Genomic DNA, 72,089 nt, shown 5'->3' with positions numbered 1-72,089 from the left:
GGAAGGACTTATATCAGGTTGTTAATTGTTTTCCTCATTCCCAGGTTTTTTAATCTATAAAATGACCTCATGGTAATCAAGGAACACAAATAGGAATAAAGTTATATATTCTTCATCTATTATGTTGGGAAAAAATTATTGATGTTGATGAATTTTTTCAGAATAACTTTCCTGTGTTGTTGGTGGAATGAACATTAGTACCATATTTCATCAAATCTAAGTGCCACCAATTTAAAAATCTACTACTATTTTATGTAAAAGTAAGTAAGAAAAATTAAATTATGATATGCCATCAATTATTGGATGCATCTTAATTTCAGAAAACTTAAAATGGAAAAGTTAGTTTCTTAGAATCAATGAAATATGGTATATTCTTTCTAAAGGATTTTGTCCAACAAAAGCCTTAAAACAATGTAGTAGCCACACTGTCCACTATGCAATTAAAAAAACTGATAAATATGGGAAAATATGATTTATAACTAGGAGAAAAATTAATCAATATAAATAAACCCAGATCACAGAGCTGTTGAAATTGGCAGACGAGGATTAAAAAATCCTATTTTAAATATAGTCAAAGGTTTCTAAAAATATATGAAATATATTAAAAATGGGAAATCCCAATAGAGAAATGGAAATTATACATAAACAAAGAATCAAATGGAAATTCTAGAGTTAAAAAATACAATGTCAGGTATGAAAAAAATCAGTATACAGGCTTGACAATATATTGGGCACTGCAGAACAGAAGATCAATGAGCCTGACAACAGGGAGATTAATTATCAAAAATGAAGCATACAGAAAGAAGAAACAAGCAAAACAAACAAACAAACAAACAAACCCAGCATCAGTGATCTGTGGGACAATACTAAGTTGTCTAATGTGTGTAATTGGAATCCCAGAAAGAAAAGATAGAAAGAATGGGGCAAAAACTTAATGAATCCTAAGCAGAATGAAGACAAACCTAGCCATATAATAATCAAAATGCTTAAAACTAAAGATAAATTCATAAAAGAAAAAAGACATTCTACAAACAGAACAGTCATAAAATTGACTGCTAAATTCTCATTAGAAACAACACAACCCAGAAGACAAAAGAAAGCATCTTTAAAATACTAAAAGAAAAAAAAAATCAATGAAGAATTCTGTATCCCACAAAAATGCACAAATACCTTTCAAAGATTAAGGTACAATAAAAGACATTTTAGCATAAACAAGCTCAGAGAATTTGTCACCTCCCAAAACAGCACTAGAAAAAAAATTAAAGACTTTCAGTCAGAAAGAAAATGATTCTAGGTAGAATCTCAGAGCTAGAAGAAGTAATAAAGAGATCCAGAAATGCTAAATATATTGTAAATGTAAAAGACTTTTTTTCTTTTTACCTAGTTTTTCCTAAAGACTAACAGACTGCTTAAAGCAAAAATAGCAACAATATGTTTTGGGGTTTATAACAAATGGAGAATTAAAATTTATTCAAAGTACAAGAGGTGAGTAAAGCTCCTACATTATACATGAAATAATCAAATCTTGCTTTTTGGCAGAACATGATATGTTAAAGTTACATATTGTAAATCTTAACTAAAAACAAACAAACAAACAAAAAACTCCACAAGATGGAATAGATGAAAAGCCAACAAATACGGCAAAATGAACTCAAATCCAAAAAAGACAGGAAAACAGCAGATAGGACAAATAAATGAATAGAAATGATGCTAGACTTAAATCTAACCATACCAATGATTATACTAAATGTAAATGGACTAACCACTTCTTTTAAAAGGTAGGATTCTTAAGACTGAATTAAGAAGAAAGACCCAAAACTGTGCTGCCTGTAAGTAAGTAACCCACTTTCACTGTAAATACATATAGATTAAAAGTAAAAAGATGTAAAAAGATATACAAGGCAAATATTAATTATAAAATAGTTGGCATGGCTATTAGTATCTGACAAGACAGACTTCAGAATAAGGAGTATTTCCAGGGACAAAGAGAGACATTTCAAAATTATAGCAGGGTCAATGCATAATAAATACATGATAATTCTAAATATACATATGCCTAATAACTAGACTGCAAAATATATAAAGCAAGTAACTTACAGGACTAAGGAAGTAAAAGACAGATTTACAATAATAATCAGAGATTTTTGACACTTTCTTTCAGTAATTGATAAACAAGTAGAAAATCAGTTAAGACACTGAAGACTCTCCTTAAAACTATCAATAATTGGTGGTTTTGATATCAATTAGATTAATTGACCTAATTAATATTTATGGATTACCTTCACCAAATAACTGCAGAGTGTAAATTCTTCTCAAGATCTGAAACTTTAATTAAGCTAGATCTTATTCTGAGCTGCAAAACAGGTTTCAGTAAATATTTAAAAGACTGAAATCATATAGAGTATATATTCTTACTACTGTGGAATTGAATTACAAATAAATTTTAAAAAGAGGACTGGAAAATTCCAAAATATGTGAAAATTAATCAACACAAATAATACATGGATGAAAGAAGAAATTACGAGGGAAGTGAGAAAGCATTTTGTATTGACTTATAAGCAAAACACAGTAACAGATTTTGTGAGATGCAGTTAAAGTGGTGCTTAGAGGGAATTTATAGCTTTAAATGCATATCTAAGAAAAAAGAAAGGTGTAAAATCAATAATTTAACCTTTCAACCTTGAGAAGTTAGAAAAAGGACATATTAAATAAGTGAAATAAAAGAAATAGTAAAATTAAGAGCAGAAATTAATGAAATAATGAACAACTAAGTAGAATATCATATCATAAAACTCCATATTAGTTGCTTGAAAAAATCACCAAAGTTGTTTAAGCCTTAGATTTGAATTGATCAGGGTAAAGGGAGAAAAATTAAAAAAAAAACAAAAAACAAAAAACAAAAAAAACCCCCCAAAAAAACAGATAATAAGGAATGAAAGAGAATTTATCAGGATATACTGTAAGACATTACAAAATAATAAAGAAATATTGTGAACAACTATATACCAACAAATTTGATAGCTAAAATTAAATGAACACATGCAAGATACAAATTACCCAAAGGACACAGGAAGAACTAGAAAATCTGAATAGCTTCATGTCTTTCATATTTATAAACTTCCCAGAGGACTTCTGCTACTGATCAAGATTGAGTAGGCCTACTAGAGTACATCTCTCCCATTGAAGACAACTAAAAACTCTGGACAAAATACTATAAGCAACTTGTCTTGCCTTGCCTTGCCCTGCCTTGCCCTGCCTTGCCCTTCTCTTCCCTTCCCTTCCCTCCCCTCCCCTCCCCTCCCTTCCCCTCCCTACCCTTCCCCTCTCTTTTCCTTCCTTCCTTCCTTTTTCTTTCTTTTCTTTTCCTTCCCTTTTTTCTCTTTCTTTCTTTCTCTTTCTTTCTTTTCTTTCTTTCTTTCTTCCTTTCTTTCTTTTCTTTCCTTTCTTTCTTTCTTTCTTTCTTTCTTTCTTTCTTTCTTTCTTTCTTTCTTTCTTTCTTTCTTTCTTTCTTTCTTTCTTTCTCTTTCTTTCTTTCTTTCTTTCTCTCTTTCCTTCTTTCTTTTTCTTTCCTTTCTATCTTTCTTTCTTTTTTCTTTTCTCTGAGGCAACCCATCATGCAAAACTGCATGACAGCATAGGAGGCTAAAGTTCAGAGAGGAACACATATTTCTGGCTAGAAAAACTGTCTAAAGGAGTCTTTAGAAGATGAAGGTTTGGAGGAAATGCATAAGAGAAGAATGCTAGAAGATAAGATCTCAAATGGCATGGATAATCTAACATAAGTCTCAGGCTTGCTCCTGAACTATGCATGTGTGGGTAAGAACCTGAGAAGTATATTAAGGTATTTGAGAACTGAGCTAAGATATAAACTGCCCAAGTACCTACCAGACTAACCCCTGAGTGGTGCAGACACAAACAGCAGTGCAAAGGCCATGAAAATTGAACAACCATTAAAACCAGCATCCACAAAAAGCAAGGTAAGACTGCAAACTGAACCTATGGTGGTTGATTGTGTAATAAAACAAATAAGAGATGAAAAATTTTCAAAGATTTTAACAGAACCTAGAGGATCACAACATAATATTCAAATTTCCAAGATGCAATCCAATATTACTTGGTGTACAAAAAAAAAAAAAAAAAAAAAGAAGAAGAAAAAAAAAACCATAAAAATGGGACCACTTCCCAAAGGAAATCTGCTGTTGCCAAACCCAAGGTTATGTAGATGTTGGAATTATCAGACAAAGAACTTTAGAGCGACTTGTAGAGTCATGCTCCTTAGTATAAAAGCAAACATTTTTGAAATGAATGGAAAGAGAGAAAGTCTCAATTGAATAATACAAACTAAAAAAAAGTAAATGGAGTTGGATTTTTAGAAGTATAATATATAATATCTGAAATAAAAATTTCATTGGATGGGCTCAATAGCAGAATGAAGATAACAGAAGAGTTTGTGAACTTGAATACAGATTAACAGAAATTATCCAACCTGAAGAATAGAGAAAAAAGAAAAAAATCTAGGGGGAATAGATTGTCAGGGACCTATGGGACAACATCAAAACAACATTCATATCAGTGGAGTCTCAGAAGGATAAGATAAATAGATTGGTATGAAAAATTTGAAGAAATAATGTCTGAACACTTCCAAAGTGTAGTGCAAATACAAATATATGGATTCAAGAATCTCTGTGAACTCCAATAACAGAAACTTAAGGAAAACTAAGCCCAAATATATCAAAATCAAACTTCTGAAAACCAAAGATAAAGAAAAAAGTTTCAGGCATCTAGAGAAAAACACCACATATAAGCCAACACAAATTTGAATGAGAGTGAATTTCTCATCAGAAACAAAAGAGGCCAAAGTATGGTGGAAGAGTATCCTCAAAGTGTTGAAAGAACAGAACTGTTAAACCATATTTTTAAAAAGCCCTCAAGAATAAAGATGAAATAAAGAGGAAGGTAATTTTGCCAGCAGACTTGTAAAAGATATGCTAAAGGAAGTTTTTTAGGAAGAGAATATCAGGGAAAAACTTTATACTTTGAAAATGAAGGAAGAGCAATAGAAATGGTATATATCTGGCTGTAATATAAGACTATTTTTCTCTTGTTTCCTAAAATATGTATGGCTATTGAAAGCAAAAATTATGTTGGTGGGAAATGTATACAAATGTAATACATATGTCAACTATAATTAAAAGGGGATATTTAAAGAGACTTATATAGTGGTAAGGCAACTACATTTTACCTGAAGTCTTCTACATCTTACTGAAAATAAAATGTTAACTATATTCAGTCTGTGAAAGGTTAGGTGTGTAGTTTGTAGAATAGCCACTAAGAAAGTACAATGAGATATAACCAAAAAGTGAAAAGATAAATATGCAAATAATCCAAAATAAGGCAGAAAATTGAGAACAATTAAAAAAGGACAAACAGAAAATAATAAAATGATAGATCTAAATCCAACCATATTAATAATTACATTAAATATAAATGGCCTATACATACCAATTAAAATACAGAGATAGATTAAACAAATGACACCTCAATGACAATCCGTACTTAGTGACTATTCAGAAGTTTTTTGGGTGAAAGTTGCTGGGGGAGTGTGTTACAAATAAGGAAAAAGAGGGGAATGAATTTGTTTAGAAACATTGAGTTTAATTTTGTGATTCAATCTTCATTGCAGGAGCTTGTTTTTCCTGTGTTGAAAATTATGATTTATAGATACAAAGCTTTCACTTAGTTCAATGATTTTGTCAAATGACCACCTATGACCATTACCTGGGTTGGATGACTGCACCACCCTCTTACCTCTCCCTCCAGGCACAAATACTCTGAGACTTTTAAAGTTGCATCTTGGTGGCAGAAGGAAGCCCAGGATACAAGTCACCCTCAAGTAGCTCAGGTTTATGCCAAGGTAGAAAGCCTCTTTCTACACTTACTTATGAGACTTGGGAGTTTCATGTTTTCCCGGAGAAATCTTGTTTTCACTTTTGGTTCCTTTGCCATTGCCCTGGCAACTAACATCAGAAGTACTGGCTTTTGCCCAACATCATGACAGGATCTTAGTTATCACAAGCCTACACTATCAGAGCAAAGCTGGTGCTCAAGGTTCCTGAAGAAATATATATCTTGATGGATACTGTACCCTCAGCTTTTATTTTAGGATTATGTTGAAGACAATTTTTGTGTTTTCTCTGTTACTCAAACTGAAGACATAATTGCATTTTTGGGTTTTATATATAGGGCTCTGTGTAACATTCCAAGCACATTTTAGCACCAGGGAAATACTTTATTTCATTAGAAGGCATCATGATCTCCTTTTGGCCTAGGCTGCTAGGAATCTTCAAGCCAAACTTAAAGGGTTTCAGCCTTACATCCTAGGCATTTGACAAAACAGCATCCCCTTTCATTAAATTTTTTACAGTTTCTCATATTAATTTTCTAAAACTGCTTTTATTTCATTACAATGTTGCAAACTCAGTGCTTCAAAATCCGAAGTATAGAATACATAAATAAAGAATATCTACCACTAAGAAGAGTAAAGTCCTCCAAAGAAGATGTTATCCATACCCTCTATGCTAAATTTATTGAAATGTGTATAAATAATATAAATTAAACATTGTGTAATGAAATGCTAAAAAATCCTACTAGTTAAACAGAATAAAGATTATAAGATATTCCTGTATAAGATACATTATAATGGGCAGTGTTTCCGGGTTAGATTCACTTGCTTTTGTTTTTTTTCACAAAAATGTCAATGGAGGTTATTAAACTCCACATAGATGCTATATTCTTCACAAACTGGATTGTGGCAGGAGACAGGGGGAACTGACTTCTACCTTTGTGACAAGTAATTATTTCCTAGGGCCATAGGACAAATGGAGACTTAAGAAACAGAGTGGATTCCCCCAAGATGACAACCTTGCAAGCTGAATTCCATGGTTTGAGTGCTGATTTCATTGCTTTCAATATCTTTGTTCACAACTCTAAAGACATAGATATAGTATTGGATTTGAGGTTTTGTTCCTCCCCCCATGTTTATTTATTACAAATCCTCAGGGAGTGTCTTGTACAAGTTAAAGACTGGGACCAGTCTTACTATGCGACATCACCCTTAAATTAGACCTCCCTGCCTTCTTCCCAAGTTCCTATTCAACACTTTGTTATAAGTGTGAAATCAGCATTGTTATGAGCATGGATTCATGTTAAAATAAATCAAGAAAGGAAAACTGTAAACTTAGCCCTATGCTGCCACATCATGCCCTCTTTAATGTCAAGCCAGTTTGTCTTTCCAGGCCCCAAATTTCAGCCAATATCTAGAGAGACAGTCCACTAATCCACTGTGCCGTAGGCTCTGGGATTTGTCTTCTAATAAGCTTCTCTTCCATAGAATGTGAACATGACTGCTTCAGTAAGAAACTGACTTCAGTAGAATGTGAACATGACTGTGTCAGTCAAAAATTGGGGAGAAGAAACTTCAAAAATGGGGAAGACCTTGGTATTTTCTTTCCCCCAATTTTTTTTGCTGGCTGTAAAGGACAGATACTACAACTAAGAGAGGAAAAGGATCTAATTAGAAAGGTGGCCAGAGGGTTCCCTGAAGAAATGAGCTACAGGCTCACTAAGGAAGAGAAGCCATCATTGTCTGAATAAGGAAGAGAAACCATCATTTTCCAGGCACAAGGAATAGTGTACAAAAGTTCCAACAGCAGGAGAAATCAGGAGAGAACAAGGGATGGAAGAAGTCTAGTGTGCATGGAGTGGAGAGCCATGCAGGGCCTTATTTCAAACCATCAGAAGAGTTCTGTTTTAGCTTCATAAAAATAGGAAGTCGTTTAAAGATTTTAGATGGTAAAAGGGATCAGATGTTTTTGTGGAAAATGGTTTGCAAAGAGGCCAGTGAGGATGCAGGGGGACCCCTGGGCTAGCAGCACACAAAATCGTGCTGAACATCACTAGTTATCAGGGAAATGCAATTGAAAATCAATTATATGCACTATTAACCCACTAGAATGGCTAAATATAAAAATGCTGTCAACACTAAGTCTTGGCAAGGATGTGGAGCACCCAGAAGTCACATACATGGCTGTTAGGAGGTATAAAAATGGCACTACCATGTATTAGTCTGCCATAACAAGGTGCCATAGACTAGATGGCTTAAACAATAGAAATTACTTTCTCACACTCCTAGAGGCTGGAAGTCCGAGATCAAGGTGTCAGTAGGGTTGGTTCTTCTGAGGCTTCTCTCCTTAGCTGGTAGATGACTGTCTTCTCCCTGTGTCTTCAAATGGCCTCCCCTCCATGTGTGTCTCTGTCCTGATCTCCTCTTTGCAAAAGGACACCATTCATAATGGATTGGGCCCACTCTAACCACCTCACTTTAACTTCATTATCCTTTTAAAGACATTATCTCCGAATACAGTCATATTCTGAGATACTAGGGGTTAGGACTTTAACATATAAATTTTAGAGGGACGCAATGTAGCCTGTAACTTATTACTTTGCAAAATAGTAGTTTGGCAGCTTGTAATAAGGTTAAACATATTCCTACCCTATGACTCAGTAATTCCATTTTTAAGTACTCAAGAGAAATCACATAGTCCCCATCCAAATGTCTTGTACGAGAGTGTTTATAGTAGCTCTGTTTATAATAGCCCAAAAATAAAAACAACCCAAATGTCCATAAGCAGGTGAATGGATACATTTGGCATGTTCATATAATGAAATACTACTGAGCAATAAAAAGGAATGATTTACTAACACTGGCAACATGGACAACCTTACAAACATTATGTTAAGTAAAAGAGTCCAGATTGCAAAAGAGTAAATGCAGTATGATTCCATTTACACAAAGTTTTAGTACTAATCTATTGATAGTACTAGTCAGTTTTCTTTCCCAGCAGATTAGCTTTAGATTAATAGATTAGCTTTAGTACTGGTATTAAACTAAACTAGTACTAGTACTAAAGCTAAGAGATTGTCTTTAGTACTACTAGTCTAGTAATAAAGCTAATCTATTGGGAAAGAAATGAGAGCAGTGGTAGCTTCTGGTAGTGTTGGGGAGGGGTGTTGACTGGGAGGGAACTTCCTGGGGTAATGAAAACATGCTATATCTTGATAGAGGTGTTTGTTACATGGACATATGCATTTGTCAGAGTCAACCACAGTTACATGCAAGATTCAGGATATGTAATTTATACGTCTACAAAAAGCTTAAATACATAAAATCTAAACAGTACGTGAAAACTGTCATAGAGTAGACCCTGTATAATTGCTGTCAGTGTGTTATGGCTGGTCTGCTCATCGCCAGGGCAGCCTCCAGGCCCAGGGTAGCTCCAGCTCCCACAGACCTCCTGCTTCAGCTTCTCCAGTTCCTGGACCAGGTGTGAGTGCAGCTCCACCCACACACCCCTTGCATCACCGGATTGGAGGTGGTGAGAGGTGCACAGGGTTCCTATTTGTCTTTGGCTTCCCCTACTTCCCCGCCTTCCCCTTCTGCCTGTCCACCCTGATAGCAAGCAGATGACTGACATAATCCATGTAGCCCACTTGCATGACTGCAAAAGGCCCAATCCCAGAACACGTGCCATTCAGAGGTTATGCTTCTCTGACTGAACCCTGCTGATAAGAATTTGCTGGATTGGGACAGGTTCTGTGCTTGGTGAAATAAACTAGGAAAAGACTCACAAACCATGGAAACTATTTCCAGGGAAAGAGTGCAGTGTCGTGAGAACACCTGATTTGGTGACAGGTGAGTAGTGTTTGTGTTCTGGCTTCCCTATTTCCTTGCTTTGTGACTTTGGCCACATCACCTAATCCAGGCTAGGTCTCTTGGCCTGCAAAATGTGGGTCATAACACCTCATCTCACTCCCTTGCTGAACTCCCAAGAGTTTTAGAAAACATCAGTTGTGACTGTGATTTCCCTCCTGCCCTCTGGGAATGTGGTCTTACACAACCCAGGGCCAGGAGTGGGTGGTTAGGGCTTTCCTGGTCTGAATTTGGATCCTTTTAAGACCTTTAAGTAAGACGGAAGAAAAGCTAAATAAGGGCCAAATGGAAAAATGAAGCTCTCAAGGAAACAGGAAACTGGATGTGCTGTGGGATTTTATTTCTCATATGCAAAGCACATTTTCTTCAACCTATCATTTCTGAAATAAACGATCCACGATCATTTAATGTGAATGCATCCCAGACCTGGGTTGGGCCCACGTAATTTGAAATAAAAAGTGACTGACGGGTTGACAGAGAAGTTCTGCCAATAAATTACATACATCCTGTTAGTACAGTCTCATACCTAAAAATATCTTCAGAGACTAAAGAGAACTGGCAGTGTCTATAGATGGACTGAAAAAAAAAAGTCAACCATAAAAACAAAGCAAAATTATATCCACACTCCCCAAACTGTAGTTAAAATTAATTTGCTTTTAGACCAAAGTCAAACATGTCAGTGCAACATGTAGTTCATTGAATTCATTCAGTCAACGTTAACTCAAACTGGATTTTTGTTGTGTAAATTCAGCATCCAGATACAACTTGTGTTTTGTTTTTAATAGAAGTGCAGGCTAGTACCCTCCTGTGGAAGAGGGCTGCCTATAACTCCATAAAGTGTTTCTGTTTCAGGAAGAAGAGGTGGTAACAATAATAAATAAAGAGATAGATTCTAGTTCTAGACAATCAGATTTGCTATTTGCTACAAGTTTGCTATCCAAAAAGCAAGACCTTTAATTCCTATAATACTATTGCCCTTGTAGCTGGAAGTCACTTCCACACAATTTGCCCACCGGAAGCAATTTGGAGCTTCAGGCCTCAGAATTATCTTCCACTTCCCAGATGGAAGATCAGTGTCTGGTTTCAAAGGAGCTCGAGGTGAGCATAGTTAAGGCTGACGTTGAGAAGGCCATTCCTCAGCTACTGCTCCCCATCACTGTTGCCAGGTCAGGTCAGGAAAAGCTAAATAATTTGTTTAACCCAATCCCCTTTCCCTACCTTGAGGGAAAACTCCTATAAGCTCACTGTAAACACAATTATGCCATGTGGGGCTTTCATTAATCTAGTACAAACCACAACCTGACATACACTGGGCAGGATTTGCTTTATTTTTTTTCTTAGCTCATTTTCAACACCAGCTTATCCTCACATTTCCTACCCAGAGGTGGTTATTTGTACAGTGTGAGTTTGGGGGAAAAGAGAAGTTACCAGAGCCAACCTTTGCCATGGCGAAAGTGTTTTCCAGGACCCAGAGATGGTCTCGGATTCTTAGGATTGGGTTTCAGGGGACTCAGAGTTCATCATAAAGTGCTAAAAACTTATTTTATAAGTAGGGGACTGAGTCCCACAGGTCACCTAGCCAGTGACTGGGGTTCATTCATTTAGCAAATATCTATTTTGTGCAGATACTAAACTAGATGCAGGGATGCCTTCATGAATAAGAGAGATGTGATATCTACCTTGAGAACCCAGAGTCTAATGGCCTTGACCTAGTGTTCTTTTTATTAGATAGCCCTGTAGGCTCAGACATTAACTAGGGACAGCCATAGCTTTGGGCTGAGGAAAATCTGTGTTCATCAAACTCTTTTGACTGTAACCCACAATAATAAAGATACTGACATTTCATCACAGTGCATGAAGAATATATATGTATATGGATATAGGACATATATGTATATAACTAAAGTATTAATGTATATAAAAAATTCCAGAAACAATATTTACATTTATTGAGTATCATGCACTCTGGTGTTTTCTATTTGTTTTTTCAAAATGCTGACGGTGATCTTCTGCTTTAGAAGGTGCAGGTTTGTGGCAGAGCATTCCCTGAAGCTTAAGGGTGTGGTGACATTGGTGGAACTGTGATTTAATGAAGGTTTTCAGGGATTTGAAGGATTATGGTGTAGAGGATGAGGAACCAGCTGCTCTTGCTTGCTTAAGGCGCTGGGGACCAACCTGGAGGAAGTGGGCTTAAATGGTAATGGCTGCGATTTAGAGTAGTAGACAGAGAGACTAGCAGCAAAGGCTGCCAGGCGACGCTGACAAAGCTCTTACCTGCAAAAATGCCATCTGTTGAAAATGGAAGTGGGGGAGGATGACAAACCCCCAGAGACCCTACATCATGAGGACTTGGGGACTTGTGGGGAGAAAAGATCGGGCTCATTGGGAGTCTTGGCTGCAAGTGGGGGCGGAAAACATGCCACTGAGAATCGTGGCACAGATACAAAAGTTCAAGGATTCATGTGTCTAGCCTCTGGAGGGATCCCTCTCCTTCCAAAATCTATAATCCAACCCTTCACGCAACCCATCCTTCTCAGTGAATTAAAGAGAGACAGGAGAATACAGCACTATTGACAACAGCACGTTGGTTCCTTTGCTCTAAAAAGGAACTGGAGATGTTTTTGAAGAGGAAAAGACTAAGAAGATGCAACAAGTATCTCCAAATATTCAAAAAGTGGTCATGTGGAAGAATAAGTAGTTTTGTTCTATGTTTCTTTCGATGACAGAACTAGAACCAATGGGTAGTAGAAATAGGAAGATAGACCTAAGCTCAAATAAAGAAAGAACTTTCTAATGATTAAATGCTGCCCAAGCCTGCAAGGGAGATCCAGATTATCAGAATTGTTTAAGAAATGGTTGGATTACTTTGCTTATTCACAAACCTTTACTGAGTTCCTCTTGTGTGCAGTGTACCATGCCAGCCCAAGGAATATGCCGCTCTTGAGGATCTCGTAGACAAAAAAATTCTGCACTGTTTGAAGAGTAGCATTTTGTAACTTCTTAGATTTCTTCTAATTCTAAGATGTTGTTCAAGGTTTCCAGGGTGCCCTTAACTTAGGAAGAAGATCTGTTAAGACCTCATGTGAGGGGGGCACCCTTGGGTAGTGTTTCCCTGGTTACTTGGTGCAAAGACTACCACTGATAGAAATGATCAATATCTTAGGCTTAGGGAATTTTGCATGACCAACAGTCTATCTTGCTCTGCTTATCTGTAAGAGTTCCCTATTATTCACAGGATGAAGTCCGAGTTGCTTAGCCTATCCAATTGATTTACCCAGTTATTGCAGCATCATAGCATAAGTTGCCAAATGGTGATTCTCCATGCTAGCCTGCCTGAATTGCTCATTCTCCTCTGATGTGGGTTCCTATACTCAGTCTTCCAACTTCCTGGAAGTCTCTCTTTTCCTCTCCACAGTGCCCTTCATGCCTACCATTCAAAGTCTTTCTCTGTGAAACCCTCCCTAACGTGCTCAGTTTGTTCTCTATCTTCTTGCCTATTGTATTAAATACATCCCATCTGTATGGTCTAATGGCATCTCTTGGGTAGATCTTTAACTTTGGGCACCTGTATAATTTACCTCATCAACTGGATTGTGATCTTCTCTTGGGCAGAGGCCACCCATGCTACTTTATTCTGTCTTCTTTTGCCACAGGGCAAAGCATAACTTTGATTCATATGAAGTTGGCTGTAAGTGAACAAGACCTTTCCCCATCTGGTCTTGTTACAACACAGTCACAGCTCAGGCTTATTATTTATATGAATGGAGAACATCTTATAGATAACAATGCTGATAATGTTTCAAAATGTGTGTGGCAGGCTTATATTTCACATGGGGTTTGAACAATAAGGGTTTTAATTTTTATTTTGCTTATTTACAAACATTTCTAGAGCATTTACCCTGTGTCAAGTGCTGACTCTCTGGGTCCATGAGCCTTTCCAGGAGCAGGCCCTTTCTTGTTCTCATTTTCTTTGCCATGCTCTATTGGTGTGTCACTGCATGGTGTATGATGCACTAATTTTAGTTTTGTGTGCCTAGTGAGGATGTGGAATTCTAGAAGGATTGAAGGATCTTCTGGGGGAAGCCTTATGTTTTCTTTTGGGATTGTAGCTGTCTAGAATGAGCCACATCACTCTTACTTCTCTTGCAAGACTTGTAATGTTTCTCCACAGTCCTTTCTTTTGAAGAAGCTCTCTTAGCTCTATTCTTTTCACATAGGACTCTGCTTTTTCCCTTCTTGAACCATTTCAGGATGGCTGCCTAAGGTCTCCATTCTCTAGGAATTTTTCATCCAATGGTGGAGTAAAGGGTGGGCTTTGAGAAAATTCTCGGAAGAAATATTTCTTCTTGGAGGGCTGTCCCATTGATAAATATGAACATGGAAATGTGGTATGATGTGAGAAAACTGTTTTTTTCTAGAATGAGGGGAGCCTAAGGGGCACTTATTATTAAACTCTTGCCTTATCCAACCCTCCTCACCTTCCCCACCCCATATTACACACACACACACACACACACACACACACACACACACACACACACACTCTTCTCCAGCCTTCCAAACATCTTGTGGAGCTGTTACATTAAGTTAGAGTATGATAGAAAATTTCCCTTCTCAAAATTAGAAATCAAAACTTCATTCCGAAAACAGTATTTTCCTTGATCAATAGATTTAAGTAAATAGAATTCCTCGATTTGTGTATTATGACCTTAGCCAGTTACCTTTGCATTTTACACATGAGGAAACTGAGGCCCAGACAGGCTAAATCATTCATCTGAGGTCACACAGTTCATTGATGATAGAACTAGGTTGAGGCTTTCCATCTCCTGTGTCTCAGTTGGTTGCTTCTCAAAGGAAATGATGACAAATCCCGATAGCTCATGGATAACCCTTTTCCTTCTCAGGCTCATCACCAACAGTCATGCTCTGAAGAAAATTGTTGGTTGACCGCTGTTTTATTTGGATGCACTAACCCTGAGATTTGTTTTGAAATTGATTGGCCCTGACTGTTTCCTAGTATCACAAATAGGCAAAGGTTGAATTTATTCTGTTGTTATTCAAATTGCATGCTTTTCTAAAAGGCTTATTAGATGGAACGCTTGGGAAACTAAATAGCTTGGATTTTTCAAAGAAGTTTTTTAAAAAAGAAAGAACGTTCTCCAGATGACAAAAATGTAATGATTATTAGAGATTGATTTTATGTAGCCAAGGGGACCACTGAAAGTACCAAGAGGGCTTGTAGAGAGACTGTATTTGCCAGCTCTTCCAATGAATTGATGCAATTAGATTTGTTTCAGCAAACATTAATGACCGTTGAATATATACAACACAATGTGTTAGCAGGAGAATTAGATGGGTATGAAGGAGTACAAGACCTAATCCCTGTCTCCAGGTGTCAGCAGACTAGTATGGAAATGCAAAGACCCTTAAGCAATGTTGTCTAGATTCTTATTTTTGGTTGAAGAAGACAACTTCCCCTGCCTAAGAAACTGACAGGGCAAAGATATACGAAGAGATGCATTTTCTTTCAATAAAGCTCTCAAATTTATTTGTATTTTTTTCTAACCTTTCTTGAATATATTTATAACATCTGCTGCATTCTTTTTATAGAATAACAACTTCCATGTATTTCCCGTGGATAAATGTGATGTATCCTGTGATGTATCACACAATACCTGTGATGTATCCTTTAAATTTATATTGCTTTATTGAATAAATAGGGTATGCTTTTTGTTAGTCTGGCCCCAAAACTACTTTCTCTAAACTCCTATGAGTGTGAGGAAGGAAGGGAGCCATGGGAAAACCCATGACTACCTTGCTTTCTCCTTTGTAATTTTGTGGATATTAGTAATATCCCTTCTAAATGTTCCCGATTAAAGAAACTTCCATCACTTCAATTATTTCAGTTTCCCTTTATTTAACATGCTTCAGTCCGGCCTCCATTTCTCCCTCCCTCAATTCATTGTTTCTTGTTTCTTTTGCTCTGTTTGCTTTCTTTGTTTTCTGGGTTGCTTTGCTCAGCTCATTACATCTTTTGGGGGTCGAGGTGGGGGGTGGCGGGAATGAGAACAATGCAAATTACCCCGGTTGGGTTGCACCATGCCTTTATTCAGGAATCAGATAAATTGTCTATATTTTCAAAAAAGCAATCGTGCTGATGATGTGCATAGAATTTTATTGGCCTTTTTGGCCCTAGCTACACATTGGGATGCTGTCTTCAGGGAATAGCCTATAGAGTCTCCTGAATTCCTCTCTTGTAACTAGTTGATTGTGGGGATGCCAGTTGGTTATGAATCTGCGAGATGCCAAGTGTTTCTTTTTATTGTTGTTGTTATGCTTCCAGAAATGCTTACATATTTTGGCTTATTTTCTTTCCATTTCCCGCACCTGTTGGTTGTTTGATTAGGTGTACAAATTGTCCCAATTTCTTCTTACGTGAATGGATTCTTTCCAAACCCCTCTAATAAGAATTCTGAATTTCAAGCTTACATTCTTCTTGTTGGAATCCCAGCCCGTTAGAGTGGAAAGCACCCCAGTGTCTAGTTTAGCAGTATCGATTATTCTTCTTTATAACTGGGGAAGCCTTTTTACAAACCAAATTTTAAATCTTAAATGGAAGCTCACTGTAGTAACATCAGGTTATGCATTCAAACAGATTTCATCCTACATACATACATATGTGTGTGTGTGTGTGTGTATATGTGTGTTAGAGAGAGAGAGAGAAAGAAATTTGGCTCAATGACGGCATACCCCAGAGTAAGTGTGAGATGGGAGATGCTCTTCCTCACCTGGTTTTTGTTCTTTTGTACTTCCCCCAGCAAACATTTGGGTGATTTAGGGTTTTTTAAGAGTAATTTTGATTCCATGCCATATTCCTTTGTGAGTCAACTCTAGGACTTTACAAGTATGGCTACTTGATGGAATTTGGGATGAGGACTCACATGCTATCCTCATTGCCCACCTCTTTCCTTTTCTCCCTAATACAGGTTCCAAGGAGCATAGTTTGTAAGTCAGTGAACCACACTAATTCCATTTTATGTGCAAGGAAACCTGGACTTAGATATAGGCATTGATTTGCTTAAGGTTGCACAGTTGATTGGTAAGCGCTAGAAATGGAATTTCTACTCTCAAGACCCATAGGCCATTGCTCTGAAAAGAGCATATTGGCTTCCCCTTTCTTTTTTGGTTTAAAATATCTTCTAGCACCTTGTAAATATTTATTGTCCATGTCTGGTGCCACTTTAGTTCAAGCTGAGAGTAGGTTTTCTGTGGATCTGCTGCCAAAGATCTCTTCCTAAACTCTGCTTACTTTCTATTGTCCAAAACTTCACTCTCCAACCCTGCTTTTCTATCATCTCCTGCATGGAAGCTGAGATTGTTCTTTGTCAACCAGTTGTTTGGGCCCTGTTCACAATATGAGCAATGATTCTAGAACCTAGAGGGTTACCTAGTGTCCTGACATTCATTAATGATCACAAAAACTCACTCGATCCGGGGAGATATTTACAATGGACCTAGCACTGTGTTAGTCACATTACAAAAATTGTATTAGTTAACTCTTACAACAAGGTCTGAGGTGGATACTGTTTCCCATTTTTCGGATGGGGAAATGAGGCTCAGAGAGACTGCCCAGCGAGCAGCAGAGTTGGAATCTGAGCCTCGGCCCGTCTGACTCTAAAACTATACTTTAGGTCTCCAGGCTCTCCTGACTCTCAGTCATTTGGAGCCAGGACTTCCTTATGCCATCAATACCCACATTTATTGTATAAGTAACTATAATAATTAGGGGAAGGTGTGGGGTGGGCCGCTGCTTTTTGTAGCAGCCTAAAATGATTTTAATCTCATTTTATAAAGCAAAGACTATGGGTGAACTTGTTCATCAAATTCTGAAATACAAGGCAAGCAGGCAGTTTGGAAGCTTGAGGTAAGTTTAGGGAAAATAAGGAAATAATACTTCTCCTAGCACGTAATAAAGTTATGGAACTCATTACCCTGAGAGGCTGTACAGACAGGAAATGTAAATGGATTAAAAAGGAGTTTGGACAAATTTATGAATGACAGAGTCATAAAAGACTTCTAACAGAAGCTGGAATATATGAGGTATGACTATAAAGCAATGAAAAAAAATTTTTAAAAACAAACACTACAACTTGTGTATCCAAATAAATATATACTTTTCCTGCAAAGTAGTTGCCTTGGGAGAATATTAGCTTATTTTAATATTGTTTACTTGTTCAAAACATTTTTGAAACCCATGGAAATTTAGAGGTTTAAGTTCACCCCTCTCCTTTTGCAGATGAGGAAACTGAAACCTAAAGTAATTAAATAACATGCTCACAGCTCTGGGCTTAGCATCCTGGTTGCCTGACTCCTGACTTACTGCTCTTTTTACAGCCGTAAGCTGTCTCCTGCAATTGATTTCTTCAGAGTCCATGACTAATTCTTTAGGATACCCTAATCGTGGTAAGTCTTCATCCTTTGCAAATGGGTTTTTGGAACAGCCAAAACTGATTTAGATTTAAGATTGATGGTTAAGATGTGTGTTCAAGCTGTACATTAATATTATTTGTTCAAAACCTGAGAACCTTTTTTTTTTTTATATAAAGAGGCAGTAAAGTAGTGTTTCTTTTGTTCCCTATAAACCGACTTTCTGCTAGCCACCTTCAGCCGGCCTGAGGAATGTATAGCACACCTTTTAGATCACTTTTCATAAGCCACAGCTTTGAGCTGAGTTGCTTGTGGCGCCTCCTTCTCCATTATAGTTAATGAAAGCACAGCCAAGGGAACTCGCTCTGTCAAGGACAAAAGGAAGAGATTGGAGAAGCAGCCCCCCTGGGGCAAGAGGAGAGTCTTTGGAGCTCTCAGAACGCCTGGAAGGAATGTTTCAGGTAGACCAGAGCCCTATTTCAAGGAGATCAAAGCTATTTTGAATAATGTAAAAGGAAAGAAGAGAGTAGACAAAGTGGGGTTAAAATCTGGACGCAGACTACTGTTGTCAATGAAAAGACAAAAAAAAAATTCAGAGCTCAGATGGAAAAAAAGGAGATTTGGCTACAGTTCCCTAGAGGCAGCAAATGTGGGTACCAGGGAGGGATCTCATCAAGATCCAACCAAGGACAGAGGTCACTGGGAGCTCACTGGTTTGTGTTCATTTATGCCTTGCCAGTTGAATTCACTTTGATCACTTGAATCACTAAAGGATATCCAATTGAATATCCTTTTCACTTGGATTTCTAAGGAAAATAAGGAGAGAGGGGAGTGACGGAAGGAGGGGTCAGGCATAGAGAAATCCCACAATCCATGAAGCGTATTAGATGACTTTTGCTTAGGCTTGGACACTTTGCTTCCCCAAATGGATTTACAGCCCTGAACCAAAGCTAACAGAGAAAAGACAAACATGTCACTGAAAGTAACATGTTGACATGTGTTGATATCTCAGCCAAAATTTATAGCATAACCCAGAAAAAACACTTGAGATGCAGGGCCATGCCTCCCGGCTGATGGCATGTTTCTGGAGACTACTGGTAGGCGATATCCCAGACAGGTAAAGGCTAGCAAGGAAAGCACCAAACAGTGGCTCTAGATGTAATCACTGAGGCTCAGAATTTAACCTCTGTTTTGTGACACTTGAAGCAGACATAACAGAAAGTCTGGATTGGGTAGAAATGGACAAGAACAGTTTTTAGATTTGATGAAGACTTTGGAGGAGAATGAGGAAAAAGAGAAGGGATAAATATCTGTGTTTACACATACACAAACACACATGTACTGAAAACACTTATATAAGCATCTACTGTCTATATATATATAAATATCTACTATATATATGTGTGTGTGTATATATATGTGTGTGTGTATATATATGTGTGTGTGTATATATATGTGTGTGTGTGTGTATATATATGTATCTGGGGAGTGGAACATGTCCATCTCTGCAGTGTGGTGAAGGTAGGGATATGGCTGTGCAGTGCTTGTGTGTAGGTGTGTGTGCACTCACATGGACCACTGTGCACATGCATGCCTACAGACACACACACACACACACCCCCACGTACACTTTATCTCACAAAGCAGAATTATTATATATATCTTTTTTGGCTAAGAAAGGGGAAGGGGGGTTGAGCCTTAGCTGTGGGCGCGAAGTTGCTAATAGTAGGAAACTGCTTATTCTGAAAACTTCTACAATTCCAGTTAATCCTATCTTGGCTCCAACCCAACTCCACAGAGCCTTGTAGATTTTGCAGAGATACAGAGGTGAAAAGGGACCCCAGGATGCTATTTTGAAAAAGCCCTCATTTCTTGGGGCCTGCTTTGGGTTCCTGGAATGAGAGGAGGACAGCCCCCTCAGCCTTGTGGAGGGGCTGCTGCGCAGGTTGTATCCCTTTTGGGTGTCACAATTTTGGAGGGGCTCAATGTACTCTGCTGTATGGTGAAGGTGTAGATAGGGTTATTGAGTCCTTGTTGTCTTTACTTAAGAATGGGGTAGGTTTCTGGCTTAAAAATTGTTTCTTTGTTTTTGAGACCGGGTCTCATCATGTGGGCCAGGCTGGAGAGCAGTGGTGCAATCATGGCTCACTGCAGCCTCGACCTCCTGGGCTCAAGAGAGTCTTCTCACCTCAATTTCCTGAGTAGCTGGGACCTACAGGCACAGGCCACTATACCCAGCTCATTCTTGTAGAGACGGGGTTTCATTATATTGCCCAGGCTGGTGTCTAACCCCTGAGTTCAAGTGATCCACCTGCCTGGGCCTCCCAAAGTGCTGGGATTACATGTGTGAGGCACCATACCCAGCCAAAAATAATTTTTTTGGATGCCTGTCTCTGTCCTGCTGACCACCAGACTGGATAAGCGTTTGTTACTTCACCTTGGCAGATGTGTGTCTGGGTCCAAAGTGGCCAAGGCCCACAGGGCTATGTCACAATCAGGTCACAGTGGATCTGGAAATGCTAAGTCCAGAGAGGGGACGTCAGCCAGCTCATTTCTACCCATCTCCATCTAAACCCCTGGTTCCTGCAACTTGTTTCAGCGTGGAATGCAATAAGCCTCTTTAATAGGTGGCAAGTATTATTTCTTCTAAGAAAATTCATTTGTTTTCAAATTAAGGTATGTGTTTCAAATTGAAAAAAAATCTTAACAGATGTTAAGAAATAAGGGACAGTCAATGCTTGTTGGACTTGAAGGGGGCAGAGAACACACTAGAATCATTTGATCCATGAGTAACCTCAGGGCTAGGACAAGGAGCTGCCTACTGGTTCTTTTCAGCCTCTTGTGTGTTCCTCAAATGCAACCTTGGAAGCTTGTTGTTCCTTAACAGACTAAAACAAAATCCTTGCCACTTCCCTGCCCTACCATTTCTAAAAAGTTGAACGCAGAGAGTCAACTCTGGCTCATGTGACTCTCCTCTTGAGTTTAGACAGAAGGAACTCTTGGTTTGTGCATCCGGGTTTCAAATGAAAACCTCATCAATAAAGAGTAATGGAAAAAAAAACAGACCTTTGGCAGGAATCTCAGAATCTCACAAGTCCCAGAGAAGATTGTGCAGCCTGAGGGTACCTTCAAAGTCCAGTGCAGGCCCTTCTCCAGGACTCTTCTCAATGGATCTTCTCATTACCTCAAACTCAAGAGCTTGTCTCTTTCCCTAAACAACTGACCGTGCCCATATTATTTAATGTACTTAATTAATACATAATGTACATATTAATTAATGTACTTAAATGTACCTTAAAAGGAAACGGAGAGTAGGAACTGGTCCCATGGATCCATTTACCTGATCCTTGTGTAATGCTGAAAAATGCAACATCTGGCCCATTTTAAATCTATGTGGGTTTAAGAAAAATGGCACCTGTCAGAAAAGAAAGCTTTTTCTTGAAGCATTTGTTCTGACTTCATATTTTTGTTTAACAAGAACTATTTTTTTCCATCTATTCTTCAGACCAATCCCACACAGTAAGCTCCTGGGATATTAACAGGAAAATTAAGGCATGAGGTATGAAGGAACTGGTCCAGGCAGATTCATGATCCTGGACACTCAAAGATCAAGCCCTGGCCTGAGAGTGGTGTAGGAAGATGAGTAAGGAAATGACTTCTAGGCTGTGCAGCTCAACCCCAAGTCCTGTATGAAATGTGAGGCAGTGCTGTGTGGTAGAAAGACAGGCACATAAGCCAGCCAGCCAGCATGGTTCTAGTTGGGTGAATGTGACCCAGTAATTTAATTTCTCTGAGCTCAGTTCCTTCATCTTTAAAATGGGGAAAATAGTGGTAATGTGACAATTTGACTTGGCATTTTGGTAGAGATTTTTGGCATTCACAGTAAATTTTTATGATACTCAAAGAAAACCATTAAAATGTCAGCTTTAATATGTAGATTTATATCTATGATGCTTATATATATTTGAAAGAGCAAGAAGGAATAACTGGGCTATTAGCATTAATTATCACATGAAGCAGAATTTTTGAGAGGAATTATTAACTTACTCTTCATTTATCATTTGATTATTTAATTGGTTATAAGATTCATTGATTACTTTTGTTTTTAAGGAGATCTAATAGATAAATAAAATTTATTAAATAAATAAAATAATAAATAAATAAAATTAAAATTAAAATCAATTTTAAAAATATCAGCTCTAAAATATTCCCTAATAACTTCTGAGGAAGACACCTTAACACATTCCTGACTCCTACCCCATTCCTGAGCCTCATATTAGGGATGGAGAGGGTTTGAGATGGAATAAAGCTCCAGATGGGGTGGAAAGGTCAGAGGTGAGGTGAAGTTCAGGGATGGGCTGAGGGCTACAGATCAAATGGAACGTTTAATTATATGACTTCTGAGCTTTATTTAATCAAGAGGGCATATTTTAAAATGCCATGTTTTGAATGATAAAGCCCATAGGTTTGGAGGAGGTTTAAATGAGATACTGTTTGTGAAGAGCACAGCACACGGTGATGATGGGATTACTATTAGCACTCCTTGCCTGATTCCTTCCTCCTTCTTTCCCCTATCCTCCCTCCTTGCTCTGGGTAGTAAAAGAGCGAGTGAAAGACACTCTTACTCTTAACCCCATGCTATGCTACCTCGTAAACTTGCCATCTCAAACACAGAGCCCTGTCATGATACAGAGGGGCTGGCACTAATTTTTCTGGTACCTCAGGGCACACGACCATGGTCCTCAGTCAATTAAAAGATGGTTCTTCTTGAGCCTCCCCCCATCACCTCAAGGACACTCTTCTCAAGGATCTTTTGGATCTCTGGATTCTGTCCCATGCTAGGTCGTTAACGAATCATTCACTTCCCCAGCTAGATCAAAGGAGAGTACAAGACACAGGCCAGGATTCCAGAAGCCCTGCATGGAACTGAGCTGGGCTCATAGACAAGTGAGCAAACAGTAGGGGCTTAAGGGCTGCACTGTACAGGAGGGGCCAGGAAAACCCCGAGGAAGCCAAATTGGCTGAGAACACCACGTTGGCCTTGCTTGTCTGCACTGCCCCTTGGGCTCTGAACAATCCTGCTCTAGGTCTGACTGAGAAGCTTGGAATAGGGTTTTGGGAGAAGTTCACATGCTGTGATTGTTTTAATAATTTAATTTTTTAGTTACCCAGAATGGCAGGGATTTTCTTTCTCCCCACAGCCTACTTTCTTTTGAGCCTGCATCCCTTTTGAGAAAGAGATTTCTGAGGAATACATACAAAGCAGACTTTGTGTGTGTGTGTGTGCGTGTGTGTGTGTGAAAACTTATCAAAGTTACCCTGCTTGAGGCAGTCAACATGACAGGGAGGGAACTTTGCTGTGTTGGGAGATGCACCTTGCTGAGATATCCCAGGAACCTAGAGCCTCAGTAATGAAGGATCTCACATTTCGCCCTGCAGGATGGAGCTGGGGCAGGCTGGCCCCAGAGGTTGGATCCTGGGTTGCAGAAGAGGGAGATGCGTACTTTCCACTCTCCATGCTGACATAGACCATTATATATGTATTTTTTCATGTCACGTAATTTCAATCACCTTCCTACACTAAAAAACGTAGACTTCTCCAACATCATTCTTAAGGCCTGCGGTGGATTCTATGAGATGAAGGTACCTTTTCATACATGTTCAAACTTCATAGCCTGTCTTTCCCAGTGGCTTGTGATGGAGTCCTCATCAGTGTAGCGAGTTGGGGAAACATCTCCGAGGAGGAAGCGATGACTGACCTGATGTGAGGTGCTGCCCCAGAGGTCCATCTTGTTCTGAACCCCCTGTGATGGGCTGGGTCGCAGGCCCTGATGTTTGCAGCCACGGTACATATGTGACATTTCTGCCAACACACACAATTATACTATCCCTTAATTAGAAACCCTGTCTTTATACCAGGGAAAGCTTCAGCTGCTCGTCAACAAAAACATATTTGTCCCACGGCCTTAAGAACACATACACATAAATTGCCAATTATTCCCCATTCATAGACTTTGGCAAGACACGGGAGAGCTGTTTGCTTTCCCTTAGGCCAAATTAAGACTTACCTTTCATGGCAACTTATTTACTGGAGTAATTTTCCACCTCATTTAATTAGGCTAATTGATTCAGCAGCCCTGTCAAAGGACAACGCAGTGCTGGGTGCTTGGGGCAAATTATTCTGACCTGCTTTGAGCAAAGGCCTGATTAGCCTTCCTGTTTTCAAACCCAGATCAGCCTTTTTTTTCAACCTTGTGTGTCTGACTTCTCAGCACATGGATAAGTACATGTGGACAGCCATTAATTTATTAAGCACTTTGAAAAGGGCTGGGTGCTGAGCCCAAGCTGGTGATTCATTGATCCAAGGAACAATGAGCCCACTGAAGCCTGAGAGTGAAGTAAAATAACTGGATCTGGGGGAATCGTGAATTCAACAGATTCCAGCGCAACTAAGAATTGTCATTCTCTCCAGCTGTTAGTTCAGATGTTCCAGGAGGCATTCCGCAGGCCATGTTCTAATGCATCCAGTTCAGAAATTTTATGGTTTTTAGGAAAAATAAATAAAAATCAGTGTAGCAAGCTGGGAAACAGCTCCGAGAAGGAAGCAAAGGCTGACTGGGCTGGGTAGATCTTAGATCTTGCTAAATTGCAAAATGGATTTCTATTCTCTTTTTCCGTGTTCTCCTTCTTGCCCCTTTTCTGATACATGTGTGCTTCACTGAACGTCAAGTGTAGAGGAATGGCTACTCCACACAAAGCAAACAATTAGAAGCCAGTGCTCACTGAGGCCACACTATGGGAATGGACTGTTCTCGACTCTATGTGTATCGATTCATTTAATCTTCGTTACAACCTGGTGAATTAGGTATGATCACAATCCCCGTACACAGACGAGAAAAACTGAGGCACGAGAGATTGAAGGACTGGCCCAAAGTCACACAGCTGGAGAGCATGGAGTCAGGACTCAAACTCTCTGTTTTTCACCACTACTCTAAAAAATGCTTCTTGTATAGAAAAGCAGTGACATGTTTTATAAGATGTGAGAGAGGGTACATTTTGAGGAAGGGCCATGTGTTCTATTTTTCCATTAATATATAAACTTCCTCCTATTAAATTAGTGAGGAAAATGAGATTGTGCCAATGTTGGTCTAAAACGGGAGTTGGCAAATTTTTCTGTAAAAGGCCGGATGGCAGATATTTTAGGCTTTGTGGACCACATATGGTCTCTGTTGCAACTACTCAACTCTGCCTTGTGGCACAAAAGCAGCTATAGACAGTATGTACACAAGCGAGTGTGGCTGTGTTCCAATAAATCTTTATTTACAAAAACAGGCGGCTGGCCAGATGTGGTCCACAGGTCATACTTTGCCAACCTGTGGTCTAAAAAATCGTATTTGTATGGGCTTAAACCATCATGAAAACATTCTGAAATCTTAAAAACAAAACAAAACCTATAACCCATTTATGTTCCTTGTAATCTAAATGCATTCATCTTTCCATGCCCAGATGAACTGATTTCTTGAGGCTTTCTCTCTCTCTCTCTCTGTTTTTTTTACAGGTGACAGCTTAGTGCATCGCATAAACCTGAATTTGCCATTTTCCCAACCTGAAAGCAAGGGTGGCCAGGCCACCCAGGGCAATGGTGAATGGTGGGTGAGAGGCAGAGCCCCTCTCCAATAAACAACCTGGACTGTTTATTGGGTTTTTGACCAATAAGACCTCAGGGAAATTCCGGGAGCCTGAGGTTGGCAGAGACACATAGAGGGGTGTGCCCTGTTGTCACTGACCAATGGCAGATGTGCCCTTACTCTGAACGCCATCAAGAACACCTCTGTAATAATTTTCCTGTCCTCATTAAGTTTGAGTTTGCAAGGAGACTCTTGTAAGCCAAGTTAAATACTGTGAGGCTTTATGTCTGAGATTCAGGTAGCTGCCACCCTGAGAGGGGAAATGCCTGGCATTAGAGCTTCTCCCACAGAACAAGGTGGGGGTGTGGATTTTCTTCCAGAGAAATCACCATAACTCAGCCAATATTGTAATTAAAATAATATAGTCTATAAAGAAAAAGGATAAAGCAACTTGAACACGCATAAGTACAAGGCTCAACAATAAGATACAATATGTATTTACATATTGTACTACAGTATGACAATTTAAAGAAATAAAACGTATAGTTTTAAAATGGGAAGAGAGATGGGGAGGCGATGATTCTTTTAATCTTTATATATCTTTTCTATTTCTCTACCTATATGAATCATATTTTTATAGAAAATCATCAAATATAAACCCATTTACAACATAGTAATGATAACAAAACAATGGTCTCACCCTCTGCTGCTGGTTGAATGTGTTTTACTGTGGCACCAATGTACCTGGTGTACTTGTCTAGCTACTCTTCCTTATTTGGAAGTTCCTGTGTGTAGGGCATACATCCATCCTGGTTTATTCAGGAAAGTCCTAGCTTATGCCTGTTGGCCTTGGGGAAGAGTGTCCCTTTCACTCTCTAAAATGCCTAAGTTTCATTGATATTATGATACAGTCACCCTAGCCATAAGCTTTGATGAATAAATAGACTTAGGAAGACATGTTCTTCCCTGGTGATCTGCTTTTGTGTCCACATCGGGTTGAATCCCTCATGAACCTCTGTCCAAAGCAGAGCTAATAGGAGTCCCTCTCTTGAAAATTTGGACTGACTCACCAAGGTCAAGCCAAATGGATTTGAACAATGGAGTTGAGGTCAGGTGGAGCGGTGGCCAGATCTGTTACGACAACAACCTAAAGGCATATTTGCAAGTCATCATTACGGGGGTAAAGGAGTCAAAGGCTTTGGAAGGGAGACAACAGGGAGAAGGAGGTCCTGTTTTCTTGTCATTAATGAGTCAGACATCACCACTGGTCTGCTGAGAAGCATGGCTTCTATTATTCCCCATCCCTTCTTCCCATAGCTATCAAAGGGCAGCTAGGAGTAGAATAAAGCTGCCTATATAAGGGAGTGTTATGTGGCCCCTACACCATTCTCCCTTCCCCTTCCCAGGGGGCTTCTGCTCTCTTTGAAGTCAAAGGGTGGAACACCACTCATGCATTTTTATGCAGACTCTTGAAAGTAAATCCAACTGCAGAAGGAGTTGTGCTTTTTATTTCCTGTTGGTGGCATCCAGTCACCAGGCTTGAGAACCCATACCTGGGCTACCAGAGCAGCAGAAAGAGATGGCATGGTATGCTACCAGGCAGCAACAAAGACTGTCCCTCTAAGGTTCCTGGTTCCTGAGAGAACGGAAAACAGATCCTGTACACGTCATGCGCCCCAGATTTGGGGTTAGGAACGGAAATTAGGACTTGGTTCAATAGTCTTGCCAGAGACCAAAGGAGTTCGGGGCATCAGAGCAAGTGGATGAACCCACTGGCTGGAGGACAAGTGAAAGATGTGGCCTAGTCTCCAGGAGACCACCTATGCTTAGAAGAGTTTTTTTGTCAGCATGGCTGTTGGAGCTACCACTTGACCAGGTTGAGTTCATAGATAATGAACCAAGTCAGCAGTTACTACTAACCAAGGTGATGTCTGAAAACTCACTGTGACATTCACGTACTAGATACACACCTTCTCTTCCTCTGGTCTCCATTCCAACACAAGAGGAGACAACAGGAGGAAGGAAGCATGTGAGAGAGACTGTGTCTCACTGTCCACCCCTGGCCAATCCAGTAAAGCTCCATGCATAGTCTTCCCTGAGGCTGAGAAGGTGGAAAGAGAAGCACTACCCGTTGAATATGGAATTGGAGATTTAATATTGACAGCACTGACTCTTAGAGAACTGAAATGAGACAGGAAAGGCATGCTGTCCTCTTGGGTGTTGCTAAGAGTGCCCCCACCAGGGGAAAAGGATAGTTCGACAGAGCCTAGTTGGTAACACTTGATAAAAGAACCTGTTTTATGTTTATTGTCTAATGAATCAAGATTCCTCATAAAATCAGTTTGTGGAGAGAATGTTAGCAGCTTCCTCAAATTCAGCAATTGTCTTTCCTGAAAATCCTATTTCCCAGCACACTGAGCTGCCACCACAAAGCTTCAGTTTCTCTGCCACCTGACACCATGGTGACTGCTCCCCACTTCCAGTGGAAATGTGTCAAGGAAGCTGCTAATGTGAGTAAAATCAGATGCACAACTTTAATATATAACAGTTGCCACCCCCAATACCTATGTCATGGCTCAGGTACCATAAGTCTGTTAGACTCGGAGCCCAAAATATAATTCCAAGATTTTTACAATGTCTTAAATTAAGCTGGTCCACTTAACTATGGCATCGGAGTCCAGCCATCAAATATTGCAACAAATGGCTCCATATAACTCTTGTCTAACAGCAAAAGAACATTGGAAGATTGTGTGATCGAGATACTTAGGCATTTGTACCTGTGCAGGAGGTGCACAGCCCTGGGCAGGAACAGGTGAGAGCCTTCACCTGGAGCATACTTAGAAGGCAACTCATGTTCCCAGAAGAGACTGAAGATGGGAAGGTAGCTGCCTGATGATGACTTGCCAGGCCTTTTAAGGCTTCCTGACACCAACTTTCCTGACATTTCTTTAATAGAAATAAATCCCTTTTTACTTGAGTCTGGACTAATGCACACTAATAGCTGCACTCAGATAAAGGAGAATTCTTGTCATTGTAATTCTGAGGACAGGATATGGGTGCAAACTTAGAGGTGATTTTAGACTATTCCTTTCTTCTGCTCTAGTGAAGAATTTGGCACTCATTCGTTTAGGACATGCATTCTCAACAGGGGCAATATTGCTCCTAAGGGGCTAAGATTGACTGGAGAGGGAATTAGATATTAGCCACTGGTTTGTGGCTCTTCAAAGCTCAACTTTACCCAACAATATATACAGTATATCTATGAACTCAAATTTCTTGGAGAAGACAAGGAGACAATTAAGAAATACATGTCTAAAAAGGCTACTTAGAGTAAGACATAATGAAAACAGTTTAAGAAACACTAATTAGGGGAAAAACATAGAAAATGGAGCCTTTTCAGTTTAAAATGCTGAACAATGTTTTTCCACTTTCTTAGACATGTATAAATTCCTTTATTGATGACTAATGTGGGAGAATTAGATTTACAGATGGCCTCTGCTTCTGAATGGAGATTTGCCTCTGTTTTCTGGCTTCTTTAGAGGTCCTAGATTCAGAGAAGGATCTTTCACACACTAGATATTACCTGCTTTTTCCAGGCTGCTTAAGTGTTATATAGAATTTGGGCTAGAAGGAACTGCTTCCAAGTTTCATCTCCCACAGACACATTATCCTAACCTGTTAGCAATATTCAAGGTCTAGGGGTATTTTTATGACTTAGCACTGGATAAATGTGGCAAAGTCTGGGATTTGTTGAAGAGAATGTATTCCACACAAATAGAAATGCAGAATGAATTCTCAGAGTGTAGCAAGGCAAAGTAAGCCAACATGAGAGTTTCCATGCATGAATACTACATTCCAATAATAGCTGGATACATTCTTCCTTCCCACTTTGCATGGTTATAGGCATAGCTAGAATTAACCAGCCACATTGTTCTCTAGTAGGAATTGTTGGCCAGCTGAAGGCTGGTGCCTCACTGGGCACTGCAGGTAGCAAGCTTGGCATGGAGGGCACATCTTACTTCTCCCCTGGGCCTGATGCATCCGTGGCACTTCCTTGCTTGGAACACTGGCTGCCACATGACACATGCCAGCTCCATGGCCTGGCGGTCCTTGCCTGAATTAGTGTCCACCACAGCCAGCGTTGGTAACCTCTCCAGCAGATGAGGAACTGTGGTGAGGTTGGAGAAAGGATTGTGCAAAGATACCACAACCAGTTTACATGAATAATCCTTGGTTTTTGTATCTTCTAGGGATGCAAGACTGTTTCAATATTTGAAAATTAATCAGTGTAATCCATTATATAAACAGGCTAAAGGAAAAAAAAATGTCATAGGATCATATCAATTATCCAGAAAAAGCATTTGACATAATTCAGCACCCATTCATGAAAAACTCTTAGAAAAATAGGGATAAAGGCAACTTTCCTAACTTAATAAAGATGATCTGCAAAAACCCACCTCTGCCATTACACTTAAAGGTGGTAGATTGAATACTTTCCTCCTACAATTGGAAACAGGCGAGGATGCCAACTCTTACTTCTCTTATTCAATATGATGCTGAAGGATAAGGCAGAAAAACAAAATTAAGGGCTTGTAGATTAGAAAAGAAGTAATAAACTGTTCCTATTTGTAGATGATATGATTGTTTACATAGAAAATCCTAAAGAATCTATAAGCAAAACTCCTAGAACTAATAAATGATTTCAGCAAGATTACAAAATGTAAGATAAGCATGTAAAAATCAGTTGTATTTCTATATACTAGCAAACAGCACATGGACAGCAAAATACAATACTATTTATAAGTGCTCAAACTAGATAAAATACTTAAATGGAAACCTAACAAAACATGTTCAAGACTTGTATGTTGAAAAGTGTAAAATGGTAATGAAAGAAATTAAAGACAATCTAAATGAATGGAGAAACATACTGTGTTTATGAATTGTAGAAACACAGAGTAAAGATGTCAGTTCTCCCCAAATTGATATACAGGTTTAGCTCAATCCCTTACCACATCCCAGCAAGATAGTCATTGTAAATATAAGCAAAATTATTCTAAAATATATATGAAAAGCCAAAAAAAAACCCCTCTAGAATACTAAAACAATTTTGAAAAATGAGAATAAGTGGTGAAGGGCCAGGTACGGTGGTCATGCCTGTAATCCCCGCACTTTGGGAGGCTGAGGCAGGCGGATCATGAGGTCAGAAGTTTGAGATCAGCTGGCCAACATATAGTGAAACCCCATCTCTACTAAAAATATTTAAAATTAGCTGGGCATGGTGGCAGGTGCCGGTAATCTTAACTACTTGGGAGGCTGAGGCAGGAGAATCATTTGAACCCTGGAGGCGGAGGTTGAAGTGAGCCAAGATTGTGCCACTGCACTCCAGCCTGGGCAACAGAGCGAGACTCTGTCTTAAAAAAATAAAAAAGAATAAGTGGTGAAGAATCAATCTACCTGATTTAAAGATTTATATTATAGTTACAGTAATCCAGACTGTGTGGTATTGATGGCATGATAAACACATACATCAGCAGAACATAATAAGAGAACCCATAAATAGACTCAAACAAATATGCCTGACAGATTTTTGATGAAAGTGCAGAAGCAATTTCCGGGAGGAAGGCTAGCCTTTTCAATAAATAGTGCTTGAGCAATTGGGCACCCATAACCCCCCCCCACCCATAAAAAAGAACCTTGATCTAAATCTCATATCTCACACAAAAACTAACTCAAAATGGCTACTGGCCTTAAATAAGACATAAAATTATAAAACTTTTATAAAACACAGAAGCAAATCTTCAGGATCTAGGGCTAGGCAAAGAAAGATTCTTATGTTCTATCTTTTGCTATTTTTTTTTTTTTTTTTTGGTAGAGACAGGGTGTCACTGTGTTATCTAGGCTGGTTTCAAACTCCTGGGCTCAAGTGAGTGCTGGGATTACAAGCGTGAGCCACTGAGCCTATTTTTCTAATTCAGTCTTTTTAAAATTTTTTTCTGTAGCAATTTTTAGGGATCTCACTATACATTGAGGAAATTAGCTTTTTATGATATAAGTTACAATTATGTTATTTCCATTTCATCAGTAATTGTTTGACTTTTTGTGGGGTTATTTTCTCTGATACAGAAATTTAAAATTTTCCTTAAATCTTTTTATGGCTTCTGAATTTTGTGTCATAACAGTCTTTTTTTCCTCTAAAGTTATTTGTAAAATCTCCCCACCTTTCTTTTAATACTTTTTCTTTTGTTTTTGTTTTTTTTAAGAAGGAATCTCGCTCTGTTCCCCAGGCTGGAGTGCAGTGGCAAGATCTTGTCTCACCGCAAGCTCCGCCTCCAGGATTCACGCCATTCTCCTGCCTCAGCCTCCCGAGTAGCTGGGACTGCAGGTGCCCCCCACCACGCCCGGCTAATTTGTATTTTTAGTAGAGACAGGGTTTCACCGTGTTAGCCAGGATGGTCTCGACCTCGTGACCTCATGATCTTCCAGCCTCGGCCTCCCAAAGTGCTGGGATTACAGTCTTTTAATACTTTCATGATTTTTGCTTTTCATCAGGGATGCAGGCTCTCTCCATCCTTTTCTATTAGCTTCCTTACAATGTAGGCTTCAGTCTTTTTACTCACAAGATAGTGTGCGCCTCTAGACATCAAGTCCACGTTCTAAAACAGAGGTGGGAAAAGGGCAAAGGCATGAAACAGTCAGGATAGTAAGTTTGATTTTTTGAAAAAGGCATCCAGAAAGTTTCAATTCAAGCTCAACTTCTGCTTACACTTACTGGCCACAACTGGATTATGTGGCCACTCTTAGCTTCAAGAGAGTCTGGTGATGTAAATAATTCTAGCTGGATACATTGGTTACCCACCGCCCTGCCCCAAGAAACTGGGGTTCTGTTAGGAAAAGAAGGTAATAGTTATATTGGGCAAATAGCTAGCAGTGTCTTCCTCCAGCTTCCTTGCATGATACACAGGTGCATTTTCTGGGTCCCTTGCTTCTCTCCAAATGTGTATATTTGCATTACTTAACTGACTTCTAGCATCTACTGTTAGCAACAAGTAGCATCTACTGTCAGCAACAAGTAGTCTGATGTTAGTCTGATTCAAGTTCCCTTATAAAGACTTTTTCTCTTAGAAACCTTTAAAGTTTTCTTTTTATTTTTTAAAATACTGTAAAGTTTCCTATCCCCAGGGTGGAATCTTTTCCGGCATTTTGTTGAGATCTTACGAACCCCTTCCAATCTGTAGATTCTTACTGCTCCTCAACCTAGGGAAAGTTTATTCCTCCTTTCTTTGATTGTTTTCTCCCCTCCCTTGTCTCTGTTCCCTCCTTCTAAAACTTTTATTGAACATATACTGGATCTGGTAGATTTCTCCTCTTTGTCTCCTAACTTTCCTATCCCAGTTTCCATTTCATTGTCTTATTGCTCTACATTATGAGTGGTTTGCTTCGTTGTAGATTACAGACCACCACCCTCATCTTTAGGCACTTTTGTTTTATTGTTGATATGGCTGTTTTATTTTGAAAATTGTTACTTTTAAAGTTTCCAAGTATTCTTTCTTGTTCTTTGAATGCTTCTCTTTTTTTGTAGTTAGCCTGTTCTAGGTTTCTGAATGCATTATCTTCTTAAAACTCTCTGTGGATACTAATTATACTTTTAAAAAATGCCATTTCTGTTCTCTGAATTACAACTGATGTCTTTATTCATCCAATCCTTTTACGGAATCAGCTTTTCTTCAACATGAGATGATCTTTGGTCCTAAGGTTCCTTTGCTTTTTGTACAACAAGGCTGTTCACCCAACAAACCTCTCCCATAAATAGGGGAGCAGACTGTGTGCTCTGATTAAGTAGGCAGGGCATGGGGCTCTCTATAGGGTGCAAGGGCATGGAGCAGCCAGGAGAACCCTAGAGGGACAAAATAAGGAGGGCTAGAGTCTGGGAGTATTGCCCATATTTTACTCCTAGGTGGAGCTGCCTTTTTGGTTCCCTAAGAATCTAATCAGGGTGATGGCTACTGTTACCAAAAGATTTGTTTCAATACTCAGACTCAATCCTATACCTGGATCCTTCCCAGGCAGAAAACATATTTTCTTCAGAGACCAAATGTCAGGCTTTTTCTGGGGACAAAAGTTGTCAGCAGATGTAAGGTGCTGTTAGGAAGGGGAGAGGCCTCACTGCCTCCGCTGCTTAGAAAGCAGCTTAAAAATAATAAATAGCCTGACGATCTCTAAAAGATTCTCAACAGAATGTGAGGGCCCAGTAAAATGAGTGATGCTCATAATTGGAACCATCATGAGTCACTGTTTACAGTCTACACCATGTTGAGAATTTTCTGTTTAAGAAGGTAGAGTAGTGTGTATTTTCTTTTAGAAAGTTTTGTGATCCCAATTAAGGAAATGTAACTTTAAATGGATGAGCTTTATTTACTTGGGAAATGTACAAAAATAATGTCAGATAAATGAAGCATTAATCTGACTGCAGATGTGTGTGTGTGTGTGTGTGTGTGTGTGTGTGTGTGTGTGTGTGGACATGAAAGAATTATAGTAAGGTCTTAACTTGGCTTAGTGTAACTTGATCAACAGTCAGGTCCATACTTCAGTTATCTATTAGGTGCACAACTCTGAGCTAAGTGCTGTGAACAATTCTTTTAAGAAATGAAGAGGTGAACAGAGGGCCCTGGCCATATGCTTTTCATAATCTGACTGCACATTCAGTATTCAGTTTTCTGTATTTTTTTTATGAACTTAACTTAAGATACTTTTTTCCCCTGAGATATTCAAGATAGTCACGCAACTTTTGAGAAATAAACTATGGAATCATCACTATTCCAATATGTGATTTAAATTACATATGCCTGTAATCAATGAAATGTTCAATACTTGTTGTTTCTTTAATACTGTTAGCCAAATAAAATGATATATCATGTAAACAGATATATAGCATAAATCACTATATTTCCTCATTGTGGGTGGGCTTTTATGTATGCACATATGTAATATATGTATGTATATATAATATATACACTGTATATTTTTTAACAGAGAAGAGGCTCAACATAGTGCCCTGATTATGTGACTTATATGACCATAAGGGTCATTTATCAAATTCGTGAGTTTATTGATCAATTTATAATTCAAGCTTTTGTACCATTTCAAGAACTGACATTTTCTCTAATACCTTTATCATCAATTTTATCTTTATTTAATTTTCCTAATCCATATTTATTAATATTACTAAAAACAGAAAATTTTATCTCTCATAAAACATGTATTTTTAAAAATTTGTAACTACTGGCTTCTAAAGCAACTAAAATCTCATTAACTTCTTTTTGTCACCAGCTTCCAAGGATGAAGTGTAGAGATCTTTTATAACTCTTACACTGTATAAGGTGTCAACAGGGACAGATGGTGCCCTGCAATTAGAATTGTCCAAATTCTGTAAGAGCTTATTTGTTATACAAATGCAGGGAGCATCCAGAGGAACCACAAGGGAGGTGGCAGGAACAAGGGCTGGAAGCAGCAGAGTCATTTCCACTGCCAGGCTGAGAGGGAGGGAGGGGCAAAGAGAAGACATTGCCAGAACCAGAAGGAAGAGAGTTCTGAGAAGAAGAGTGATGGACATAGCAGCTCAGGGCAGCCTCACAGGGAGGGAAGTGGGAGAATAAATTTCCAGGATGCCTAGAATAAGTAGCTAGAAAAATACCCAGAATTCATCCTCGTTTTCTCCGAACCCCATCAGGGCTCTCCACTAACCCAGTGGGCAGCAGGAGACCCAGGAGACTACTGGTGGGGTATACACTCGTATCAGCCTCAGGGCAGAGATCAGGTGGAGAGGGATATGGAGGGACAAACCAGATGACCAGTGCATCCACAGTCCCCTCAACCAAATGACCGGTGCATCCACAGTGCCCTCAACCAAATGACCGGTGCATTCACAGTCTCCCCAACCAGATGACGAGTGAATCCACAGTACCACGAACCAGATGACCAGTGCATCCACAGTCCCCCAACCAGATGATCAGTGAATCCACAGTACCACAAACCAGATGACCAGTGCATCCACAGTCCCCCAGCCCGGTGACCAGTGAATCCACAGTACCACAAACCAGATGATCAGTACATCCACAGTCCCCCAGCCAGATGACCAGTGAAGCCACAGTACCACAAGCCAGATGACCAGTGCATCCACAGTCCCCCAACCAGATGACCAGTGAATCCACACTCCCCTCAACCAGACGACCAGTGCATCCACACTCCCCTCAACCAGACGACCAGTGCATCCACAGTTCCCCAACCAGATGACCAGTGCATCCACAGTTCCCCAACCAGATGACCAGTGCATCCACACTCCCCTCAACCAGATGACCAGTGCATTCACAGTTTCCCAATCAGATGACCAGTGCATTCACAGTTCCCCAACCAGGTGACCAGTGTATCCATAGTCTCCCCAGCCAGATGACCGGTTCATCCACAGTCTCCCTATCCAGATGACCAGTGCATCCATAGTTCCCCAATCAGATGACCAGTGCATCCACAGTCCCCCAACCAGATGACCAGGCCCTGAACAGCTCCCTCAACCATATGACCAGTGCATCCACAGTCTCCCCAACCATACTACCAGTGCATCCACAGTGCCCCCAACCAGATGACCAGTGCATCCACAGTCTCCCCTACTAGATGACCAGTGCATCCACAGTGCCCCCAACCAGATCACCAGTACATCCACAGTCTCCCCTACTAGATGACCAGTTCATCCACAGTCTTCACAACTAGATGACCAGTGCACCCACAGTTCCCCCAGCCAAATACCCAGTACATTCACAGTCTGTGTTTGTGTGTTCACATGCATGTACGTGAGTATGCGTATCTGTGGCAAAGGGACAAGCATATCATGTATGGAAGTGTCAGAGCAGATGTCCCAAAGACTGAGCCTTAACTTGGTATAAAATTCAAAGGAGATAAACAATGACACTTTATTTGGTCTATAAGAAGGAGATCTCAGTGACTGTAAATAACTAAAGGATAAGATGTTTGTGCTGCCAAAGTGTGCTTTTAAGGATAAAGAACACAATGTAGGAATCATTGAAAGAGGCAGACAGGATCTTACAAATCTTAGAATTCTTCCATTTTTCTGGGTGATGATGAGGCCCACATGGCAAAGTGACTTCTTAGAGGCCACCCTAGATTAAGATCCAGTCCTCCTGGTTTCCCAGCCTCCCCTCTTTCCATAACACTCACCTGCCATTCTCTAAATTCTGCTGACTTCCCATTGCATGGAATTCTGTGAAATGTGGATAGTTGACCATTTAACATACACAGTCCACACACTTCTGCTCTCCTGGGCGGCCTCTGGTTTCATTCCCTGCCAACTTTGAATCAGGCATAGCTCTTTGTTATACAGCTTGTCCCCCAGGCTAATCCATTCCTTTGAGCATCACTGAGGAATGTAGGTTTTTACTGGAAATCAAGAGGGGGAGACTAATAAAAGTCTCATTAAAAACATGTACCATCTACTCCAAAGTTACCCGTAGGCTATAGACCTTTCCTTCCTTTCTCCTGACCCTTCCCTACCCGCTTCTGTGTCTCTTTCTCCCATCTCTCTCTCTCTCTCTCTCTCTCTCTTTCACACACACACACACACACAATCTCATACACAGACACACAAACACACACATGCACACACCCACCCACACAGACCCCTGCCCAAATCTACTTCCATATTTTCCAAACTGGATCATAAACCAATAGTGAGTTGTGAAATCAATTTAGTGGGTGACACTGCCATTTCTAAAAAATGAAATAAGTTTTTAAAAATGAGATTAAAATAGTGTGTGTTGGTGGGGGACTATAGTGCAAAATGTATTTCATATTGTGAGTCCTGGTGAAAGGCATTTGGAAAACGTCTTTCATCACATTGCCATCAACATGTGCAAGCCCATTATTTTGAGAACCATAATGTGGAGCTCAGCTTATTAAAAAGATCTTCTAGTTTCCAGAATTCACTCCTTTCAGGACACATGGTAGGGGCAGAAATGACAAATGATATATATATATTTTCTGTCATATCCATTAGTTGGTGAGCAGCAAGCGACATTTTTAACATGTTATTGAGTGGGATGTGGGAAGATTCCCTATCCCAAAGAGTACAGGAAGAGGTTGGGGAGCTCAACCACTCTTCATGAAGAGCGGACAGAAAATAGGGGGCCAGGGGTCTACCAGATACATGAGAGGAGCATCCCAAAGGGAGACCCCAAGTGCTATAGTTGTAATCCTCTTGAACATGGAATAGGAGTTAATTCAAGGAAGGGTTGATACCTCACCAGGTTGGAAATTCTGTGGATATCAAGGAGTATAACTCAGGGTACACAAGCTTTGCCTTCTTCTTTACATTAAAAAAAATACAAATTAACCTTCATTTCTGATCCTTTTACATCAGGAAAAGATTCTATGTGATAGCAGAAGATGACAGGTGGTGTCAAATGTGGGGGAATCCTAAGGTGCCAGTCTTAGATAAGGGAACTAAATCGTTGGCTGGGGCTCCTAAGGATGGCATTATTCATGTCACCTATATATGTTCCAAGGCTTTCTAGGGAACCAAGTTCTACTTTCATAAAGTCCAAGATTGTGAGAACATGAGTTCATGCCTGCAGACTTTCTGGACAGAACCATCTCCAAAATGCCACTCAGATGCTCTGAGAGTTTTGTGGAAGGCTATGATTGGAACAAACCCTCAGGTTCCATCTTCTGATCTTGCTTCTGGCTGAGTGTGGAATAATCTGATATTGCCTCTCCGCTGTCTCATGGGGGTGTTGACTGGTGATGACTTGACTCCAGCCTCAGAGTGAGGCACTGCTCACCTCAAGTGCACAGGCAGGGCTGATTGCTCTTGACCTTCCTACTGGCACTGGGACACCAGATGATTGGTACTGGTACTGGGCCTCACTGCTTGAGTTATAGGGCATCACAGCTGCTGTCCTACATCCTGGCTGCCCAGAAACTGGCCACCTCTCTACATTGCTGTTGCTGCTGGCTCCTGCCACTTTCCCAGGGACAACTCATCCTCACTACTGGAATCAATCCAGGATATCCATGTCTTAGCGTCTGAGCCCAGTGAACTACTGGCCTGAGAGAAACAGGAAAATCCTCCTTCCCAGTCCAAAGATTGTGCCTTATTTCTTCCATTATCCTATTTTCTTCCTAGTGGGGAAAACTCCATTTCTATGCACCAAAGTGTGGGCTTCTGCCATTGCTCCAGGAAGGTATAACAAAATAGCTCTAGATTGATATACATCACAAAGTCCGGCTTATCTTGTCTTACCCGTTGTCACCTTGGTAAAACTTTCTAGAAATTGTCATTCATTGCTCGCTGGGAAGAGAGGCAATGGTTGGAGTTGTTTACAGAATGACTTTACTAGGTACCTTCTCTCTGCGTTTCTACTTATTCCACCACATTTTTCATTTCTTCCCTTGCTTTGCAAACTATGAATATGGTTCTTCTCTATTCTGCTAGATCCATAGACCCACTGAGCTTTTTTGATACAGATTAATTCAACACATAATTTTTGGACGTTTATTGTGTCTTAGTTACTACTGCCAGACTACACAGTTTGCTCCTACAGCAGAGAGACCTCATAAACTCATCTTGCTAGTGTAACATGCGTCCAGTGGCCCATGTCTGGAAGCTGCCCAAAGAGAAACAAACATGGAGGAAGATCAGAGTATCTATGCCTGTGAGGGCTGCTGAAGATTTGTCTTAATTCCAAATGGCAGGAATAAAATCCATCTGGACAGGGTGTCTTAGGAAGCTACAATAAACCAGAAGTAGTGTTTTCATGTAGATTTTACAGGATTCCAGAGAGAAACCATAAATTAGTGTTTATTTTTTAATCCCCCTTACAAGGGTCATTTTAATTAAAGTCTTAAGTTAAAGGGAGTTGGTGAGTTTATCAGCCTAACATCTGACCTAATGTATTTTCTGTTTCTTTGCAGGGCCATGAAATTCTTCATGCTCTGGGATTTTTGTTTTCCTGAAACCTTTGACACAGAGCTTTCATTGAGAAGAGGAAATGAAGAAAGAAGCATGGTTCCAAGTACCATGAATAGCCCCACCCGAGGGGAGCAGTTTGTGTATGCAGAAAGCGCCCTGGGGTGAGTAAAGGAGCTGCCATTTAGTGGACAAGAGGCCCACTGTAAACCACGGAGGTAAAGGGAATTTCAAGGGAGGAAAAGTGAATTGACTGAAAAATGTCCCTTGCGAATGCGACCAGTGTCAAATGCAATCCTGGACCAGCACCCTGCCTGGCCTAAGCATTGTTACTCTGTCTGTCACTGAACTGAGAGTTGAAAAATCACCTGGGGGAGAAAGGTTATGAGGAATAATGAGAAAGCTTCTGGCCCAATTTGGTCCAAACTTCAAGATTTCTTAGTTTTGAGTCAGATTCAAACCTTTTGGGGCCCAGCTTTATTTTTTTTCTCTTGGCAAACCACAACATCCTATTTGTAAGAAAGGAGCTTTAAGAAAGAGTTTTTGGCCATCAAATAGCTGTTAGAAAACAACATTTTGATGAGTTAAGTGTAAATGAATCAGAAACATGTGGATTAGATTTACCTCAAGATACATGTGGGTTTGAAGGGAGAGGAGGAAAAGGCCTAGGCAGACTCACACTTGGGGTTTTGCTGATCCTTAGATGAGTGAAACATAGATTTGAGGGGGCATCAACTGCCAGCACCAAGAGGATGTGGCCGGGCCTGTGAGTATCATTGTCATTGTTGTTCTTATCATTATTGATGATGCATGTGGCCGTTTAGATACCTAGCAGGGTCTCTTTATCTTTCTTATGCTTGTTGCTCAGACCATCAGTCCCTATGAAGGGAACTGCCCAGCACAGTGAAGTGTTAATGGCAAGACTGGGCTTAGGATCGAGAACTCACACTTCCTTTGCCACTGAAAAATTCTTTGTCTCTCCAAGGCTATGAGAAGATGATGTACAAAAATATCCCTTATGGTGCTTAAAAGGGGATTTTTAAAAGATATTATGGGAGACTTTCCAACATAAAATATGCCTACCTTGTATCACTCAAGAAGCCCAGTGACTTCTCAAAGTAGTATGGAAGTAAAAGGGAATTTCAAGGGAGCAGAAGTATATTGATGGAAAGATTAAGTAATGTCCTGGCAGTTGTACTAAATGGTCTTGAACATTCCTCCCAATATCCTTTATTCACCTACCACCAAATCTTCAAACCTTCCTGCAGCTGTTCCTTTCTATCTTTCAAGGGAGAAAATGTTGTTTACTTCATCAGAGGTCAATGCCTGTACCTGTGCTCTAGACTTGGGCTGTCCAGTATGGTAGCCAGCGGCTACGTGTGACTATTGAGCACTTGAAATGTATCCAATCTGAGTGGAAATATGCTGTAAGTGTAAAATAGGATAAAGATGAATGCAAAATGTCTCATTCATAATTTATTATGTTGATTACATGCTGAAAGGGTAATATTTTCAATATTTTGTGTGGAGCATAATATGTTACTGAAATTAATTTCACTCCTTTGTTTTTACTTTTGCTAACATATTTACCAAGATATTTAAAATTACATATATGGCTTGCATTGTGCTCTAGATGCAACATTCCCTAGGGGCTCAGGAATGTTACCCTTCTAATGTTGTCATTTGTTTCCTGTATCTTCAGCCCACCATTCTTGTGTGGATCATTGTGTTAGCTTTCCACTTGGGTAAATGGCTCTCCAAACAAAAGCAAACTAAATCCTCCCTTGACCTCATCACCCTCACTAGTTTCCACCCTCTCCCATATACCGTCATTAGCCAAGCTTCCTGAAAGCACTGCCTACACAGTCTGCCTCCGCTTCCTCATTAGCCCATCTCAGTCTGTATTCTCCTCACCGGAAGCCAAAACCTGCTATTGCTAAAGTGATGCATGGTCTCTTCAGTGCAAAATCCAAAGAGTACATCTTTCCTGACCATCTCTGCAGTGTTTGACATAATTGATCACTCCCTGCTTCTTAAAACTCTCTTCTCTTGGCCTTCACCTCGGGTGCCTGGTTCCCCTGCTCTCTCTGGCCATTTCTGCTCATCCCTTTTGTTGGACTTACATCTTTCACACCACCTCTAAATGCTGGGGCACCTTAGGCTTTCACTCTGGTCTTTTTCTCACAATATGTTCTTTCCTTAGACAACCTCTTAGTTTAAATATCATTTATGCTGAAAACTCCCAATCTAAAGACACCAACTGCAGACATGGAGATACCCAGACCTCTCTTCTGAACTCCACACTCACGTCTAAGTGCCGAAATGACTCTTTATTTAGGACTGTCTTAAACATTCCAAACTTATGTCCAAAAAAGAAGTTGTAGGCTTCACCTCCAAAGTTTGTTCTTTTTCATCTCAGGAAAGGTTATCCCCATTCACTCAAGTTCTCATGTCAGAAACTGGACAGTTTATCCTTAATTCTTACACCCTCTTCTGTATATAAATATCACCAAGTATTCTCAATTATACCTCCAAAATGTGTCTCAAATCCATCAGCTTCTCTCCACACCCTAAAGAAGAGTCCATCCTTTCTTCCTGGACTACTGCTAGTGTCTCTTAACTAATCTCTTTGCTATTGCTCCCACAATCTGCTCTTCATATTGTAGCCAGAGCGACCTTTAAAAATAAGAATTGGACCATGTTACTCTACTGCTTTAAAACCCCTGATGGTTCTCCATGGACTTAGAATAAAACCCAGAGTCTTTAATGTAACCTGCAAGAGCCCGCATGTTGAAGCTGTTGGCCACGGCTACACTCTGTTGGCACTGCCCGCACTCACACACACACACACTGGCCCTCCTGGAGCCACACTGGCCCTTCACATCCTTGCATCTCTAGTATGAGTCCTACCTGAGGGACTGCACATATGATAGCCCCTTTCTTCAACCGCCTTACTCTTCCAGTATCCCTCACTCCCTTCAAGAGGGGTTCTATGATTCCTGCAGCCTAAATTAATCCTTCCCACACCCCATTAGCGTCTCCTATAGTGCTTTGTATTTTTTCTTCATAGCACTTCTCACAATTATGCAATTATATGCTATATCTACATCTCTTTCCCAATAGTTTAAAGCTTCCAACCTGGGCTGCATCTTACAAACTATGTGTGCCTGTGATGAAGTCGTGTTTCTTACAATTGATAATGTCTTAAATCAAAGAAACAAGGCATTTATCTGTGCTTATTTGTTAATATCTGTTTCTTCCACTTGGCTCTAGCCATGTGTGGGCAGGGACTATGTCTCCTTGGTTGTCCCTCATATTCCCCAAGCTTCCAGGACTATGCTACACAGGAGGTATTGTATGAACATCTGTGGAATGAATGATTGGATGAAGGAAGGAGGGAAGGCAGGATATGCACACTGTGTTGTGGTCACTGCAGCCTCCCACTCTTTCCAAATGTGTCCCCTACTATTCATGTCCATAGGCTGTGCACTCAGTACAGGCATATCTGCTCCATGTCCTCTTCTCTTGATTGATTGTCTTTCCTATTCCAACACATACACTAAGACTGAACATGATTTTCAGCTCCTCTAAGAGGACTTCTCCCAAAATAATGAACTTTGCTTAACTTTGCTTAACTTCCTGAGTTAGAACCCAATCCGATCTTGCCCAAGACGTCTTTTTTTACAGGAAATTTTATAGCCCCAAGGAGGAGACACACCTGGGTTCAAATCTCAGCTTTCTACCTGTGTGAGCTTTAGTGTAATATTCAGTTTTCTCTCCTATAAAGTGGGAATAGTAACAGAAAACCTACCTCACACGGTTGTGGAAGTATTGAACAGGATATTGACAGCAGGGTGCCCAGCTAGCATAAGAGCCTTAGCGAATGCCAGTCATGATTATTATTTGATCTATGTATTCTTAATTGTCATGTGTATTTTTAGGGCTCAAAGGAAGGGACTCTAAGTTAAAATCACTACTGAGTGTTCTATTGCTTGTTTTGGGGATATACAATCTTCATCAATTTTATTAAAGCTTCCTTTCCACCAATAATTGCTGTCTGTGGTCATTTCTGTTTGGCAGAAGCCTCCTTCACATATTGGCCAGAAAGTCTAACAGCAGTCCCACCATAAACTCCCTTTTGCTTGTTGCCCTTCCATCTTACCTACTGTCTTTCTACCTGCCACAATATAGTGGAAAGACTCATAAGACAGGTAGTGTTGGAGCCAGATCTTGAACCCAAGACCATGGTTCATGTTATTAGTCTGTTTTCACACTGCTGATAAAGACATACCTGAGACTAGGCAATTTACAAAAGAAAGAGGTTTAATTGGACTTACAGTTTCACATGGCTGGGGAGGCCTCACAATCGTGGTGGAAGGCAAGGAGGAGCAAGTCACATCTTACATGGATGGCAGCAGGCAAAGAGAACCGCAGATTTTAGAAACTCCCATTTTAAAAACCATCAGATCTCTTGAGACCCATTCACTATCACGAGAACAGCACAGGAAGGACCTGCCCCCATGATTCAATCATCTCCCACTGGGTCTCTTTCATAACATTGGGAATTATGGGAGCTACAAGATGAGATTTGGGTGGGGACACAGAGCCAAACCATATCAGTTAGTGTTATACATTGTTCACTCTCCTGCTTCCTATTCTCACTCTTTATTTTTTCCTTACTGCTAGAAAGTAGGGAGCTAGAATTTGAATTTAAGTCTCTCATAATTTTTTAGATTGGTTAGGCAAGGAAGGTCTCAAAAGAGGTGATACTTAAGCTACTATCAGAGTGACAGGAAGGAACCAGGCATGAGAAGATCAGAAGACAGAGCAGAGAGAATTGCAAGTGCAAAGTTCCTGGGGTGGGAATGAACTTGGTGTACTTGAGGAACAGAAAACAGGCAAGTAAGGTGGAGTTGACAGAGCCTGCATTGGGAGTCACTGGCTGTGGGTTTGAGAGGGGAAGTTGGCAGCTTGAGCTAGAGGATGTCAATAGAGATGCAGAAAAGTAGATTTCTTTGAAATGTACTTAGGAGATAGAATCAACAGTACTGGCAGTAGACTGGTGGTAAGAGAAGGGTAGGCTCAAGGGTGACTCTCAGCTGGGTCTGGCTTGAGCAGCTGGGTGGATGGTGATGCCATGTACTGGGATGATAAATACTTGAAGAAATAGATTTGAGCATATGTTTGTGATCTCTCTGGGATACATCAGTGATGCCAGACAAGTAACTGAATATGCTAGTCTCAAGTTCGAACACAAAGTTAGAAACTAGAGATGCATGTTTTAGAGTCATCAGTATACAGATGGCATTGAAAGCCATAGGAACGGATGAGAATGTCTAGGGAAGGAGGAGGGAGAGAAACAAGAAGAGGGCCCAGGAGAGAATACTGACATGATTGATAGGTGGGTAAGAGAAGTGGAACTGGGAAAGGAATGGCCAGAAAGGAAAAAGCAAAACAAGGAGAAGGTGGGTTTCACACTGAATCTAGGAGTAAATCATGTTACAAGAAGAAGGAATCAGTCTTGTGTCAAATGCTACTACAAAGGTGCTGGAGACGGATTAAAAAAATGTGTCTATGGAATCTGGCTTCATGGAAGGTTGTGGATGACTCTGACAAGAGAAGTGTAGGTAGAATGGAAGGGAAGTGACAGATTGCCTGCATAGCTAATATTTTTAAAGAACTTATTTTAAGGAATAGCAAAGAAATGGGAATATGGGTCAAGAGGTCCTTTTAGTAGATGGGAGACAGGAGGGGCTTCTTGTTTTCTGATGAGAATGATCTAGAAGAAGTAGAGAGATGTATGACACTGGAAAGACTAAAGATCCACATCTGTCCCTCTTCTAAAACTGGTGCTTTTAGTACTTATTTGCAGAGTCACAGTCCCTGTGGCCATCGCTTGCTTCTCCTCCATATTGAAATTAGCTTGGAGAGGGAGCATTGATTCCTTCAGATCAAATTAGAGTCTCTTTGTGTTCTCTTTGCCTAGACATTCATGTGACCTTCACAGACAAGTGTTTACTGGAGTTACCCAGAACTGAGCAAGGACAGCTTTGGTCTGATAAAAGCACACTCCCCACACTGGCTCAGAAACCTCAACCTTCCCTTTGAACACAATATAAATGCTACTGTGGACCTCAGAGGTTAATCCATTACAACAAGGCAATTAAATTTAGGGACTGTTTGGAAGATAAAAAGCAGCGAGTAATAACCAGGTCAGAAAACTCAGCCATGATGGATTTCTATAATTTCCTCTGACTTCACGGAGCTGCATCTGGTGACCTGAGGCAGGATGGTGTGACTGCCCGGTGGTGTCAGAAATGTGAGGGAGAGATTATTTTTATTAAACTAGTTACTTCTAAGGCATTGGCCTCTCTTGCTTCCCCTTTCTCTCTCAAGAAGGTCATTTGCCAGCTGGTAATACATTTAACCCTTAAGCATACAGTCAACCTCAGGTTAGCGAGGAGGATCATTTTACAAAGGCAAGCTAATGAAACTGATGTTTCTCCTGGTTAGTGTTCTCAGTTTTGTATTTGAGCTACTTCCCCCTCTCTTGTCAAGCCACTTTGGTTTAAGTGCCTAACCTCCTCTGGGGGATTTTGTATAGATTTTCCAATAATAAGATGGTTAGTTTGTCCACATCTTCGCTAGAGGCTTTACCTATGAGAAAGAAGAGAAAATTGCTTTATGTCAGACTGGAGCTGGGATGAGAACCCTCAGACCCTGATTTATTGCTCTTCAGCTTTGTTCCCTCCACCTCTGTCTCACACAGCGTGTGGTCATCCTGAGTCATTCATACCACAAATGCTTCTGGACACCCACTCTGCCTGTGACACTGCGCTAGGCACCATGGCAGAGTGTTTGACTACATGGCCCCTGCCCTCTGGGAACTGGTTCCTACTCTGTTTCAGCGGGGAGTGCAAGGGGGTTGCTGACACAGTCATTTTAGGGGTTTGTTTTCTCTGCGCCAAATTGCCCTGTCTCATTAATGACAGGCTCAATTTCCATTAGGTTCCCTGATGGATCTTGCAAGACATCCAAGAGGGAGCTTCCTTCCAGCGCAGAAATGTAATTCCCTGCGGATACGTGTTGGCATCCACCAACTCAGAGACATAATGAAGTTAATTTTGAGGAAAAGCAAACACAAATATAACGGTGATCAGAAGAGCAGCCACAACTGTCTGAGCCATTTATTTAATGGACTAATTAGCTTATTAAGTACTTTGTACTGCCCTCTTTTCCACAGAGGATTTAAAGAGATGATTGTCTGGCTCAAAGGACTGGTTTCGGATTTGTGATCAGGACACCGAGTTCGAGTCCCAGTTCTGATCATCTGAGCTCTGCCTCCATCTCAGCCTGTAGGGCCCCAGTGTCATTAAATCATTTGTCTTATCTACTTTATGGGACTGATGGGAGGATAAAATGAGATAATAATATACATGAAAGAACCTTGTTGAAGAATAAAGCGCTATGCACATGTTAGTTATTATTTCAGAAACCAAAGTTAGCAAGAGATAAAAATCTTAAATCTGGGAGGAATTTTTCTGTGGAGCTAGTTGGCAGGTCACTTCTTTTTCTCATTTCTTCTTTGTTTGCATCTCAGAGAATTAGCAACCAGATAGGAAGGAAATGCCATTATTAGAATGTGGGCTGCCTGGGTGGTGGGGAGGTGCCAGCTGAGGCATTTTTTAACAGTGTGGCTTCTAGGGCTCTGATTTGCATACTTGCAGCTGTCTAGCCCACTGATGACCAAAAATACACCCAAGTGATATGTATATCTATATTATGCTTCAGTTTGCCAAGGCATCTTTGATTTTTATCTTCAGGCTCATTCTTTTGGGTAAAGGCATCAACTTCAAACAAATAAACAGATAGCTCAGAATAGTGCTTAGGTGTGTTCAGAGGAAAAATCTCTTAGAGAGACTAGGCATCAGCAGACCAGGCTTTGCCACTAATAATCATATTGTCCTAGCTGGGAGAGGCCATGCCTTGCATCTGATAGGAACTGGCAAGTAGCTCAGTAGGCTGTATTTTGAGAAATCCACCTTAGAAATTTCTTATTTGAAAATTAAAATGTCACACACAAGTATACATATATATATATAAATACACACACACACACATATATATATTTTTTCCTCTCTCTCTTAAATTTCTAGTCTTTTTTGTTTGTCCACCAACAAATAGGTGTTTATCAATCGGTTTTTCACCAATATTCTTCAAGTGTTTCTCAAGAGTGGTCCATTAAAAGTCCACTTTTAAGAGAATCGCCTGGAGCATTTATTAAAAATTCAGACCCCCTCCTTTGGACCCATCAAATAAGCTTATCTGAAGGAGGGGCCCTGGAATCTGCATTCCCAAGAAATTTCCCAGGAAGACATCGAGCATACTCAAGTTTAGGGCCCCATTTGTGAAGATTGTCTACAAGGGTTTGGTAGTTTCTATTGCTATTTCTCTTAGGTTAAGTTTCTGGGCCAGGACTCTTGATTTCATTTTGGGCAGCTGGATCAGCTCATCCTGGCTCCATATCCCTCTTTAGCTTTGGGAGATCCTTCACCAATTTTTATATTGCTCTTGTTGGCCGGAAGATCACTGTTCTTTCCAGACAGGACAGAAGCAAAGCCGGAGTTGGAGAACTCTGCTTTCATGATGTCATCCTCCAAATGTACAGCATCGGCACCAGTCCCAGACCCCTCTCAGATTGTTGGTCCCATCCTTCCAAAAAACACCCTCCTTTAACTCTTACATTGTCACTAGCCCCACTCAGTGTGGACCAAGGTGACCAACGGTTCTTTGTTTTTTTTTTTTTTTTGATTCTCCCAGTTATAGCACTGAAAGTTCCATGCCCCAAGAGTTCCCTCAGTCCCAAGCAAACTGGAATGGCGGGTCACCCTGTCAGGGAGGATATTGCCCTCCTTGACACTCTCCTTACTGTTAAGCCAAACTTGTATCTTCATGTTTGATTGAATGTTCATCTTTTGTACCTATCTCTTAAATATTCCCCTGAGAGCTTCCTGTGCAAAAATATGGGTTTATTCAACTGAGTGATTATTTTTATTAAAGCAGGTAGAGATGTTGCTTCACTTCTGTTGAATGAAGGAATACTTAGGACTCCCCACTAAACATCCTGGGAGTGGAAGCAAAGCTACTCAAGGATTTGGCTGCATTTTAGTCCCCTGCCTTTCTGCATCCAGCAACATGTCAGCTGTTCTGCTTTCCTTATCTATTAGTAGGGTTATTCCCTTAATGTCTTAGGATATTTTGTGTCATTCTCTTAGTCAAAAGTAGGATCACTGTGGCTCGGATTTACCTGTAGGTAGGAATGGAACCCAAACATCGAGCCAGATAGGCCTTATAGTGATGCTTTACAAGACATCAAGCACTCACAAGAAGACCCAAATATTGCCAAGTTTATCCCATGACGTCTGCTAATATACCCCTCCCTGTGCCTCTTTCTCTCACCTTCTGATGTGGGTAGTTCTAATGTCATTTGGGGAGGAGACTGAAAGCAGAAGACTATTGCCTTGAGGTAAGGAAGGGAATGTCTTGAGATTTGTATTTGTCTTGGTCAAAAGGTACACATTTCCAACAGACTTGGGACATTATATTATCTGTCTCCTCTGTAATTCTTTGGTTTCAAATGAATAGAAAGGTCTCAAATTACTTCAAGCCAATTCCACTTTTGTCCATACACCCAGCACTTCTATTATCATGGCTGTAAGGCAATCTGAAGCCTCCAAGATAGGACAGTAGAAAAGAGGGGAATGTCAGGATGTAGAAAGCCAACTCTAGGACTGGCCTCCAAGGAGGAGGGCTGATTAAGTGTCATAGTGACGTGGCCGAACTGAGATTGAATGTGTGTTGATGAAAACATCCTAAGATACCAACATGGTGGCTGAAACTCCACAGCAAAAGGATCTGGGCAGAGGCATATTCTTCGTCTGGGCGGTGGGTGCCTGTGTGTCTAGGCACTTTTGTCTGTCAGCAGCAAAACCCGAGCCAGTAGGGAGGCATATGGTGAATAGACTCCTGAACCTAGGCTATGTTAATAGGCCGGGATAGAATGTTGCGTTTTTCAAACTCTTGAATTTCTAATACTCAACCAGCTGCTTATCATTGCTACAGGTTCCTAAGGGAGAGGGGCAAGGGAAAGATGCTTTATTTCTAACTCAGGTTCTGGCCATAGTTACCCATAGTCTTCGCTATGGCAGTGGGCTGGGTCATATATGAACTGTAAGGACCCCATATTTCTCGTCTAATCCAAGACCTAGACTAAAGTCAGGACACTTTGACATATCACTCTGACATGAGGATGCACACAAAAAGAACCCCAGAGAAAGCGAAATTGGCCATGTTCATGCCCATTTAATCTCCTCCCATCCAAAGTTTCACTGCCTACAACTGAGATTGAAGTCTGTCCTGAGACTCTATGATTTCAGAGCTTTTCCTCTTGGAAGCAGAGAGTGAGGGGATTGAAGAAGCCACCTAGAGAAGAGAAGCCTTGAACTATTTCTAGAGGAGAGGGTATCAGTAACACTGTTAGGGTTTAGACCTGCGTCAGTGGGCTGTGGTTCAGAGCAGGGCATTCACCCCCATGGAAATAATGGGATATGGAGTAGCAATGATTGCAAAGAGGGGGCTAAGGTTAGTGACTTGGTGGACACATAATGCTCACCTAATTCCTATGAGCCATCAGCTTGTATGATGATCCAAACTAACTCCAAACATGCCTATTGATTGAGATAGGATTTCTAATTTACTGCCTGGCTTGGGCTGGCTCGGGGCTACAGTGGGTCTGAGGTGTTAATGAAGGGTGTTCAGTTCCTACAGGGCATGAGGCTGAGGCAGGAGAAAGAGTTACAGTACCTCCAGTAAGATGCTGTATGCTATCTTTCTCCACTAGAAAGACCTACATCAGTTCTTTGTAGCTTACCTGCTTAACCCTCAGGGTGGATGGAGAAAAGAAACAGTAATCTGTAGTGATTCTGCAATGACATCCCTGATATACCCGGGAGAGAGTCAAATTTTCATACTGCAGCAGGACCTTCTGAGATTAACTGCTCATTGCAGACCCCAGTATATCTTTGACTAGTTGTTACGCAGCTGTTCTGATATGTTGTTTGAACATATTGGTTTCTTGACTAGACTTATTGCATTTAATACATTTTAACAATACGCAACAATCGGTTTGACACTGGTTTGGACAATCAGAAGGGATGCCAAGATCAAATGGAATGGGTGCCACACCCAATCAGCATGCTATCAATGACCTGTCCAATCAAAACAGAAGCTGAGCATAAGCAACCAATGTATTCACACAAGCTCAGACCAGCTGAGGAGCAGCCCAGTTTAGATGAATGCTTGGAATAATTAATTCCAAAAGACGCCTTCTACTAGAAAGAGTTTCAAAAAGTATGATAAACTTGTTGAGTTTGTGGTTCCGTAAGTCCTTACAAGAGCTTTCCTGAGGCAAGCCTGGTATGAGCATATTGCATGGCTTTATGTAGTGAAATATCTTCATGGAGGGTAAGGCAGCAGCTGGAGTTTGGCCACTGGCCACAACTCTTCCTCTGCAGACTTGCGAGCCAATGTGTATATGGGATGGAGGCAGAAAGATATATGCCAAGATTGTGCTTGAATTCCCTGGAGATGGCTTGGAGGCTGATACACTGACATTCACATGTGTGCACTCACATGGCACTCTGTGCTGGTTAGTGCTGCCGGGGTAAAGGGAGCTGGGCCCAGGCAGAGCCAGCGGCTCACAAAGGCATTGTTCATTGTATTGTAAGTGACATGAAATCCACCATTTGACAGCTAGCCCACATAACTGTGGTGATACGAAAGGCTCACTTTAGATCATGCATTCCACTGCTGTGCATGGATTAATATGACTTTGAAAGGGCTTTTCTTTCTTTCTTTCAAATTTAATATGGGAATATATGAGGAAGAACATGGTAGCAATTAGTTGCTGGTATGAATTTTATGAGCAGTTTGCTAGAAACCACATTAATGACTCCATGGGTAGTGCTGAGATCAGTTTTGTTATATTATTTTTTCTCTTTTTCACCCCTTTCCCTCTTAAAAGGCCAGCCTGAAACTCCAGGATGGTGTCAGGCAGATGGCCCTAGTAGACAAAGTTTTCTTTTCCAGGATAGATAGCCCAACTCAACCCTACATTGGATCTTGTACTGAGTCTGCTGGTGGGTCCAGCCCTGTTTCTAACCCTGGAGCACTATAAAGATGGGAAGTCATCTGGCATCGGTTCTGACAGGTGGAGTGAAACCCTTGCAGGAACTGTCCACAGGGAAGTTGTTACCAAGGAGGGAAAAAAGAAAATCCTGAGTGTTTTTCTCAATGTTAGCAATGGGAATAAGAATAAAATGTAGGCATTAGCTAGGAAAAAAAATGGAAACAAATAGTCTTTATATATTCTCAGGAAGCATGGAGATGGTTTTTAAAATATTTCCCCAGAAGCCAAGGGAAAGGGTGGGTATTGGATAAAGGGACTGGATTCAGGAAGCAAACAGGGCACAGCTTCCTGGGAATGTGTGATGAAGCCAGCTGAGGTCTGTGTTCAAAAACGGTTTCAATGTTTGGGTCTGGAATCTTGAAAGAAACAAAAATAAGTTTGTTACCAAGTCACAGGCCTTGATCAAGTCCCGAGAGAAGCACCTGTAAACACAAAGCAAATTAGGTGCAGTCTCAGCCACAAGAGTGAATCAGCAAGCAGGGGAGGTTAAATGGAAAAACAAAATCAAAACAAAACAAAAACAAGCAAGAAATAACCTCATTCTGCTAGAGAAAAAATAAATAGACACAGGGAGGGTTGCAGCATAGCTTTTACTTCCGATTCTTTTCTCCAACATGGGAAGTTGGCAACCAAGAGCTCTGGAAGAAGTAGAGCCAAGAAGGTAAACTGAGGCCTTTTCTGCAATTAGGCATGGGATAGGCCCTCTGTGATGAGAGACGTAGGAATATCAGAATCTTGAGAACAAGCACTTGCAAATCTTTGAACTGAAAGTTGTGGCTTTATCTCCAGGAAGCTCTTTGGCTTTTGACTCAAGCAGAAATTCAGATGGACTATAAATGGTAAGTTATGGACCAATGATATAATGGCATCTCATTAACGTATTTTTCCCTAAAACCTACAAAATGAAGGTGATTGGTTAGTGCTACTAATTTCAGATATTTTCATGAAGTGGTGTCTTTTGGACTGATAAGAAGTAGAAAATTCATGACAATAACTCCAGGGAGGTTTGAATCTCTAGCTCGCCTGGATCCCAGGCACATCTGCTTCTTGGCAGTTTGTCTGAATGATGGGAACGATACCATCAAATATCATCTGAGAGAAACATGATTAAATGGCCTGTTTCCTGACATTTCCTGATGAAAACATTGTTTTAGCTCAGACATGAATATTTTAATAATAGAGAACAAGACTCTTAGTAAAACTTGGCTCCTTGGAAACATTCCCCCTTTTAAAGACTTTTTGATGTAGTTTAGGACTTTATAGAATGGGCTGTCTTATAAAATTTTGATGCCTCGGCTAAATTTTGTCAGATTTGAAGGAGGCTATAACAAACATGTGTGTAAGAGTTTAAAAAGTATCATTGGTTTAAAATCTAATCAGTGAAATCCAAATGTAAATGTGATTTAAAATGTAATCACCTTCCACCTCCTCTCAAATAAAGCAAAATCAACACAAGGTCAGTTTAAATAGAAAAAATAAGTTATGGTGGGTGCATGTGCTGTCATTTTATTTTTTTTAATTTTTTTATTTTTTTTACTGTGCTTGTATGTTATATAAACTCTTTTTGATATCCTTCACAAAGAAAAAAGTTAAAAAAAAATTAACTTGTTGGAACTGTGAGCTAAACGTCCCTCCTACACGAGCATACACAAACTCACACACACACGCATTTAGTATTAGTCAAATCCTCATAAAATTTTGAGTTCATGCCTCTACAATTTGAGTGACACAGAGTCATGAAAATAATGAGTTAGAAACCAGCAACTATGAGGGAAAGCTGAAGGCATTGGCGTCGTTTAACCTGGAGAAGACAAGGACCCGGTTGATTTAATAATGGTCTCCCAGTTTATGGCGGGTTATTATGCAGAAGATGGTGTCCATCTGTTTTTCATTTCTAGTGAAGACAGAAAAAAACTGAGAGGCTAGAATTGCATCAGGGGAGATTAGGGTGAGAGATGAAGAAGGTCTTGTTTGATAGGGTTGCGAGACTGGAATGAACAACCAAGAAGGATTATGAAATCCCCATCTTTGGAATTCTTAAATTAATGTGATCTGCATGAATCAATGTGGCGGGATGGTTTTGTTATCTGCCTGCTAGCCAGCAGAGGGATGGCGGGGCCAATGATTCCGTAGGCCAAGTCTCCTGGTGCGCCATGATTCTTTGAGTTGAGTGTATTGCCTGTGGCAGGGAATCCAATGTGCAGAGCCAGGAGCCTGCTGCCCTGTGGCAGGGCCGCTGCGGCTGTGTGCTGGGGTAAGCTGACACTTCACGTTCCTTTCGACTCAAATGGCTCCAAAGTCGTTTAGGATCTTTCTGACTGCCAACTGCCACCTTGAAATAGGAAAAGTATTTTAAACAAATCCTCCAGGACATGCAGGCAAAGTATGCATTTGCAGTACTCAGAATACATGGTCACCGGACACCTCCTAGAGACAACTGAAAACTATTAGCACAGCAGGAAACCCCATGGAAAAAGAGGTGGGAAACGGGAAGATTTGGATATTAAACTTATATCCTGCCTTTCTCATTTTGAGACATATTTTTGACACAAAGCTAAATTTTCTTGATGAGCAGATTTCTTCCTCTCTCTCTCCCCCTCTTTCTTTCCTTTTCTTTTCTTTTTCTTTCTCTCTTAAGTTCTTTCAAGCTTTTTTTTTGCTTGAAAGCAAAATATCTTAAGTATGACAATTAGGTCTTATGGATGCTAGAGGTAAACCCTGAGAATTTGAAGGAGGCAATTAAAATTTTTTTGTGTGTGAAAAATAAAAGTCTAGTACTTTGCTTTACTTATAAAAGGATACTCTTACTATATCTGTTTTAAATATATTTCTTAAGGTGATGAAACATCCCAGGGAACAGAGCTGTATGTGAAGAGATTTGTGTGGAAAGGAGGATTTTAAAAGTTTTTTTCATCTTTCTTAACATTCTCCCCAAGCAACCCAACCTCACACTTCAAAGGAGCAGAGCAGAACTTTTACCTAAGCGAGGTCTTGCCTCTCCCAGCAGGCTTGGTTTCCATACCATGGTTTTTCTGGAAATGTCCTCTTTCCATATGCTACCTTTGAGTCACGCCTCATTGAGAGTGATGATTATGATCTCTGGACGTTCGGATGCTGCTGAGAATCGGGAGGATATTTTGAGCCCTGGAATTCGGGCTCTGCCACATGTTTGGATTAACAACCAGTTAAACCTTGCTAAGGCAATATTTTTCTATGCAGTTAGTTTTTATACCAAACAAGGTTTGTAGTAATTGGATGCCCTACTTGAGCAAAACTGTTTACCAGAAAATAAATCACTCCGGGCATTAAGAAAACACAAGCCCAGGGATTCGCCAGCGCAGCATCATCCCGTTCATTTCTCATAAAACTAGCCCCAAACATGTGCATTCTCATCTATGATGACTTACACTTTGAATTGTGGTCTCTTTATTTCCATGCCCATTATAATGCTTACCTAAACATTTCCCTCTGTTTAGCTGCGGTGCTTCTGGTAATGACTTCTATTTGGCTGCTGGGAAACATTTGCCAGGAGAGAGAGAGGGAGGGAGAGAGAGAGAGAGAGAGAGAGAGAGAGAGAGAGAAAGAGAGAGAGAGAAGAGGGGAAGAGAGAGGGGGAGGAGAGAGAAAGGGAGGGGGAGAGAGAGAGATAGAGGAGAGAAAGGTGGGGGAGAAAGAGAGAAGGGAGCAGGAGAGAGAGAAGGGGAGAGAAAAAGAAGAGGAGAGACAGTGAGGGGGGGAGGAGGTGGGGAGGAGAAAGGGGAAGACAGAGAGGTATAGAGAAGAGGGAGGGAGAGAGAGAAGGGAAGAAGGGAGAGCAGAAAAAAAAAAGAGGCATACTTTTTTCATAACTGGCCATTGAATTACAGATAATTAAAATTTAAAACAACTTCAGGCTATCTAATGTAGTTTCTATGATTGGTAGATGAGGTCAGGAGGAGAGTGACTGGCCCTAGGTGACATAGGAGGCAGAAAGGTGGGCTGTGAGCTCTGTTGACCTTTGCTCTGTCCTGACCCTCCTACTGCCCCCAGTAGTCTTCTTTTTCTCTGGAGATCTTGGCTACCTAAAGAGGAATTTTTAAAAGTAAGCTAGGTAGGCCATGCTCTCTTAGGAAGAGAGGATGGAACCGAGCTCCAGCTAGAGGTTTTTCCATCATGCTAACTATGAGAGTCAGGAGGTTCCAGGAAGCAGGACCACATGCTGGTGTGTGGTTGTGCCTCTCATGAATGGTCCTGCTCAAATTCTGGCAGTCACTTAAAGCCAGTCAACCATGTTTGAAGAAGAAGCAATTAACAATGCAAATATCAGGGCAAAACAAGAAAATAATCAAAACATGTTAGATTTTCAGACTTTGAGCATTTTGGTGAAATTCTTACAGAAAATGGAAGACCAGCCTCCCCTTTGCTGTAGTCTGAATGTTTGTATCTCCCAAAATTCGCACGTTGAAATTCTAATCCCCAGGGTGGTGGTAATAGGATATGGGGCCTTTGAAAGGTGACTAGGTCATAATGATGGAGCCCTCGTGAATGAGATTAGTGCCCTTATAAAAGAGACCCCAGAGAGCTTGCTTGCCCCTTCCACCATGTGAGAACACATGGAGAAGGTGCCATTGATGAACCCGATAGTTGGACCTCAGACCCCAAATCTGCTAGTACCTTGATCTTGAACTTCCCAGCCTCCAGGACCATGAAAAATCAATTTCTGTTGTTTGTAAGCTACCCAGTTTATGGTTTTGTTATATAGCAGCCAGAATGGCCTAAGACACCCTTGAAAAATGACTTATTTATTCTTTTGAGCTCAAGTCAAAGCTAATAGCTTTGGTCATTTGGAATGACTCTAATTGGCTTTCCACCAGCAGGAAGGCCTGATTCAAGTCAATTTTGTTCATAAGTCATAAATGCTATAAAAGGGAAAATGTACCCCAAAAATAATCCAAAAAATTTAGAATTTGCCTCCCTCATGGCTTCAATTTTGACTTCAGCAGATTGAAGTATTTGTGGAGATTTTGCTGCTAATGTGTAGCTTTGACAATAGGACCAAATTCTTGGTTTTTGAGAGTACAAAAAGAAGTTGCTAAGCATAAGATTTAATCATTAATGAAGTGAACATAATTTTCCCTTCCAATGAGACATTTTTCTTCACTTTAACAGTGCCTTGTAGTTTGTCAGAGGAATTGGGGTCATGAACATAACTTCAAAGGCGTTTCCCCAGTTCACTTATTTCAATGATAAAGCCATTCACATGGAACCATGTCTTGCTTGGATTCTAGTGTTGAAACCACTTCTTCAGGTCCAATTTGTGTAGTCTAGAAATTGCGTGAGAGCTGGGACGAAAATTATTGAACCAACCACATTGTGTAGCATTCTTCCTTGCAAATTCAAGGTAATAGATACAGTTTTGAAGAAGAAATCTATGAATGAAGGTCAGAATAAATCATTTTATTATGCAATGTGCTTTAGATGTTCCTACTCCCATAACCATTAAACAGTAACACTCAGGTCCTTGCTGTGCATAAAGCAGTGTGAGAAGCACAGAGTGAGACACACAGACCTGAATGATAGCACCTGGTCCCTTCCCTCAAGAGCTTGCACATTGTACAGGGCAGAGCCACTATTTTTAGCCTTTTCCTCTTGGCGACATCATGGGTCAAGTCAGACCATGAGACCTGCAAGACTTGGCTCCATATGCTTCTCTCTACCTTTCCACCAACTTCCTATGTCAAAGCACCTGGCAGAATAACTGCAATGGATGGTTGGGTTTCTTAACCTATTTGACCATTACTGAATGTTACTAGGGGAAATCATATGAAATCTAAATTTTTGTAGGTTAGAAACAGTCAACTATTGACAATTTCATATGGTTCAATCAAATATTTAGCATGTTGTATGCAGTGAATAATTCTCAAGCTTTTGAAAGTGCTTTTAGGTTTTTCCAAGAATTCATCCCCTAAGACTCTCTCTTAGCCAGACAGGCTGAGTGCCAGAGTCTGATACCTCCTTAGGGTGATTGTTTCTGGGAGGTGAGAGGTGATGAGGTTTGGTTAATTCCAGCTGAGGTGCCCTGAAATGGGTTGCTTTTAGTAGGAAAGGTATTTTCAAAACTCGTTTGTTTGCTGAAACAATCTGATTTGGGTAAATACATCGTAAGAATTTCATAGTATATAATAAATACAACGATATGAAAAGGTCTAAATAGCTCAAAATGATGTGACTTTGTAGGGCCCTGTTTTCACTGTAATCTCTTCTGTTTAAACTCATGCTTCCTAGTGCTGTGTTTGAATAGCGCAAACTGATTTCATTTGAATTTTAAACATCCATTAAAAAAACAGAAACCAAGTAATGGATTAATCATGTAGATATTAAACCAAAAAATGAAGAAGAGTAGGAGGAGGAGGAATGAAAGAACATTTAAACCTCTGTGACCCCACCATAGAAAGGGCTGCTTTTAATATTTTGCTGAAGATTCTTCTAGATTCTTCTTCAAATATTCTTGGGAAGCTGAGGGGAAACTATTAATCATGCGTAATCTACTTGGGATTGATTTAATCAAATGTTTTTAGAACTGGAAGTGACAAAAAATATTGTAGACCAGTCCTCAAACAGGGGTATTTCACCCCACAGGTGATATTCGGTAATGTCTGGGGACATGTTTGGTTGTCACAACTTACGGATGATCCTGGCATCTAGTGGGCAGAAATCAAGGATGCTGCTAACACATTGTACTTAACACATTGTACAAACAACACACACGACATTTCCCACAACAAATAATTATTGGGTCACAAATGTCAGTAGTGCCGACGGTAAGAAAGCTTGTTTTAGACTAGTATCCTTATTTTCTGAGTAAAAAGTCCAGAGCTAAAAGATGGTTTGCACAAAGTCACTCAGTCAACTGGTGGTAGGAGAGAGATGAGAACCTTTGCCACTTCTGCCCGGTCCAGGGCTATTTTCACTGCACTGGGACGAATGCAAATTTTGGTAGCCAAAGACAGGCTCAGGAAAGCACGAGAGCATAATTCTAAAACAGGGCTCTGGGGGGAAGATAGATCCAGGTATTGAGGGGACAGGGCCTGCAAACAGAAGGAGACATTAAATAGATAGAAGTACAGTGAGACCACTGGGAGCAAGTTTTAGAGGAGGCCCAAAAAGAGCAATGGAGCTCTATCCCTAGTGAATATGGCTTGCTAAGCAAGTTTATATGGATGTTTCCATGGTGCTTGTATGACCTTCTCTTTCCAGTTTGCCTGGAACCGTCTCAGTTTTAACACTGAAAGTCCCATATTCTGGGAGCCTCCTCAGTTCTGGGAAAACCAGGATGGTTGTTCATCCTGTTTCCCATTCCTTCACATAAATATACTAAGCAAAAGTTATTCTGCCAACTGGACACTAGTTTGGTGAATTGGAGGAAATTTGGTGAAGAATGTGTGGGACCTCTCTGTATATTTCTATAACTTCCTGTGAATATATAATTATTTCAGAATAAAAGTCAAAAACAACTTAGTGAATGAGATCTAAGTGAATTACTAACCTTATCTCAGCTGAGACTACAGGGAACTTTCATGTGGCCAGATAGGATGCCCAAAGTAGAAAGCTCTTTATGTTGATATCATAGGCTGCCACACCATCACCATGGGTGACAGCTTCATGGGTACCTGAGAAGGGCAGGGAGGATGGCACAGTGCAGATAGTGTGGTTGGCATTTAGGTATGACCATAGTGTTACTTAATCTTGAAGCAGTACAAGTCTTCTTGTGGTGGGAAAAAACATATGTTTGGGAATAAGAAGGAAGGCTGGTTTATACAACAAAAAAATTATGAAGTCTTCCTTGAGGGAGGCATTCATTCATTAATTCTTCCATTCACTGCAGTGACAAACACTCTGCTTAGTGATAGAAAACTAAAGTTGAGTAGGAATCCTTCTCTCCCCTTGAAGGGTTTTTGGTTTGTGGGGGCTGAAAGAGAGTCATCGAAGAAAAAGTCCTGTGTTTACTTTAACAATGTAAACTATACTTCTTTCTTAAGAAAGGGAAGGGAACATTAGTTGAATACCTTCTATGTTCAAGAATATAAGTTCTTGTGTATATAAGTTAGAAATCTGCAGCTGTGTCTTCAGGTAATTAAAACAACTGGACTTTATAGAGGCACATGGGGTTTTCAATGTATGGAAATAATTTAACTGGTATTTTAATTTAATGGAATTTCTATTTTTTAAAAGAAGCATATCCACAAATTGGAAAATATCAAGTAAAATTATCTGATGGGCCTGGATGTCTGAACATTGGGTGGCAGTTTTTGACCAGAAGACTTCTCAATCCATTCCACATTTTTTTTTAAGCATTTTAGGTTAAATCTCGGAGAATTTTTGTCTAATTTTCCACTAGGGGTCAAGTGCATATGATGCTTACACATAGCCAGAGAAGGTAGTATTCTACATGGTTTGATTTCAGCACGGCTCCTGACATTTCTAAGTGTCCCAACCTATTTTGCCTGAAGCTTGTGATGATGTTCTCAGTGTTATCAAGCCTTTCATTTTACTGTTATATGTCTTCTTTCCTGAGAGGTGGAACTCTGGAGATGAATTCTTTTTTAACGGCAAATGAATGCTACCATACGTGTTGCCAAAAGAGGAAGAAAAGTATATTAAGTGCTAAGCCATAGCAAATGGGTCAGGAGAGAAAGGGAATCAGGAAACAGATGGTAATGGGGGAAAGGAGGAAGAAAAGCATAAATATGCTAAAACGGGAAGTACTGGAGGCAAATCTTGCCCTGTTTCTCTTACTTTGAGAATTGCCCGAGTGGTCAGGAAGTCAGAGCTGCCATCTTGTTTTCAGATGTGCCTCTATCTAGGGTTTTATCTTTAGTTTTATCAAACGAGGTACAGCTGGGAGAGCTTTTAAAAAATACCTACCCTCCAGCCCCACCTCCAAACAGTCTGAGTCAGTAGGTCTTAGATGGGAGGGCCCCAAGCATCAGTATTTCCTTGAAGTACCCTGGGTGACAGCCATAGTTGAGAACCTGTATCTAGAATAGTGCCCTAATTTTTCAGATGACTAGATCATGTCCAAGAGACATTAGGTAACTGACAAAGGGCCACACAGCTAAACCCAGAGGTACATCTAGGACTCAAGGCTCCTGCTTTCATGTAAGAATCTTCCAATAATATATTTAGAATCTCCCAAGTGTAAAGTACTAGGCTAGGCTTGCTCTGGATGCTAGAGAAGTCCTAAATCTTTCCCTAACGGGCTTCTTTTTGTTGTTGTTAAACACCTCACATGATGCCTGCACATAGTAGCACTTAATAAATACTTGCTGAATGAAGGAGCGTGGCTCATGTTTAATTTTCTCCCTCACGCCCACCAGAAGCACTGAAGTAGCACTGCTCTAAAGTGCTAACGTGGAATGGAATTACTCCCCACTCAGTCCCTTTCTCAGAATGTGTTACTTCTTTGTGACTCAACCTATGAGCCTAGGATTGAGTAGATCATAGCATTCGAGGGGATTTTCATTAAAGTAATGAAGTAGCAGTTGGCTTTTCAGCTTCAAATTCTTTCCCTTGTTAAAGAAACTGAAACATTATCTTGAGTAGGATTGGCTATTTAAATCCGGCTGAATGGTTTTTCAATAGAAGTGATTGAAAAAAAACCATTTTTCATTTTTTGGAGGAATTTGTTCCATTCTGTCTTGTGTTTCATTATAAACAGTTTTTTAATAGCAAAAATTATTCTTCATGCCCCTAAATGTGTGGTGAATGCCTCCCAACCATATTTCCACACAGACCGCAGGTCTTTGCCAATTTTTCTATATGTAGAGCCTCCACTGATGATGGCTCAGAACTGAAACCCAATCTAATGCTACTAAACTCCTGGATTGAGAAGGGTTTTAAAATCACCTTTGGTGGTTTACACAGAAATTAACCCAGGGCCTCTGGTTTCTCTCCTTTCCTATGGTTGTTGATGATGTAAGACAAAGCCCACTTCATGCTGGAGTGTATGCTCTTGAGGGCAAGGGGCTGGTCAATTTCCTCACTTTATATCCCTCACTCAAAGCAAATGCTGTACACCATGCAGGAGAGGAGTTGACAATGCCCCTAAGGGATGCAAATTAATTCAGGGGGTGGGGATGTGAAAATGGTTTGTGACCCTTCAAGGGGCCATAGTACATAAATAAATATATAGTATATCTATGTCATTAAATTTTCATGGGGAGATTGGGGGAAAATATCTAAAAAGACTTCTTAGAGGAGTCTAAAAATAAAAAGATCAAGAGACACTGCTTTAAACCCATCTATCAACTGATTGAACAAATGTAATGTTAGAGGCAACGGAACTCTGTGCCTCTACATTTTAGAGCTGGTCGACTAACATGAGCAAAGATTCCTATGTTAAGAGATTTAGCTCACTGCCACAACATTTTGACTTTAGTCTGAACTGTTTTCTACATTTTCCCATCCAAGTACTAACCAGGCCCAACCCTGCTTAGCTTCCGAGATCAGACGAGATCGGGCATGTTCAGGGTTGTATGGCCATAGACTGTTTTCTACATTTTCGATGATCATTTTGAGGTTCAACATTAAATCACTGGAATCAAGGACTCCTTCTTGGTCTTTTGCCTCTTTGGGTGTGAAAATAGAAATGTCTAACAGGAGCAACTGGACGGAAGGCGATGAAGCTGGGTATCTGTGACAGTGGCAGTGACATGGAGCGGAGCACAGCAATTTCCCTGGGAAAGACCCACCAACTCTCTTTTAGGGAGCATCTATCCAGAGGCACGTTAGCTTCTTACGGCTCTACCACTTATCAGATTTTGATAAGACGTGAATCTCAGTTTCCTCCTTTCTAAAATGGGGACAATGGTAGGTGATACCATGGCCACATTATAGGGTGTGCGGTATCATATGAGATCATACAGGTGAGCAAGTTATAAGTTATTAATTTTGGTATAAGTTATTATTATCCTGCTGTTTGAAATATTATTTTGAATTGATCTCCTGTGAAGAAGCAAGGGAGGATTTGAAGGAAAAAGACCTTTTCATGCCCAGGGCAGTCGGGGCCCTAGAAGACTCCATATGACACTCCACATGGCCCCACTTAGATGTAGGGGAGCTTGGAAATGAGACACCTGGTTGAGCAGTCACTTGCCAGAGGGAAATTTGTATAATGGAAGGGAAGCACAAGGTGGACAGCTAACAGTCTCTGCCACAAAAGAAAACAATTTTAACCTGTATCTAATTTTCTGAGAGCACGGATACCTAAGAAGTTAAATCATCCTAGAAGGGTTCCCTTGAAGGTGTTCCCAGTTTGCAATCTTGCTCCTCTGTCTTTGTCCTTAAGTCACTGCCTCTTTTCAAGAGTACTTTCTTCTTTTTAATTCTGTTGTGTAAATTTCTACATTTTTGAGAAAGCCACTCCACCTATAGAAACTTCTCTTACCATAGGATCCACCCTTTTCCCGACAGGAGTTTTCCCCTAAATTGGATTTATTCAATGTGGTATCATCTGCCCTCTTGGGAGGTTACTGGGGGAAAGTAGGATAGCAGCCATGGTAGTCTTTGACCTTCCAAGACCTTTAGACTAATCTATGAGGGGTATGGGCGCAATAAATGTGGTCCCCATTGAGCCTTTTACATAAGGGTGAGAAGTTACACTTTCTTATTTTTCTAGTTTTCTGGGGTATTGTCAGAACAAATACACACACACACACACACACACACACACACACACACACGAATCTTTGGAGGACAAAGTTTAATTCTCAGCTGGGTGCGGTGGCTCACGCCTGTAATCCCAGCACTTTGGGAGGCTGAGGCGGGCGGATCACGGGGTCAGGAGATTAAGACCATCCCGGCTAACATGGTCAAACCCCATCTCTACTAAAAATACAAAAAAAAAAAACAAAAACAAAACTAGCCGGGCAAGGTGGCGGGTGCCTGTAGTTCCAGCTACTCGGGAGGTGGAGGCAGGAGAATGGCGTGAACCCGGGAGGCGGAGCTTGCAGTGAGCCGAGATCGCGCCACTGCACTCCAGGCTGGGCGACAGAGTGAGACTCCGTCTCAAAAAAACAAAAAGTGTAATTCTCAGTGAGGGACAGAAACACTTTCCTAATCTTCCTAACCACTCCTTAACTTGGTAGACTGCTTCTCTTATAGAAGAGTTAGCAATTTAAATGTTATTGCAAAATAATATTGTTTGTTTTCATTCATCATTTACTTTTAAATGTACTCCATATCTTCGGATAATAAGAAACTTGAAGCGTTGGATTATCATTTGCAATAGCCCAAATAGATTCCTAGATGAATGCCATCCTCTTGTCCAGTCTCCCAGGGCATCCGAATAGCTTAATTCTTCCACTTATGCCATTTCTGTGTCCTCCCAGTGTACTTCCCCTGGTCATGCTTATGCATGCCCCAGTGCTGTTGCCTGTCCTGTTCCCCTGGCCAGGAATGCTCTTTGAATAATTTTTTTATCCTTCAAGACCCAATCCAAGTCCCACTCCTCCATAAAACCTTCCCCTACTTCTCCAGCCCACACTGACTTTGGTCTCTGACCTTTCATTACATTCCCCAGAGTTGAGTAAATAATTATTCTGTGTATTTTCTCTCTGTTGTCAAGGTGGTATTTGCAGATACACATACTAAGCACTATATAAAAACGTATTGACTGGATGAATGTTGATGTGAGACTAGAAGCAAGAGAATATTCTTGGATATCAGATGACAGATGGTGTTTTCTAAAACTCTTCAAGGACAAGGAAATTATCATATATAGTTCCTTATTCTCTCTACTTTTAGAACTTTGGGCAACTTATCTAACTTGTTTAAGTCTTCATTTCTTTGTGTATAAAACAGAGGGAATGAAAATCACTTTATCCAATTTTTCGAAGACTCAGAAATAATTTAGGAAAAGTATCTAGTCGAGTCCCTGGCATACAGTAGGTGCTCAATAAACATTAATTGTCATTACTATTATTGTTGTTGCTGACATCATTGTTATTTCCCACAGTGTCTAGTATAGTGCTGAATATGTGATATGCCGACTGACTCTTTAATCCTGGACAATGAGGTTGTTCAGCGCCCTGCAGTGTCCTTCATTGCTCTGAATATTTCTGCATGATTAGTTCACAGTGCAGGAAATCTGTTGAGGGAAACAAGTTGGAGGAGAATCACAAAGATCCAGTAGGAGTGCCATATCCAAGCCCCACAGCCTGAGCCAGGTAGAAATGAAAACGTTCTCACTGAATTCCCTAGACTGGCATGACCCCAGACCTTAGCTCAGACTACGTGAGGAGTGTGATAAACCAGACTCTGAATAGTGGCTTTCACGAAGCAGCTCAGATAAAAATCTTACTATTCAATTTTTAAATTTACAACTTAGAAATTCTAGATTGGTTGACATTGGCTCAATACTTTAAACCAGCTGATGGAAAGAAAGATCTGTTATTGATTTACTGGCCTTCTTCTCCCCCACCCCTTTCCTCTGAGCACTGACTAAAATCTCTCCAAAACAAGTATTGGAGGCCTCACAGTCTTCAGAGCACTGACGGTGGGAGGAGGAGTGCAGGAAGGGAGGCATTCACATCTCTTTGCTGGCATCTCATTGTGTCCCTTCTTCAACATTCGCTGTCTGGCGATCCACCATTCTTCTCCATCCCAGGGCAAGACCTAATCCAGCAGTAGGGCCCCAAAACATGAATCAGGCCAGACACAGTGCTCGTGCCTGTAATCTCAGCACTTTGGGAGGCTGAGATGGGTGGATCACTTGAGGTCAGGAGTTCGAGGCCAGCCCTGGCCAACATGGTAAAACCCTGTCTCTACTAAAAATACAAAAATTAGCCAGGCGTGGTGGCAAATGCCTGTAGTCCCACCTACTCGGGAGACTGAGGCAGGAGAATCGCTTGAACCTGGGAGGCAGAGGTTGCAGTGAGCCGAGATTGCACCACTGCACTCCAGCCTGGGTGACAGAGCGAGACTCCGTCTCAAATAACAACAACAACAACAAGAACAAAACACGAATCAGCTAACCTGGATTCTGTTTGGGCTGAGCTCTCCCAACAGCTCCTCTTCCACCTCTGCGAGTTATGCATATCTTAGTGGAACTCTTCACCAGGCAATCTTTGCAATGCCACCCACAGAAGGAAGGGTTTAGGGAGTGGACTATTCCTATCAAGTAGTTAAGGTTATGGGGAGAAGGAGAGGCTGGTATAGTCTTTATTCCAAGGAGCCTCACACTTTATCTGCTCTAAGGGACTAAGGCTAATAGAAGGCACAACAGAAAAATGACAATCATCAAATGAATAATAATTGAGTGTCAGACACCATGCTTCATAATTGGCATGTATTATTTATTTTTCATAACAATCTGAATATTGGAACTCACTATCCTGAACAAATTAGGCTGAGAGAGCCCAAGCAGCTTGCCCAATATCATGTGGCTGGTAAGTGGCACAGCTGAGCAGAACTTTCTCCTGTGCTTCATGACCTCTCATAGGAATGTACTTCTTGGGCTTCCTTGCCTCACTCGGGATTTACAGATCACAGGACAAATTGTGCTCAGAAGGACCTGGTGGGAGAACACTGCCCTGTGAGGCAGAGGCCTGTGCTTTAATCCTGCTTCTGCTATTAACTCTTTCACTTTGTGCAAGTCAAACAAATATTGTGGGTCTCATGCGTAAATTGAGGGAATGGAATTTAAACATCTCTGGAAGGTTTCTTGCAGCTCTGTGATTCTATGAACTAGTATCTAAACACATTTACAGGAATAACACAAACTTCTCCTCCATCCTACACTCAGTCATCTAGCAGCCCTATTCATACGGAATATTGGGAAGAACCAGATTATAAGCAAAACTGCTGTCACAAAATCCCCAAACATAAAGTCATGCCCTTTTGTAGAATCAGGCTCTTTCTCTAAGCCTGTTTATTCATACTTTTCAAATTACACTAAGAAGTTTCTTCCACTCAAAATGTATATGACAAATTAGAAAAGGCATGAGGAGAAGCTGACATAAACAGGCACAAACAGAAAAATGAAGGAGGAGAAATCATTTTAAAAATACCTAAGGAAGAAAACAGGTGCAGGGCCAGTTAGTATAGGGAAGAAAACCCCAATTATTTCAATAGACCCTTAGGAAATCTTTGCATCATTACAAATAAGACAAACACATGATGATGTTCACATGGATACATTTGAATCACCAAGAAAAGATTAATCAATGTGGGTAAACTCTGTTTAGGAAGGAAGTAAGATGCATATTCTGTTTTAGAAAGTTTTCCATTTATTATAGTTAACATTTTTCCTTTTCAAGTTTTGATACCTTACTGGGTAGACTCTGAACTCTAGAAAACTGCAGTTTTGGTTATCTATTGCTGCATAACAAAGCACTCCAAAATATAGTGGCTTATAACAACAAATATTTTACTGTCTCATTATACTATGGGTTAAATGGGCTCAGCTGGGAGGTTCTTCTGCCCCAAAGAATGTCGGCTGGGGCTAAAGTCATCTGGGGACTTAATTGAACTGGAACATCTTGAGAGCGTTTGCTCACATGGCTGTTGGTTGATGGTGGCTGTTGTCTGGGAGCCCTCCTGGGGCTGCCCCCAGAGTGCCTGCACATGGCCTCTCCATGGATAGCAGCTGGGTTCTGAGAAGAGCAGTCCCAAGAGTGAGAATTCCAAGCAGAAGAGACAGGAAACTGTCATTCCTCTAAAAGGCTGGGCCTGGATTTGGCACAGCAATACTCTGGCCATATTTGATAAGCAGCTGCAGGACAAACCAGATGAAGGGAGGGGAAATAAACTTGAGCTCTTAGTGGGGAAAGTGGCAGTGAAGTTGCAGCTGTATTTAATCTACCACACCTGGTCTCCAGGACAACTTTTTCCCTGAGGGGCTTGGAGGACTGAGTTTTTACTGTGCTTCATTTTCATGTTGTACTTTTGTGTTTTTCAAAACACCTTGGGAAATACATTATTTGATTCTCTCTTTTTTTTTTTTTTTTTTTTTAACACAGAAGCTGAAGAGACTCTTTTAAAACCCCAGGAAGGTTATGTCGCTGCTCTGCTCAACACTCTCCAGTGGCTCCTGTCTCAGAGAAGTCCAAAGCCTTGCAAGGCCTACCCTATTCAGTTCCACATCCTTTCTAATCCAGTCTACATCCCTCCCGGTTGCTCTGCTTCAGCCACTCTGGCCTCAGGGCCTTTGCACTGGCTATTCCACTATCTGGAATGCTCTTTCCCCAGTGATCTCTCAGCTCACCTTCTTACTTCCTTTGAGTTTATATCTCAATGGCACCCTCTTAGGGTACGCCTTTTCTCTCCTCAGCACTCCTCCTTCCCCTTCTAGGCTTTGCTTTTTGCCAAAGCCCTTAGAAATCCCGTATGTTTTGTTTATTCATTTCTTTATCTGCTTCTCCCAGTGGAACTCCAGGGAAAGGGAGACTTTTGCTGGTTTGTTTACTACTGTACCCCCCGGGACTACAACAGTGCCTGGTCCTTAGTGATTATTCATATGTGTTTGAATGAGATATTGAATAAACGAATGAGTTCTCATTATGTATTAGTATTTATGAGTCATGGTAAGGGCTGTGTTCTTGGCTTTACGGATGAAGAAACAGAGTCCCAGAAGATTTTGTGACTTGTCTGAGGTCACGCAGCTAGTGGTAGAGCCAGCTCTAGAACCCAGGGGCTATGATCTGCAGCCTCAGGTCTTTTGGGCAACCACTTGCTGCATTTCCATGGGGCTATTTCCAGGCAGGCACATACCCGGCTCTGACATGGACTCTGGACAGGCTCAATATGCAGATACACAGTCTTTCCCCGAAGTGAGAATAGGGTACCACACTGCTGCTGTCATTTCCTGGACAGAGAAATGTGCATCTTGCCCGCTGGGTTCAGAGCAATAGTAATTACGAGAGTCTGGAGGGAAGTGAGAAAAGGCATCAGGGGCATTTAACAACCTTCACTGACCTGCAAATTATTATTTACAGTAACACAGAGCATTTCCTCTTCAGAGGCAAAGATGTAGAACATATCATACATGTGTCTTTCTTTTTTTCTTTCTTACTTTTTTTTTTTTTTTTTTAAATAAGACTGACTCCTCATAGTGCTCTCCGGAAGCAGACAGAGAAGAGAAAGGGTTATTGGGCAGGTCAGAACGGACTTACCCTTAGGAGATGAAAGGAATGAATCTTCACTGTTCTTTATTAAATTCCTCCAGGAACTCTATGAAGATGATATTGGAAAACCTGAGAATCACATTGTAAACTCTTGAGAGGCTGGGTCGGGTTTTATTTATCATACATCTCCTGTTGATCCGGCACACTGCTTTGTAACAGCAGGTCTGGAGAAGTGTGTTCAGATTGACTGCCTGGGCTGGGAGGGGCTTTGGTTCTCATCTCTTCCAATCTCGTCTCCAGGATATAGACCATCTGCTCATTCCTAGACTGCTGCTGCCAAACCAAAAACACGTCCACTGACTAGGAGCTCATTACCTATCAGAGCAGCCCTTCTTTTCATATTGTTTATGTTGAGCTACTGTCTTCTTACTACAAGCGCCACCTTTCAGGTCTGGTTCTTTCTTCTGGATTGACAGAGGATAAATCTACTATGTTAGTAACAGATAAGCTTTCTTACATGAAATAGAGCAAGTTCTCCTTATCTCACTGGCTCTAAAAAGCAGAACTTGGCACCTAGCAGTCTGTGAAAGCAGGAGTTCCCTGAGAGGCCTCCCAGAGTGTGTGTCTGTGTGTGTGTGTGTGTTTCTGCATGGGGAGTGTGTTTCTAATGCGGTGGTGCAGAGTTTGACATTGGAGTCAAGCTACTTGGGCTCATTTCCAGGCTCTATCACACAGCCGTGTGACTTGGATATGACACTTAGCCTCTCTGTGTCTCAGTTTCTTAATCTGTAAAATGAAAAGAATAATAGTGGCAACCTGATGGGATTGTTGTGAAGATTAAATGTGCGAATGCCTGTGAAGCATTAGTACAGTGCCTACCTAGCATATACTGTGTGCTTGATCCATGTGAGCTCTTGGATGCTAATGATGCAGTGTCTTTGGGAGGAGGTTCTGCTTCTCACGGGTTATAACAAGCAGAAGAAACCCGTGGAGCTAGGGGAATTGTCCCTGGTGCCTTCTCCTTCAGTGCTTCTCTGCTTTCCTCCCTCTTTCTCCTCCCCTATCTGTGCCCAAGTTATTCTCCAGTGGTCTAGTCCCAGGATACTGTTCTCTAAGCTGGACAGCTGCTGCTTCCTGGTGGGTGTGCCTAGGGACTCTTAGACTTTTTCACAGAGAACCAGGGAGATCCACAATTCTTCCAGGTGTAAAAAAGGGTGACCTCTCAGTGTGGTGAGTGGGAAAGAGGTATTCAGGAGACTGAAAGTAAAACCCTTCCCACTACCCCTCACCCCACAACCACAAACACTCACCTACTTGGACCATTGATTGTGTATGTCCATGAAATCACATCTTCCTGCCACGTGTTTTAAACCTGACATTTTCTACCTTGCTAAGTCGTGACAAATCCTTTGATATGGCCAAGAATGAACTGTTTTCAATTTAGTCAGAATTCGCGATACATCACATGAAATGAGAAGAAAGACGACCTGATCAAGAAATGATATTAATGTTACAAATTTTGGCTGGGTTTAAAAATAAACACAGAAGAAACTGACAGGTTTTTTTGTTTTTTTTTTGTTTGTTTGTTTGTTTGTTTTTGAGACAGGGTCTCACTCTGTTTCCCAGTCTGGAATGCAGTAGCAAGATCTCTGTTCACTGCAGCCTTGACTGTCCAGACTCAAACCATCCACCCACTTCAGCCTCCTAAGTAGCTGGGACTACAGGCATGTGCCACTATGCCCAGCTAAATTTTCTATTTTTAGTGGAGACGAGGTTTCTCCATGTTGTCCAGGCTGGTCTCGAGCTCCTGGGCTCAAGCCACCTTGGCTTCTCAATGTGCTGGAATTACAGGCATGAGCCACTACACCTGGCTGAAACTGACATTTTTGAGGGCCTGTTTTGTACCAGGCCCTGTGCTAGGTGATTAGCATAACCCAGAGAGGGGTAGTAGTTATATTCTCCCTATTTTCAAAGATGAACAGTGAACTTCTCAAAGTTCACAGCAGTCACTTGAGCATTCCAACCCTAGTCAGTCTGCATCCAAAAGCAGAAGGTTTTGGGTTGTGCAGGCGGAATTTGAAGCCAGTGATCAGGAGACTTGTTTTCTAATCACACAATAGGGCTGGCTGCTATTTCTTTCTTTCTTTTTCTTTTCTTTTTTTTTTTTTTTTTTTTTTTTTTTTTTTTTTTTTGAGATGCAGTTTTGCTTTTGTTGCCCAGGCTGGAGTGCAATGGTGTGATCTCTGCTCATCAAAACCTCCGTCTCCCAGGTTCAAGTGATTCTCCTGCCTCAGCCTCTTGAATTGCTGGCACTGCAGGCATGTGCCACCATGCCCAGCTAATTTTGTATTTTTAGTAGGAATGGGGTTTCTCCACGTTGGTCGAGTTGGTCTCGAACTCCCGACCTCAGGTGATTCACCCACCTCGGCCTCCCAAAGTGCTGGGATTACAAGTGTGAGCCATCGCACCTGGCCTCCTATTTATTCATATGTAAAATGAGAATGAGAATGATAATATCTACCTTGCATTCCTCCTGAGGTAGGTGAAGTTGCTTTTTAATCATTTAATTTATTTATAACAGTAATGCATACACATGAACAAGAAGTGTCAAGGGCTGTTGGAGAGTATGTCTCTCTGCCCCAGCTCTGAGCTCATGCCCTGGGTGTAACTCCTTAGCCATGTCTTTTTAATTCTGGCAATTCTCACCACAACCTTCGATAATTGCTTTATAATCTATTTCTTGAAATAGTCCTATTTAAACTGTATCCACGCCCCCCTACTTTGACACGGATTTTTAGCACATTTACACTGTCTCATATCTTCCATGGATTTTTGTACACACTGATATTATCCCCATTCATTCTTGTGGCTACTTTTATAGGTATTAAACAACCTACTTAAATCTTCACTTTGGGATTTGTTAGGAGGAATCTATTGGCTTGTG

At 40.7% G+C, this 72,089-nt stretch overlaps 1 long non-coding RNA gene across 1 annotated transcript; it reads left to right on the top strand.

The window, feature by feature from the left end:
- Positions 1–18,098: 18,098 nt before the first annotated feature.
- Positions 18,099–68,582, top strand: LOC144340345 (uncharacterized). The gene is made up of 3 exons (XR_013416362.1): positions 18,099–18,232; positions 39,802–39,960; positions 68,042–68,582. It is a non-coding gene; the product is annotated as an uncharacterized LOC144340345 (long non-coding RNA).
- Positions 68,583–72,089: the final 3,507 nt, after the last annotated feature.

The sequence above is a fragment of the Macaca mulatta genome, chromosome 4 (assembly GCF_049350105.2).
Source record: "Macaca mulatta isolate MMU2019108-1 chromosome 4, T2T-MMU8v2.0, whole genome shotgun sequence".
NCBI classification, from domain to species: domain Eukaryota; kingdom Metazoa; phylum Chordata; class Mammalia; order Primates; family Cercopithecidae; genus Macaca; species Macaca mulatta.
This window is presented reverse-complemented; position numbering and strand designations above follow the sequence as displayed.